General features: G+C 31.5%; 3 protein-coding genes across 6 annotated transcripts; 2 read left to right on the forward strand and 1 right to left on the reverse strand.

Moving 5' to 3' along the window:
• Positions 1–405: 405 nt before the first annotated feature.
• On the forward strand, positions 406–26,226 carry LOC143042974 (TBC1 domain family member 2B-like). 3 transcript variants are annotated; one of them, XR_012968160.1, is made up of 19 exons: positions 406–814; positions 2,315–2,444; positions 3,559–3,811; positions 4,927–5,281; positions 5,722–5,853; positions 7,457–7,688; positions 9,592–9,698; positions 10,831–10,916; positions 11,876–11,981; positions 12,824–12,950; positions 13,302–13,447; positions 14,620–14,728; positions 15,473–15,604; positions 15,868–16,005; positions 17,737–17,913; positions 18,088–18,222; positions 19,933–20,010; positions 21,612–21,778; positions 22,446–26,226. XR_012968160.1 is itself a non-coding variant. In XM_076215478.1 (18 exons), the coding sequence occupies exons 1-18, from the start codon at positions 408–410 to the stop codon at positions 21,705–21,707; spliced, it is 2,946 nt and encodes a 981-aa protein (XP_076071593.1). In that variant the 5' UTR covers positions 406–407; the 3' UTR covers positions 21,708–22,445. The 3 variants fall into 3 exon arrangements, 2 of the variants coding, with proteins under 2 accessions (XP_076071593.1, XP_076071603.1); XM_076215478.1 differs by lacking the exon at positions 22,446–26,226 and having other exon boundaries at positions 21,612–22,445; XM_076215488.1 differs by lacking the exon at positions 22,446–26,226 and having other exon boundaries at positions 3,559–3,712; positions 21,612–22,445.
• A 2,869-nt stretch (positions 26,227–29,095) lies between these two features.
• LOC143042995 (ribonuclease H1-like) lies at positions 29,096–38,980 on the reverse strand. The gene is made up of 8 exons (XM_076215497.1): positions 38,833–38,980; positions 35,316–35,446; positions 34,010–34,288; positions 33,073–33,184; positions 32,174–32,228; positions 30,997–31,081; positions 30,383–30,507; positions 29,096–29,780 (listed from the first exon to the last, which is right to left on the reverse strand). Exons 1-8 carry the CDS (start codon positions 38,958–38,960, stop codon positions 29,694–29,696), a joined length of 1,002 nt encoding a protein of 333 aa, XP_076071612.1. The 5' UTR covers positions 38,961–38,980; the 3' UTR covers positions 29,096–29,693.
• On the forward strand, positions 38,945–48,486 carry LOC143043005 (small ribosomal subunit protein eS7-like). 2 transcript variants are annotated; one of them, XM_076215505.1, is made up of 7 exons: positions 38,945–39,019; positions 41,537–41,611; positions 44,811–44,882; positions 45,424–45,564; positions 46,509–46,573; positions 47,020–47,170; positions 48,381–48,486. In XM_076215505.1, the coding sequence occupies exons 2-7, from the start codon at positions 41,537–41,539 to the stop codon at positions 48,456–48,458; spliced, it is 582 nt and encodes a 193-aa protein (XP_076071620.1). In that variant the 5' UTR covers positions 38,945–39,019; the 3' UTR covers positions 48,459–48,486. The 2 variants fall into 2 exon arrangements, with proteins under 2 accessions (XP_076071620.1, XP_076071628.1); XM_076215513.1 differs by having other exon boundaries at positions 38,990–39,090.
• The last annotated feature ends 3,717 nt before the right edge of the window (positions 48,487–52,203 follow it).

Raw genomic sequence — 52,203 nt, forward strand, 5'->3', positions numbered from 1 at the left:
CGTCCCCTTCTGACGGACGTGACTGCGAACTTGATACATCCCGCACAGCCAAACGGACGCCCCACTTCAGCAAGCGTTTTATTGCCGGTCGGGAGAAGACCAAGTGACCATATTTCTATACCCCAGTCACCCTTAGTCCCAGAATATACCCGGCGAAGTCCAAGGTAAATTCAATAAGGGAGATGTCCATAAAAACATTAAGGTATATATAGGATTTTTTTCTGAGACAAGTGCCTGTGTAATATCAGAGACATATAATACAATATTATATGTCTCTGGTAATATGTATGTTCAAGTAATTACACTTGCTGAGTGCTCCTTAACAGGAGAGAAATAAAAGAAAAGATTAAATAAGAAACTAAAAATAGAACCACGTGGTCTTGTTTCACTTCCCTCTCAAAACAAACATGGAAGTTGAAGTGGGAGGACCGGACACTACAGATAAGAATGATACACTCATAAAACCGTCTGCTGTCAAAGCTACGGGACAGTTTATAAAATTTCAGACTGCAAATGAAAATGCTAAACCAACAGAAAATGAAACTTCTGTCACTGATCGTTCAGAAACAGACGAAAAAAGTGAAAATTCGACACCCAAGTACCCGGAAGGGAAACTTTGTGGTTGGTTAATTATAACTGCTCGCGGTTTAATCAAAACAAATCGACAAAGATGGTGTGTATATGGAGACAAAACATGTAAACTTTATTATTACAGAAGTCAAAATGACATAGTCCCACTTGGAGAGATTGACATTTCAAGAGCAACATTTCACTTTGAACCTACTGTGGATAAACCAGGGGCTTTCCAGATTAGGTGATATACTGAGTTCCTAGATTTTATTAACTTTTTTTTATTAAAAGCTTTATTAAGATCATAATTTAGGCAAACTTTTGCAAGCAATAATGCTTATTCAGTTGATCAAATGGAGGGGTTAATAGATGAGGTCTTTAAGATGTCGTTCTAACCATAAATTACATGTACATGTATGCAACTAAATAATAGGAGATTATTTCAAATATCATTTTGTGCTGCAAAGATGACAAAGCCAACTACAATGTTAATCATCAGCCACACTTAATGTGTGTGGAAATACAGAAATCAAATGCATGATGGCTTGTTTCCATATAGGTGGATGTGCCCTTCATTTATGTAATGAGACCTTTTAAAAATGTTAAGAATGGTTGAAGTAACCATTTAACTTTTGAAATAATAGCCCACAGAATATCTTCTGAGCAAGTTGTCTTTGATTAAACTGTATAAGATTAAATGTGATGTCACAGACATAGATATATTTATATAGTATACATAAATCATGTAAATGTATCATACAAAAAAAAAAAAAAACCAACACAAAAACATTTTCTGTGAAATGCTAATGCCTATCTGAACTAACCCTGTTCTCAGTCATTCTTATATTATTTCTGTGAAGAACTTCTAACTTCTATCTTACAAGGTCAGGTCCTAACTATGAAAACCTTTGCTCTCTGTTGTCGTATGCTGATCTCTAGGTATACATTTGTGTCATTTGCAATTGGGTAACCTTGTGATATTTTAATAAATGTCAGGATGATAACGAAAGTCATAACTGTAAGATAAATCTACCATGACATGTGCTAGACTGAGAATCATTGTTATTTCTCTAAATCATAAGGCTACAGATGGCAAGAGGACAGTCAGCCTTATATTACATTAAACTCTGACTCCGTGAAAAAACAGTCTGCTTGTACTCTTTAATATTGCATAATTGACGGGGAAGCTTATGTGAATTAAGAGAGGTAACTACCAATAGTAATTACACCCCACATAACAAAGTTTTGTAGGGTATTATGTTGTAGATCCATCTGTCCATCCTTTCTGTTCTTGTCATCACACTTCCTCCTAAATCACACAAGATAATTTTAGGAAACTTTGTAGATATTTATGAAAAATTATGTAGATGGGCATAACGACAGTTAATAATGAATATTATATAATAATAAATTTTTTTTCTAGAAGTTATGACTCTTTCAAACTTAGAATTTTGGCCCAATTATACTACTACAAGAGTTTGTCATGACAACTCCTCTGAAACCACACAACAAAATTTCATGAAATTTTATAGAAAGTATGGAAATATTATGTAGCTATGCATTTCCACAAGTATTTTTAATCCGTTGCCTTTTGTATCAGTTATAATATAAGTCTTACGAATATCTTGAGATTTTGTTTGCCCAGTGACAATGTTGAGTCTTGGAAAATATGAGCGTGCTCACAAAGGTTCTTTAATTTTGATCTGAATGACATATACATGTACATTTATAAATATATTTACAGGTCAGATAATAGAGAACATGTGTTAGATGCATCCAATCGCCATACTATGATGTATTGGTTACAAGAATTACAGAAAAGACGTAGGATTTACAATAGTAATCAATCTTCTAAACTAACCAGACCAGTTAAGGTATTTTGATACAAACATTTTATATGAGTATCAGACTGTATCCAGAAGGTTCAATGACTAGATCATTCCTTTGGTCTGGTAAATTATAAAAACAAAGAAAAACTTGAGCTGAATCGAAAACAAACTTATATTTTGTTAGACATTCCATCCTGCTTTCTTGAATCAGTATCAAAATGTTGTATATTTAGGGGCCAGCTGAAGGACGCCTCTGGGTGTGGGAGTTTCTCGCTACATTGAAGACCCATTGCCATTGGTGGCCTTCGGCTGTTGTCTGCTCTATGGTCGGGTTGTTGTCGCTTTGACACATTCCCCATTTCCATTCTCAATTTTATATTTTGTGTACAAGTTGTAATGTTGTACAGATTTTTTATTCAAGTTTATATCAGTGTTTTATGATACAAAAAACATTATATGACCACAAAAAGACTTTTTATGGGTATGAATATGGTATAAGGAGAAAAATAAAATTAGAATTGAAACCATTCAGGTATCCTCATTTCAAGCTTGAGGACAAGGAGATGAGCACTAAATGTTAGGTTGAAGTATATAAATTTGAATTTAAAACATTAAACTAGTACATTTTAGAAGATAAACTTGTATCACCTGGTGAAAGAAGGTATGTGCCAAAAAAACGTATAACTTGCACAAAAAACCTGTACAAATTATAATTTATACAAACTTACATCTTGTACACAGCATATATAAGTTATGTTTTCAACAATTTATGCAAATAAACAAGAAGCATTAAAATCATTTCTTTTATATATTACATCTGACCATTTCTGGTAAAATTGGTTAATGGAATGTTACTGGTAACAATTTTTGATTGGAGAACCTAAATCAATACTGAACTGATCTTACTCGACATTTTATTTTTACATTGGATCATGAAATATATGAAATGGTTGATTGCTATATGTTAGATTAAGAGTGGAGAGTTATACAATGTACAAGTAAAAATTCCTAAGATTTCAATATGGAGAAAATTAAAATTTTGTTCATTTCATTGACTCTAAAGAACCTGTAACTCACAAAGAATGCATCAGTATTTATCAGTTATTGGAAAGATTAGTATGAATATAGACATATGTTAAATTAATTTATTTATTTTCAGAGGCCACAACGCTTGAGTGGACTTGATATGCCTAAAATAGATAATGGGAAAGAAAATGATGGGCAGGCAACTGAAAAAGATGTTTCTCCTAGCAGCACAGTCATTATCCCAGAGATTGTGGTGCCTTCATATTCACCACTTTCTGTTTGTACAGGTGATACCATTAAAAGGTCACATACAGGGTCATTTTCATCATTGAAAACAGATATAAGGGATGCCATAGGTGCCATAATGAATGGACAAAGCATTACAGGTTGTTGACACTTTCTTCACAATCCCAAACCTGCTGCACGGTGAAAGTTACAAGGCACATAAGCAAGCAGATGTCTAACTTTGTTGCAAGTTATCATGCTGAATTAATAATCTCACACTTTGCTTGAAACTTACAAAAATATATTTAATATATATGCACTAAACCTTTTACAAGTAATAGACCTCTTAGATTTTAAGAAGATAAAAGTTTTTCAAACAATGTATAATTGTTGATATATACCAGACGATGGGACACAAACTCCCTACATGTAATTAATTTTAATAAAGTTACAGTCAGGCTTTCATAAATGTACAAAACACCTCACTGCCATTTTCAAGATTGCCCATGTACTGGTTTGAGAAGAATATGTTCTTTTCAGTACAATGTAGTTGTCTTTGTAAGAATCTTTTTTGTAGACCATGTCTAAAAAATGCACTGATTCAGGAATATAAATAAGATTTAGAAAAGATTTCCAGTATTTTATTGGTTATAATTTCCTGAAACATACAATGAATATCCATAGTATTGTTGATTACCATCACCAATCATTAGAACTTTGTTCAATAAGTGGTGTTTACAAATTATGTTAAATTTTTGTTGAGGTTTATTGTTAAACGACTTGCTTGAACATTAATTTTAATAGAACCCAGCACCATCACATTACTATCGACAAGGTAAAACTGTTTGTTATATATAAAAAAAGCTTTACTAAGCTAGAAATGCACAACTACCATTAATTAGTAGATTGTTGAACATTGTATATTTTCTTCTATTTTATCCATTAACAATTTCATAGTTTTAAAACTATGAAAAAGTTGGCATAAAAAGTATATTAAAAATTAATCCTTAGAAGGCCATATTTAATTTATTGAGAAACAACATTTACAAAACAGTTCTTTCATTTAGATACATTTAGCAAAAGGCCAATTATCAACCAAAAAGTTAAAATTTTGATAAATAGGATAAATTATCTAGTATTGTCTTAAAATTCAACATCACCAAGATAATTTTCAGGTACCTTTTTTTTCTTCACTTTATGAAATATAATTTCTGCTTTTATATACATGTATTATTAACAGCTAATAAATTAATGAGAATATACCATTATTTTTTAGGGAAGTTAGGAGGTGGTAAAGTATCAAAACCTTCACCTTCACCTTCATCAACAAGTACAACCAGTGATGATTGGACTCTTCTAGAAAATTCTGAACATGCAAAATCTCTAAAGTCCCAAAACTCACAAAACAAAATCATGAACGCTTTTAGTAAAATTAAAGTAGGAAAAAAGGGGAATAACTCTACATCACCTACAGATAATCAAGTTTGTCATAGATGTAAACAGTTGCAATCCCAGTTATCAATGTCAAAAGAAGAACATAACTCGACAGAAGATGAACTTCAGGCCCATAGAGAAATTGTTCGTATACTGCAGAAAGAACTGGACAAACTCAGTAGAGATGTTTTTTCTAGGTACAAATTAACCTATATTTCTTAATATATAAAAAGAATATATTTACCACTAAAGAACTAGTTACAGTATTAGTGAATACAACTATGGGGCCAAAAGTGTCTTAGCGCAGCAATATTTCAATTTTTAAATCATAAACCACTCTAACTTTCACAGAATTATAAATAAGACATTTCTTACCTAATATTTATAAAATTTTCACCATCAGAACCAAAACTATTTGTGATCAAACTGATTGTAGCCTTTTTAAAAATATCCATTTTAAAATAAAATCATCTTTAGTATACAAAATAGAGATCCTAGAGTCTGGAAATATATATTTTGAAAATGCATATAGATCGATAAGTGACAGGCTCTTTGAAACTTCCAGTTTATACATGTTCAAAAAAGTGAATGTATAAATTTGATTTGTACTATATAATGAAACTTATATATTTGTAAGAAATGAGGCAGATGACAAAGACAGAGAAGGGTTGTTGAAAATGGTGGCTGAAAGAGATAAACATATCACAGAACTACAGTATTCTATTGTCAATCTCAAAGAGGAAAAGGAACATCTGTCTCAGAAACTCAGGTAAAGTGTTCATCAAGACACCCACTGGTAAAAGTAAACTTTCATACATAAATAAAATTTTCTTTTGCCAAAAAGATGGAAAAAAGTTAACCTGCCTCTCAGTCATGGTCTGTTGACTTTGAATCTGGGCTAAATTTACATGTTAAAGTTAACGTTGAAGTCAGTTTATTACAGGAACATATTATGATAAGTCATGGGAGATTAAGTGTGCATTGTTTTTTTTCTTTGTTTGTTTTTGCACATCTCATTTGCTTGGAGATTATTTGGTCATGCAACTTAAGTCATTGTTTCTTGGTTTTTGAATTTTTGCATAGTTTACATGTTAAAGTATTGCCATTTTAATTTAAACTTTTACATTGTACTATCAAATGACATAAAGGCAAGGCATATCTCTATGTCAGCAGTTCATTGTAACCAGTAATAAAAACTAATACATGTACATTGGCAATCATACCACATCTTCTTTTTTATGCCCTCGCTACAAAACGTTAATGGGGTATTAATTTATCCCTGTCTATTCATCTGGATAAGGATACAATGTTTGTCCAGCTATCTCCTCTCACAGTTTTGGAGGTACAACTTTAATATTTTGCAGGATGTTCATACACATTATGAAGGTGTGCATGGCCACAGAATTTTGATATTTTTTTCAAATATTCTGATAATGACAGGTAGTTGGACTTGGTCATTTTTTGGGGTACTAGCTTCATAAAAAGATCATGGTTTGTCAGGCTAATTTTATCCTACAGTTGCATCATCATACATAGTGTTAAATTTTTATTTTCCTATGGTCAGGCGAGTGCATCATTTGTGACTTACAGACAGCATAACAATTTCAGGTTGTATGCCAACATCACTGTATTTCCAATCTAAAATATGTGGATCTATACTAAATATGACAGAGAAGAAAAAGGGAGGAGAGGCATTGTCCATATCTAGTTTTTGTTCTAATGATAAAATATTATTAACAAGGTTATTAACAGGAAATGATGTAATTGGGCCTGTGTAGTTTTAAAAAAAAAAATCCAAGAAAACTATTACAGTATTTGTTCCTAACATATTAAGAGGGTGTCCATGAAAAAACCAGGCAGTGGATGGCACATGACATATTTTGTTTTCAAAGTTTTTTCATCTATTTCATATCACAAATTCATTCTTTCTCAAAGTTAAGTTTTGTTTTTTTATTAACTACAACAAATAAAGAGAAAAAAATACATAGAAACCACTGAAAATTCATTGAAAAGGAGAGATAACTCTTCATTTTGTACATAATTTTGTTGAGTTGTTAGTGAACTTTAAAATCATTTTCTGAGCCATCCACTGTTGATTCAAAAATATCTTTCACATATATATCCTTTGTATGATATAAACATTGCATTGGAACAAAAAATCAGTGGGAAAAAAATTATGTTGTGCCACCATTATCATAGGATTTGCCTGATATTTACTTGGACAGCCTCTTTAAAAAAAAGAGATAGACGTTATTTTTTTAAACTGGTACAGATATATTAATGGTAGTTTTCATAACAAAGTAACAAATACATGTTTGACAGAGGTCTGGATATTTGCAAAATCAATAGAAATATTTAATTTTCTTTTGCAGGTCAATCGATGGAGAAACAGGAGAATTGTCAGAACAAGTGACTATGTATCAAGATATGTTAAAAGCCAAAGATGATACTATCATTCAACTGACCAATGAAATCACAGCATTGGAGAAAGAAAGGAATAATAATCAAACTAACACTCAAAACAGTGATGATGTCAAAAATTCAGAAAATACAAGACAATCTGTTATTGTTGTGTCAGATACTCAGGAGCTAGCTAGATTAAAGGTAAGTTTATAATCTGTTATTGTTGTGTCAGATACTCAGGAGCAAGCTAGATTAAAGGTAAGTTTATAATCTGTTATTGTTGTGTCAGAAACACAGGAGCTAGCTAGATTAAAGGTAGGTTTACAATCTGTTATTGTTGTGTCAGATACTCAGGAGCTAGCTAGATTAAAGGTAAGTTTATAATCTGTTATTGTTGTGTCAGATACTCAGGAGTTAGCTAGATTAAAGGTAAGTTTACAATCTGTTATTGTTGTGTCAGATACTCAGGAGCTAGCTAGATTAAAGGTAAGTTTATAATCTGTTATTGTTGTGTCAGATACTCAGGAGCAAGCTAGATTAAAGGTAAGTTTATAATCTGTTATTGTTGTGTCAGATACTCAGGAGCTAGCTGGATTAAAGGTAAGTTTATAATCTGTTATTGTTGTGTCAGATACTCAGGAGCAAGCTAGATTAAAGGTAAGTTTATAATCTGTTATTGTTGTGTCAGATACTCAGGAGCTAGCTAGATTAAAGGTAAGTTTACAATCTGTTATTGTTGTGTCAGATACTCAGGAGTTAGCTAGATTAAAGGTAAGTTTACAATCTGTTATTGTTGTGTCAGATACTCAGGAGCTAGCTAGATTAAAGGTAGGTTTACAATCTGTTATTGTTGTGTCAGATACTCAGGAGCTAGCTAGATTAAAGGTAGGTTTATAATCTGTTATTGTTGTGTCAGATACTCAGGAGCTAGCTAGATTAAAGGTAAGTTTATAATCTGTTATTGTTGTGTCAGATACTCAGGAGCAAGCTAGATTAAAGGTAAGTTTACAATCTGTTATTGTTGTGTCAGATACTCAGGAGCTAGCTAGATTAAAGGTAGGTTTACAATCTGTTATTGTTGTGTCAGATACTCAGGAGCTAGCTAGATTAAAGGTAAGTTTATAATCTGTTATTGTTGTGTCAGATACTCAGGAGCAAGCTAGATTAAAGGTAAGTTTATAATCTGTTATTGTTGTGTCAGATACTCAGGAGCTAGCTAGATTAAAGGTAGGTTTATAATCTGTTATTGTTGTGTCAGATACTCAGGAGCAAGCTAGATTAAAGGTAAGTTTATAATCTGTTATTGTTGTGTCAGATACTCAGGAGCTAGCTAGATTAAAGGTAAGTTTACAATCTGTTATTGTTGTGTCAGATACTCAGGAGCTAGCTAGATTAAAGGTAAGTTTATAATCTGTTATTGTTGTGTCAGATACTCAGGAGTTAGCTAGATTAAAGGTAAGTTTACAATCTGTTATTGTTGTGTCAGATACTCAGGAGCTAGCTAGATTAAAGGTAGGTTTATAATCTGTTATTGTTGTGTCAGATACTCAGGAGCTAGCTAGATTAAAGGTAAGTTTATAATCTGTTATTGTTGTGTCAGATACTCAGGAGCTAGCTAGATTAAAGGTACGTTTACAATCTGTTATTGTTGTGTCAGATACACAGGAGCTAGCTAGATTAAAGGTACGTTTACAATCTGTTATTGTTGTGTCAGATACTCAGGAGCTAGCTAGATTAAAGGTAGGTTTATATGTATTATATCTGGAGGTAATTAGAAGAAATACAATTTAGAATGGAAATGGGAAATATGTCAAAGAGACAACCTGACCAAAGGGCAGATAACAGCCTTCTTTGAAGACCACCATGGGTCTTCAACACAGCAAGAAAATCACACACCCGAAAGTTTGATTTTGTAGATATGGTACAGTATGAGAAATTTTCTCCTTAGATAACAAGAGAAAACATTTTTTGTTCAAATGCAACCCAGCCTTAGGCTCCTCCCCGTTAATATATGAATTGGGTACTCTGCTATGGATTAATTTTATCATTGCAGGTTGCTTCCCATGCTTTAAATAATAAAAACTTTTTTTTTACTTTTTTGCAGGATATGTGTCAAGCATATGAACTACAAAACAAATTTTTAACCAAAGAAATTTTAGAACTCAACTACCTCAGACAAAATGATCAAGCCAATGAAAAAGCTCTTATGATGTAAGTTAGTTGTAATTGATAATTGATTGGTTTTTGGGGATAATATCATGATTTAAAAATAAGAAGATGAGGTATGATTGCCAATGAGACAACTCTCCATTAGAGACCAAATGACGTAGAAGTTGATAACTATAGTTGCTGTACAACCTACAATAAAATTTAAAACCCATACCACTTAGTAAACTATAAATAGCCCAGAAATGACAAATGTAAAACAATCCAAACAAGAAAAAAATAGCTTGTTCTATGTACAAAACATTAAACAAAAAACAAATATGATATACCTGTACATTAGCAAACAACAACCACTGAATTTAAAGGCTAAAGTTTATTTCTGTTTGGTTAATGCTTTGTTGTTTTTCTCCCTAATAATGAATTTCTTGAGAAACTGACTATTTTAAATCATCTGGCTTTTTCTTCATCACGATCACATCCCAATATATACTAAGTTTTTATCTCAACTATGAAGAAATAAATGCAAGACATAGGTATTACAATCCTGTTATGGCAGCAGAGATGGCGTAAACTATTTTAAACCAATTTCCTTGACCTCATCCGTATGGTTCAGCTACAGCTTGAAAAAAATGTTATTGTATATTTGTCAATGTATTTGGTATATAGGATCCTTGCTATGTCTACATTTCTGTCAGACAGGTTTTACCTGGCAGTGACCTCATTTTTGGACCAGTGATCAAGGTTAAAGTCCTATGTAAACAACACATGGATAAATGAAACAGTGAATAAAACAAGAAACAAAAATATTATACATCTTTATTATTATCAACAGAATAAATGATATACATGTATATACAAATTGAGACAAACAAACATTCATTCAATGCAGGAAGGGACTCATACTGAATATCATTCTTGATTTTACTGATGATCAATAACTGTCTGCTGCCAAAAAAAAAGCTCCAATTTCGACAGACTTTTACGAAGGTCAAGACTGAATCCTCAGATTTTACAACTGTAAAGAACATCAGACTTATAATCAGATCGACTTTTAGTCGAGTATCAATGGTAGTTAAGTCCATGAAGCCATGAAGTTATCTTGTTTCATTTTACTGCTAATAGAAGGAGAAATATATGTATAGTTAATGCAGGTAAAAATTCATTTGCATATTTACAGGAGTAATGCAAAATTAGAAGCTCAGTATTTCCAAACAAGAAGCAAATATTTAGTCTTGTTTCAAGAAATAAAGAAACCCAAACAAGGTTGGTATTGTTTTATTTAACATTGCTTAAATGATTTTAGTAATTTTAATTTAATAGTTGAAGCTTTTCATAGGTCAGTTTTTGAAATCAAGGTCTTTACCCTCAAATTTTCCTATAGGGTCAGTGTAATAAATGAAAAATTTATTATATAGATCATACTTTTCATTTAGTTGTTTGATCATATTTTTTAGATTTCATTTAAGGAATGACTGTAATATTTTTTCTGTCTATGAAGAAATAACATAAAAAATTTGGTGCACATGACTAAATTATGTCTATGGGCTCATAACAAAATAACGTCAGCCAATCAAAAGACGCTTTACATCCAAAATTAAATTATATCTATTTGATTCTACTTCTTAGTATAAATTTTAGTTTTAGATGCTTTTTATATGTTACAAGAGGATATAAAGAAAGACTGCCTTTATCAAAACATAGTGTTGTCTGGTTTCTTTATATACATCTGTTCAGGACACTGGACAGTGTCTGGAAACAGTTACTTGTCTTTCAAAACATATGTTCAAAACCAATAAAATTGGTACTGTGTTCCCACCCACATAAAATTTACCGATCCTGTATATATCAAATTAGGTCACTAGCACACTGTGTAGCTAATTTTATTGCTATTTTATGAAATTTTCCTTTGATTTTACTGACTGATAATTTCATTTCTCAGCACAGTAGAGTGATATGAAAAGTTAATCACTAGAAAGTAGGGAGCAAGTGCAGTTGTCAATGTCTTCATTGATAAAATAGCAATAAACATATTATCATTGGTCATCTCAACCTTATTTTAATTAGATAATGCGCTATATAAATATTGTAAATAAAATAATAATAATAAAACCTGATTGCTTTTCTCACTTTCGCTGTGCTGGCTCAAAAAATCAATCTCATTGAGATGACCAATGATAATCTATGAATACTATATTGACCTGGGTGTATTTTATTATTTAAAGGTGAGGAAGGAAATCAGCAAGATGATGTTGTAAGCCAATTGTTGAAAGAAGCTATGGCTTTTGAAAATGACGAAGCAGAAGGTCTTGAATTCCAGCTGACATCAAGGTACTAGCTATCTAGCTATGATGTTCTTACCATCTTTTAAGACTCATTTGATATTCATAAGTGTGAAGTCCATTTTTGCTGAACAAGTACACAATTTTATTTAGGGACAAGCTGAGGACGATCTATTGGTGCAGGATAATGTCGATGCATTGAAGACACATTGGTGGCCTTCATGCAGCTGTTGTCTTCACTTTGGTTGGGTTGTTGTCACTTTGTCATATTCCCCATTTTCATTCTCAATTTTACATTATTTTGGAGTAAAAACGAGATGTGGCATGAACCTGTCCAGTTACTTTCTATTAATTTTGATATTTATTTTGAAAGTCTTCTAGGATTAGTGCTCAGAGTTGGATAGAATTAATTGTGCACTTAAGGAAACAATATTACTTTTCATGTCCATGCCCATGTTAAATTGAATATATATACATCTACAGATATACATTTCCCCATCTTCAAATGGGGATGAAACAAAAATCATACATGTATTACATGTAAATTAGTATTCAATAAAATTTGTTTGACTTCAGCACAGGCTTGTTAAAAATAAGGAAATGAACATGTAAGCACCAGACAAATAGCCTTCATTACCAATCCATCAGCATAAGATTTAACAAGAATAAAGAAGTCATTTTATTTATTTTGTCTTGCATGATAATTGTAATATATTTGATTTCATGACATTTTGAAGATATAAGTAATTCAGATAATAAAACTTAGTTAAGGTTAGATATGTTTGAAAACAACATATATTTGTAGATATCACTATGACCATGATGAATTATCTTATACCTAAGCTGTATTGTTTTTGGAATAAAGAATATATATAACTTGCTTTTTTTTAGTGGACAGGAATATGATCGGTATGGATTTGTAAAGAGATATGGAGAGGATGAAGAGGAAATAGATCCTTTAGCAGTTAAAGCTGAACAATTAGAAAGACACTCAGAGGAAATAAATAATAAAATAAAGGTAGTATTTGGCAGTCATTGTTTATGTAAATTTTTTTCTTCATTTTCTGTAAATCTGTGCTTTTTATAAATTATTTGAAATATATGCATATTCGTTGGAAGAAAATAATGTAGTAATGAAAACATGAGAAGTTTAAGATCCAGAATGATCAAATAGAAAAAAAGAAAAGATATCCTTTTATTGATTTAAAATACTTATCTCTACAAACACTGGACAAAGCCCTAATCTTGAAAAGGTATATCTTTATTGTATTGCTAGTCATCATAGTTACTGCTTATAAATAACTTTAAGGAAATAAAACAGATATATGTTTTTTGTGTTAAAGAAACCCCTCACATTTGTATTTTACAGGATGCAGAGGAAATCCAATCCTTTAAACTGAGATGGGAGAACTTTATGGTTGGTTTAGGTGTAAAACCACTTACAAGATCTTCAGAGTTGAAGAATTTGATAAGAATGGGTATTCCTAATGAATACAGAGAACAAATATGGAAAGGGTAATACTCTTCATTGATTACAAAATATAAGACATTTTTTTATGGCCCCACAACGAAGTTCGCAACGAAGTTGTCGGTGCCATATAGTTTTACCCTTGTCCGATATTCCGTAATTCCGTAATTCCTTAATTCCAAATTTCCGTCATTCCGCAACAAACCATTATACAGAGTTTTTTCTAAACACCTTCAGATGTTGGGCTGATTTTTGGTATGTGAGTTAACCATGATGAGTTACAGATCAAGTTTAAGTTTCGTTCTGCTCCACTATTTTTTGCCGAAATTACGGGCTTTGGACTTTGATAAATTGTTGAAAACCACAGTTATTCAGACTTTTTTTCTAAACACTTTCAGATATTGGGCTGATTTTTGGTATGTGAGTTACTCATAATGAGTTACAGATCAAGTTTAAGTTTTGTTCCGCTCTGCTAATTTTTGCCGAAATAAAGGGTTTTCAACTTTGAAAATGTTGAAAATCACAGTGATACAGACTTTTTTTCTAAATGCTTTCAGATATTGAGCTGATTTTTGGTATGTGAGTTACTCATGATTAGTTACAGATCAAGTTTTAAGTTTTGTTCCGCTCCGCTAATTTTTGCCAAAATTAAGGGTTTACAACTTTGAAAATTGTTGAAAATCACAGATTACAGACTTTTTTTCTATACGCATCCAGATTTTGAGCTGATTTTTTATATGTATGACTACCATCATGTTTGTGTCCACAAGTGTTATTGAAATTGCAGATTTTTGAACTTTTTGAGACGGGGTCATTCGTGTCGCTTTGACACATCTAGTTTATAAATATATTACCTGATTTAATAACCGTTACAGATTTAATTTATTGTAGAGATCATGTTTTATCAAAAAGTAGCATAGATCATTTATTTAAGGTATTACTTTTTGTTGTATTAGTTTATAACTAACTTATATGGTATGCCTCATGCTCATTCAATTGAACTATGCAATTGTCTCAAGTGTATTTAGTATCTGTTTACCATTTTTGTTTCAAAATCTATAGATTCTAAAATTTTATCCATTATTTCTAAGTTCTCTTCAATTTGATCTGGCTTTGTCTTTTTCATTCCAACATTGTTATTACCTGAAGTTCTATGTGTGGTGAAATTGAATGTGATTTTATATTTTTATAATGGAAGAACTTGACTTCTATGTTTCAGTTGTGTGAATTTTTATGTTGGAGAGACCAGAGACAAACTGGGACCAAATTATTATAAGGAGTTAGCTAATAAAACAAAGAATGCCTCCCTTAGTCCAGAAACAAAACAGGTGTGTATGGTTTTATATTGGGTTCACATGCCAAGAAATGTATCATCCCCTAAAGGTCACGCATGCATTCCATATTTAAAAGAAGACATTGTTTTTGTATTGAATTTATGTCTGGTAGAGACAAAAGCTTGTAATGCAAAATATCCTGCACTAACTTGTGAAAGGAAGAATGCATGATAATAATTCTTATACTGTGTGTAGTAGCAAGACAGTTTACTAGTATATCTTAAAAAAACATTTATATCAAGTTTTTGGATCTTTAAGCCAGAGATGAATTTTGTTATTGAAATGGGACACTTCTGCATGTGCAGTAGATTGTAATTGCAAGTCCTTGGATTAAAATAAAGTTTGATAATCTTTTTACATAACTTTTCTAAGTAACCAATTTTCATAACTTTTTGGATTAAAAAAAAATCTTTTCGATTTTGCTTTTTCACAGACTTGTTTGATAGCTTTTGTGGGTAAATATTCTATGTAACCAGTTATAATCTACCTTTAAAGATCCCTCCACCCTAAGGGTGACAGGTAAGTCTCAATCTATTCAGGTTCATTGTATCTCCTAGTATGCTAAATAGCTGATCTACTACTCATTGGAGATTGATTATAGATTTACCCTTGGCACTTTAGCTTCCTGTACCAGTAAATTTAAGAACCATGAAAATGTAAAGTAAGTTTTTTTAACCATATTTAACAACCGAATTCACATGAAATCTTAAACCATTGTTTTTATCTTTTTTTTTCCAGATAGAACTTGATCTTCTAAGAACATTACCAAACAACAGACATTACGAGAGTATTGAAAATGAAGGCATAGAGAAATTACGGAAAGTTTTGTTAAGTTATAGCTGGCATAATCCAAGCATTGGTTATTGTCAGGTAAGAAAACTAGTGGTATATAATGAAGTTATCAGTTTTGTGCTTTGGTATAAAGACACATTAGGTCACAAACTTTGATTTATGTAAATTTTCATACTCCTGATACAAAAAATTGTAGCAGGTGGGAGAATTTTTTAAAACTATTTTTAGAAACTCCTTACAATGAACATAACTAAAGGTTATTAAGATTCTTTGAAGTTTCTTCTGAAATAGATACTGATTAGAAAGATAATTTGTATCCTTATTCATTCTTTTCTTGCTAGGGTTTAAACAGATTAGCAGCAATCAGTTTATTATTCCTATCAGAAGAGGAGGCATTCTGGAATCTTGTAGCTATTGTTGATTTTCTGATGCCAAGGGATTACTACAGTAAAACTTTATTGGCTGCCCAGGTTGACCAGGTAAGTTTTGCAATGATCTTAGTGTACAGTAACAACTTTTGATATCTCTTTGTCCAATGTTGGTTTTCTGATGCCGAGGGGTTACTACAGTAAAGCCTTATTGGCAGCTCAGGTTGACCAGGTAGGTTTTACAGTATTTTACTTCACCTGATCTGATTGACATGTAACAACTATTGATATCTCTTTGACCAGTAACAACTATTGATATCTCTTTGACCAGTAACAACTGTTGATATCTCTTTGACCAGTAACAACTATTGATATCTCTTTGACCAGTAACAACTATTGATATCTCTTTGACCAGTAACAACTATTGATATCTCTTTGACCAGTAACAACTAGTCTTTTAGTAATCTGTAAACTTAAAACCACTTGGCACGTTGAAATGAAACAAGTAAGATAAATCTTTCGTTATGTCCTTTAAGCACATTATAATTCATCTTGTTATCAAAAAAGGCCACAGTATACATAGCTTATCAGTAGTTTTCTTTCTTTTCTGAAACTGTTAAGCTGGATAAATAATCCTCTCAAAATCATATTTAAAACACAGGTAACCTTTCCAAACAGCTGAATCTATGATTTCATAATCTTGGGAAATTAGTGATATCAGATCAAATTCTGTGAAGTCACTTTCTGCTTTCAAAATCCTGATTTTATTTTCTGGCTCAATAGAATAAATGGCAATGTCACCACATCTACTGATAGAATGACATTTGAGAAATATTCTCAATATGTTATCTTTTAAATAAAGGCAACAGTAGTATACCGATATTCAAAACTCATAAATCGATAGAAAAAAAGAAATCCAGGTCACAAACCAAAACCGAAGGAAACGCATTAAATATAAGAGGAGAATGACGACACAACATTAAAATGTAACACACACAGAATCGAACTAACCATTAGACAAAATCCGTTGAAAATAACAAATATACATGTAACATAAAAACTAAAAACATGAATTTGGGATAGAAAAGTACCGTGACACGTCTTATAATAATGCGAATTCACACTCAAATACAAGAGGAAACAAACGACACAAAAGAAACACAACATTAAAATGTAACGCACACAGAAACGAACTATAATATAACAATGACCATATTCCTGACTTGGTACAGGACATTTTTTAAAGAAAAAAATGGTAGGTTGAACCTGGTTTTGTGGCATGCCAAACCTCCCGCTTTAATGGCAATGTTAATTATAACATTTATGCAGCTTTGTTCAAAGATGGTTCCATCATGCACATGAAATGTTCAAGACCACTTTTAGTTGTGGGATCATCATATCCAAGTTCATTATCACAGCACCTGTTGAAGGATTGAAAATGGAAAACATATTTTGTTTCCTGATGTCATCTTTTGAACCACGATTCAATCTTTTACCAATTTTTTTTTATACTACTAAGACCCCCATTGATTTTGAGGACAATCAACAAGGGTCAATGTCACAGGAGCAATTAATAAATTGAAACTTGGTAAAAAAAATATGGTTTCAGCAAAATATCTGTTGAACCATATGCCATATGTTCTCAAACTAAACTAGAGAATGCTGTTGGGAAAAAACAAGACTCTAATCATATCTTGACCTATCTTTGATGGTTTAAGTGGCTTTTTATCCCTCACAAGAATTTGCCAAATTGTCAACACACTTTATTCATAGTGTTGTGTATTTCAGAAGAATACATTTTTGTGTCTATTAGATTCATATGATTTTGATTCTATATTGCAGAGGGTTCTTAAAGATTTGCTTCATGACAAGCTACCAAGACTATATAATCACTTTGAGCAGTTAGATGTTGATATTTCCTTGTTTACATTCAACTGGTTCCTGACAATATTCATAGATAATATTCCAACTGGTACATTCCTACGAATATGGGACTCATTCTTATATGAAGGGAGCAAAGTAAGTAGTTTAGGTCAAAGATGTAACCAAAAAAAAAAAATAAATAATTTTAGAATTTCACACATTTTTTTCAGCAGTTTTTTTTATGTGTAAATGAATCCAGATACCTCATAATTATTACATTTTCTAATAAATTAAATTATTTATACACTCAAGGTAGTTGTTTTATTTTAGGTTTTATTCAGGTTTGCTGTTGCCTTTTTTAAAAGTGTTGAGGAGGATATTTTGGAAAAAACAACTGCCCTACAACTGAACCATTTCATGAGAGTAATGGGAGACAAAATGAACAATCCAAAACACATATGTCAGGTACCAAGTTTTTATAGTACTAATATTCACACAAATCTATAAAGACATGTCATACATTGAGAGGGGAAAACTTAAGGTAGATACATGGTATACCGCCATCTTGGATTGTACAATCACAGTAAAAAATCGGTCTAGTTATTTGCCTTCATCTGCAAATTTGGAGACAGATTTGCAATTTAAAGGTTAGACTGTTTAACTATATAAAGAAAACTTGGTAATTTATTGTATAACTCAAAATATTTAAACAAATATCGTTTTTTTTTGCTTTTAGAATCTTTTTTTTCAAATGGGCCATTTAAGGGAAGATAACTCTTTTAGTAAACAATTTATACTGGACTGATAGGGAAATTTTTTCTTTTTACTTGTAGCAAGAAAACAAGTTCGGTGACACCATTTTTTCTTTTTATTTTCTTAAAATATATTACAAAAACTATCTTTTCACAATTTATTTCAAAATTCTATCTCATAGATTTTTTTTTATGCACACAAATGTGTTTTTCCATGAACAATCTAACCAAATTTAGGCAATTTTCAACGACTCATAGCAAGAAAAATAGCACGGTGACCCATACTTTTTATTATATTTTTGAAAAGAGCATAGTAAAATCTTCATTTTGGCTAAGTATAAAAAAATTCTGTCTCAAAAAATATTTACTTCTACCTTAAGGGCATACGATACAGTTTTGATCCTGTATTTACAGTTTGATGAAAATTTCCATATAGGCTATTTTTTGCCTGATTAAATCAAATATGTAATAAAAAATATACCTCCATGTGCTACTTTTTGAGTTCAATTAGGTCGAAATTTTGTATATTTGCTCAAAATTCGGATTTGTGTCCGTATTTTCCCTTTCGAATGCAAGCCATAACTTTTTTGTTTTAAAAGATAAACAAAAATTGTTTTTTGTTAAATAATTTGTAATTTCTGCATTTTATAAGTATTCTAAAAAAAAAGTGCATTTTTTGTTCAGAAATAACTCATATTTATCAAATGGTCATGAATTGAGAAAACAACGTATGTTTTTACTGTATATTTATCAAAATTAAAAAAATTGCACTATTTACAGTTTTATAAAATTTGGTCCACATAATCTCCCTGTAAAATGAAACAAAATGTTGTTTTAAAAAATAGGGGTCCATGCACTCGTTTTCAAATTAAATCAGTTTGAATGATAAAAATCAGTCGAAAAATGCATCTTTTTCCAATATGTCATAGTTTGACGTCGCGAAAATAACATTTTACTTTAGCAACGTCATTACCTCCCCTGTAACTGTATCTGTAACTGTAAGGAGAAAATCATGGTAGGGAAGGCTCACTCATCTACCTTGAATTCATCCTCTTTCTTTTCATCAGTTTCATGCACATTTCCCCAAAAAAGTATAATAGAACCAAAATTTACCTCAAATAAATTCCTCAATAATCTAGAAATCCTACTTCCACTTTCCTATTTGATGCACCAATTAATTTCTGTTAAGTTAGAAACCTTAGTTGCAACAAAATAAGACTTGGCTTATAGCATGAAGAATGCTGTAGGAAATCTTTTGTAAACCATAATGAAGATCTTACCAAATCTGGTTTAATTGGCCCATCGATATAGGAAAACCCCTATTGACCTTTAGTTTCTTGAGCTATCCTCCTCCTGTTTATCCAGGCGAGTCAATAGATAAATAATATATGAAATAATAATATTTTAGTATTTTTTATTTCAGCTTGCCTTTAATTGGATCAATCCATTTCCAATGAGGATGATAAGTACCAGAAGACAATTCCATCTGCAGCATGTTAAGGTAACTAACAACGTTATGTTTAGGTCTGTTCCATAAAAGTTATTAGAGGGGTATTAAGTATGTGAAAGTAGTTTTTCTTTGTTTTTTGTTTTGAGTGGTTTTATTTAACTTTTTTTTAACTTTTGGTGTGCAGCATTTGCTACTCCTGTTTGGATTGATAGATATCTATAAATTAAACTAAACCATCTCATTTATAACCTTATAAAGTTATAGTTTCTAACTTTAAAATTCAAGGTAAAATATAAAAAAAAAAAAAAATTAAGATAAATTTTGTGCAAGTATTTCAATAAAAATTTATGTATAGATACTATAGATGATGATATGGTAGTCAAATTGATTCTCAATGACAAGAAATTATTCAGTCATAATTTGAGTTTAAAATATTTAGTTTTTTAACCGGATTTTTGTGACAAAAATGTCGGTTATTGATTTGGGGATGTACGGCGGGCGGCCGGGCGGCCGGGCGGCAATCAAATGTTGTCCGTGCATTAACTCATGAACCATTCAACCAAAACTTTTAAAATTTTAATATGTTATTACTGACAACTATACGAAGGTCAAGTTTAATAATGGCGATTTTGACTTTTACCGTTCAGGAGTTATGGTTCTTGAAAGATTGAAAAATGGAGTTTCCAGTCGTGTCCGTGCATTTACGCATGAACTGTTCTACCAAAGCTTCCCAAATTTTATAATGTTGTTACTAATGACAGAATGGAGGTCAAGTTCAATAATGACGAATTTGACTTTTACCGTTCAGGAGTTATGGTTCTTGAAAGATTGAAAAATGGAGTTTCCAGTCGTGTCCGTGCATTGTTGCATGAACTCTTCTACCAAAGCTTCTAAAATTTTAATATGCTGTTACTGATGACAAAATGGAGGTCAAGTTCAATAATGACGATTTTGACTTTTACCGTTCAGGAGTTATGGTTCTTGAAAGATTGAAAAATGGTGTTTCCAGTCATGTCCGTGCATTTTCTCATGAACCATTCAACCAAAGCTTTTGAAATTTTAATATGTTGTTACTGATGACAAAATAGAGGTCAAGTTCAATAATGACGATTTTGACTTTTACCGTTAAGGAGTTATGGTTCTTGAAAGATCGTAAAATGGCGTTTCCATTCACGTTATTGCATTTACTCATGAACCATTCAATCTAAGCTTTTCAAATTTTAATATGTTGATACTGATGACAAAATGGAGGTCAAATTTGATATTGACGATTTTCACTTTCACCATTCATCAGTTATGGTTCTTGCCAGGACACAAATAGATGTTAATAAATCCGGTTTGCTGTCGTTGTGACAGCCTCTTGTTTTTAAAAAGTAATCATTTGAGAGAAACATTGTTTGCCATAACAAATTGATTTCTGAGCCATTTATGTAATGGCCACCAAAATACATTATGCTTGGATTTTTATCAAAACTTTATATTGATAGAGAACAGAATCTGAATTTATTCCTAATTTAAAATTGATGAAATTCAATTGCTTTACTTACGCAAGTTAATTATTTGTTGCTGTGCCTTCACACAAAAATTTTCAGTTTGGCTATTACTGACGGGTGGTTTTCTAGCTTATTGATTTTCTTTATGATATGTTTCAGAATGAACTAGCTGAACTGGATAGAATGAGAGGTAATTTACGGGACAACCAGAGATGTGGTGGAGATCATGATGATAGTAGCGGTGATGATCAATGATTTATTCATGAGACAACCAGAATTGTGGTTGAGATCAGTGATTTATCCACTAGACAACCAGATTTGTGGTTGAGATCTTGAATAAGTTAATCAAAGATATAAATTTTACAAATTACACATCAGGAACTGATGAAGTAATATAAATTTAACCGTTCACCGCCACATGTTACGAATAATAATGAGGCTATTTAAATCAATTTACCGTTACAAAAAGAAGATTTTAAAAAGAAACAAGTATTTACTCTTGATCTTCTTTATACTACTGATACATTTTGATTTAGACATACCTGTTAAAATGCTACATCACTTCTGTTTGTTTCTATTTTTAAAGTCATATAAACCGGTGTGACAATTTTGTTTCAAACCAGGAAGTTATTTGATAGGAAAACAACGCACACGTTAACGGAAAAAATATGGAAAATTTCCGGAAACTATACTCAAAAGTCATTTATTGCTAGATGATATATATAGTATTCTTTTCTATTAATATATATATAGGTAATCAAATAAGTCTCGCTGATATTTACTTGTTTATTATTTCATGCTGATAATTCTACAACTTAACTGTTAGATTATAAGACTAATGTTGATTTAAGATATTAATGCTTACCTGAAAACAACCCTGGAGTTCTGGTATTAACAAACAGGGACTCTTCACTTGTATGCTGGACTAGTGAGGTATATTGTTAACAGCAGAAAGTGCAATTTGTTGTTGAATAAAAAAAAAAAAAAAAAAAAGAGATCTTGATGATAGTAGCAAAGATGATCAGTGATCTTTAGTCAAACATACAGTATTTATTTTCATTGTAATTCTAGTTTTATGCTTTACTGTTCAGAATTTGTGTTACTGTGAATTTAAACTTTTTTCGTTGGATACCAAATTTCATGGATATAGGTAAACCACAAATTTAAATGTAAAATTTAACATAGTGGAAATTTTCTATTATTATACTTCATGATAAAATGCCATATTTTGATACAAGGGTGTTAATTTACTCTATCACATGGCTGAGAGGGTGACAATTTTTTTTAATGTTACCATCTCGTCTAGACCAATCAAAAATCGATAGTTTAAAGGACAATGAATTGAATTTACATAAAGTAATTAAATACAATGCTAAAGTTCTACGTTTTGGCTCAGATTTTATTATTTGACTGTAAAAAGAAAAAAAGAAAACATCTTGCTTAACTTTTGTTGTTATTTCTAATACCTGTAACGTTGTTATGTACGTGACGTCATAGAAAATACTTTAAAAAAAAAATCTGTAAAAGATTATAATGATAGGACATTCAGTAAAATAGATTAAATAACACATAGCTGAGAGGGTGATAGAGCAGATTGGTTCCCCTCTAAAAAGCATTTTCAACCTTGGCTTCGCTGCGGTTGACAATATTTTCTCGGGGTAATAATCTACTCTATCACCCTCTCAGCTATGTGTTATTTATATATTGACATATATGCAGGCTTTGGAAAAATCATCATATCAAATAGCCACAAAAATACATTTCTCCCTCAATCCACCAAATTTGCTAGTCACAAAAAATAAATGATTTCACAGTATGCGATAACTATTTAGTAAAAATTTGGTGCAATATGTTTTTGTAATGTCAGAACAAATTATATAATTATTTAAAGTTGTTTGTACAAAGCATTTATTTTGTTTTTGCAGAAAAAATAACTAACTTTTTACATGCTATTTAGTTACATGAACGTGATAACCCTGAAAGTCGTGAAATGATAAAGAGAGAATAACTATATCACAAGGAGTAGGTTGTACTAGCAATGACATTATTTCTTCAAGCATCTGTCGGTCTTTCTGGCCATGTTTTTTATGCCCCACCTACGATAGTAGAGGGGCATTATGTTTTCTGGTCTGTGCGTCCGTCCGTCCGTTCGTCCGTCCGTCTGTCCCGCTTCAGGTTAAAGTTTTTGGTCAAGGTAGTTTTTGATGAAGTTTAAGTCCAATCGACTTCAAACTTAGTACACATGTCCCCTATGATATGATCTTTCTAATTTTAATGCCAAATTAGAGTTTTTACCCCAATTTCACGGTCCACTGAACATGGAAAATGATAGTGCGAGTGGGGCATTCGTGTACTGAGGACACATTCTTGTTTTACATATTATGCAACTTCTGTATAAATAATGATCACTCCTCTTAAATACAGCAGATGTATAATATTTGATATCTAATTTGTAATTTAATAATGTTGAGTTTCCTTGTAAGTGATTTTCATATCTACCAAGCAGTCACATACTATTTGACACAAAAGTTGGAACGCCTCATAATTTCTATTTCATTGTTCTAGCTCTAGATAAATTTAAACTGAACATTCAGATAATTTGATAAAAGATTTCTAGTCCAGGTTAAAATCAAAGGCAGTTTAGTGTATAAATAAATGTATTTAAATCATTCCTATACTCTATAATTTATAGTATTGTTGACTATTATTGTTGTTGTACATAAACTTAAATATTGTTGATTTAAATTGTTTTTGTTATGTTTTAAAACTATTGAATAAGCATTTGTGTATATATTAGAATTGTTCTATACTGTGGTTGAACTATTATTAGTAAGATATTAATTTTTGTGGATATCATACTAATTATCTGTAGACCTGTTTGCAGAATTTTTCAAAACTACAAAATCAAGTACCTACAAAACTATGATTTTTATGCAAACCAAAAAAAAATTGTACCAAGAATAAATAATTCATAAGCAGAATAGACTTTTTAGAAATTAGTATTTTGTAAGACTCTAAATAATAGAGAGTTAAATCTACAAATCGAATTTAGATATGGAAAATCTAATTTTGTTATTGTGATAATTACAGAAAGCTTTAAGTTATACAATTGAATTGAGGTATACATGTAAAGGTAGTTAATTTGACTGAATGTGTGTAATGAAGTGTTATTGGTGCAATATATATATTTATATTTTTCTACTATAAAGTTATTTTACAATATTATATTTGTTTTGTGTATATAAATATGATGTTAATTTTTTATTTATTATGATAATTTCAATTAATGTTTTTGTATTTATAATGATTTGTTTAAAATGGTGCTTTCATTTTCTGTTAAAATTCAATATAATATAATACTCAATTAAAAATGCAAAATAACTTTTATATTACAATGTTCTAAATGGTACTATCGTTTTTTCTCAAATTCTATTTACAATACTCCAATGAAAAACCATATCCTTGAATAGTGTTGCTTTAAAATGGCACTCTCAAATCACAAGTAATATTTATATAGTACCATTATGTATGTACATTTGTAAGTAAAAGGAAAGTAACTATGGGAAATAGTTGATTGACATTGATACCTCCTTACTGAAGAGTGTTTTTGAACATCATTAGCTATGTTGTAGGGTTCATAAAAATTAATATGTAGGTTACACAAAACCTTATGAATAAGTTAACAGGGTTTATACTGGATACAAGACAACTTTGAAAACAACTTTCAAACCAACACCGTAACCTGAATTTTTGCTCTGACTAAGATAGAAGGGGGCATTATGTATACTGATCTGTGCATTAGTAAGTCTGTACAATATCAGGTTATAGTTTTTGGTTAAGGTAGTTTGTAATGAAGGTGTTGTGGTAACATCAACTTAAAGCTTAAGTGCACATTTTCATATAATGTGAACTTCATCTGAAATGATATACCAAATCAGTGTTTACCTCAATTACATGGGTCACTGAACATAGAAATGTGAGATTGGGAAATAATTTCATTCTCAGGTTCGAGTTTTAAGTTAGTTAATCATGAAGTTTTGGGCACACCAACTTGTTCATTTAAATTACATGACAAATTTCAATTTTGACCCAGATTTCACAGTTCACTCAACATGGACAGGAATGTGCAAGTGGGCATGGTGTTCCATCTCAGTTGTATCTTGAGTAATACCTAACAATCCATTTGTGGTAGGTTGCAGAATTTCTGCAATCAAGCTGATGTTAAAAGTAATATATCATACCAAAGTTTATTGTGAATACTTTGACCATATTCAAAGAAAGAAAATTTGGATCAGCTTTGACATTAGCAATAACTTGAAGATAATAAATTTCAACCTATTTGCCAAGGAATAATGACTGATTTTTTTAAAAGCAACCTATATTTCACGAAGACAACCCTAGTATGTTAAAGAGACATATAACTGTAAACCAACTAATTTCATAACCTTTTATTTCCTCAGAGGTAGAAAAATAACTTGACGCAATGATTTAGTCTAAACTTTTTTTGATTTAACTGATGAATAATTGTTTTTGTGTTAGTAAATGATTCAGATAAGCGAAGACTCTTTGAATCTTAAGTTGTGATAATTTGTTTATTTTAAAGTATTGTTATTTTATGTTTTGTAATTTTGTAATTGTATTTTTACAAAATAATACATTTCTACAACTGTTCACCAAAGATTTGAATAGAAAGAATTATGAATCCATAATCTCTGCCAGTTACAACTTTGTATCATATTAATTGAACCTTGCCAATAAAGTCATGTGTATTTTTTCTATGTATTATTTATAATGCATGTGTATTGATTAAACATTTTAATGTAAACAAAAGTGAAGCAAGTAAAACATTACAGGATAACTAAGGTTAGGTAATAAAGACAAGACAGAAATCCTGAGAACATTACAATGCAGTGACAAAATTATTTGAGACAAACATACATGATGTCTATCATTGAAGACCACATATATATTTTTTTCTCACTTAGAGCAAAAGTTTCATATGAGCTATTGCTATCATTTGGTTTCCTTTGTTCATCATTGAGGGACCTCCTTGGCCAAGTGGTCTAAGTTGTTCTACTACTGTAATCACTAGCCAGTCAGCACTGAGGGTATGAGTTCAAACCTGGCTCTTGCGGGTGCACTCGGACTCCAATCTTAATTTACTAGGATTGTCAGTTTTCCTATCGAGGACTGTGGTATTTTTCTGGGCACTCCAGCTTCCTTCACAAATTAAAACTGGGCGCCCCAATATAGCGTAAAAGTGGCACTAAAACACCAACAATCAATTGTTTATCATTGTGTCAGTCCATTGTGGATGTAACCTTTAAAAAATTCTTCGCCTTAAAAACCAACAATTTGATTTGAACCATACTGGGTGTGAATATTTTTATTTAATAAATTATGTCCAAGATTTAGCCCTATATTTTGACCTTTGAATAAAATAGAAGTTCCTATAAACTTTCCGTTCTGGGATATTATTTTTCACGAAACTTCATGAAGTGTCACAGTTTTAGCCGCATAGGGAGTTCCTAATAGAAAATGCATTCTTTATATTTAAAGAAGTACAACCTTAAGCAGGTAAACTGACTGGATAAAAATTAGTAGCATATAATGATCTATCTACTTCCCAGAAAAAAACAGAAACCTAGTTATGGCATTATTGCTTTTACAATGCACTTTTAGGAAATTTCACAGTTGATGGCTATTTTCTTGAAAACACTAGCTGATCATTTCTTGTAGGATTTCAAATAATTCAACACAACTAAAATTGTCCATTGACTCCTTGTAGAATGTATTGTCTGTCAATGACCATTTTCACTTATTTGGTTTTGTGACTGTCTAAAATCCTGAAGATTATGATAGATGGAATCTTTTTAAACACCATAATTGATCGGATGATTATCTAAAAATAAATCAACATGGACAAAATAATCAGTTGATACCTTATAGGAGTGATGAATTATGTAATTCATAATTGGCATTATCTGTGAAAGCAATAGTAGAATAAGAGAAACTCCAACCAACAATAATTATCAGCAAGACATGATCTTAAAGAAAATGAAAGATGGAATTAGTCAATGGACTCCTTTTTGGGGTTGACTGACCTTTTCACCTGTTCCAAGTCAGGAATCTGATGTTCAGTGGTTGTCGTCTGTTTATGTGGTTCATAAGTGTTTCTCGTTTTTCTATAGATTTGACTGTTGGTTTTCCGGTTTGAATGGTTTTACACTAGTAATTTTTGGGGCCCTTTATAGCTTGCTGTTAGGTGTGAGCCAAAGCTCTGTGTTGAAGGTTGTACCTTGACCTATAATGGTTTACTTTTATAATTTTTTACTTGGATGGAGAGTTGTCTCATTGGCACTCATAAAACATCTTCCTATATCTATTAAAATAAAATAAAGTTATCATAAAATGTGTAGAATTTTAGACCTACTGCACCATGATGTGAAGATTTATAGCATTAAAATAAATCATTTAGGCAAAATATACCAATTTTATTTGAAACAATTCATCTGAAATAAAAATCAGTTACAACCAACATTTCAAACATACAGAACTTAATTCATAGTAAATTGTATTACATTTTTGTATTACATTGGTTGCAATGAATTACATTGATTTCCCAGTTAAATAAAAACCGATAATTTCACATGTGAAATAAACGTGGTTATTTCACTCTCTGACGTCATACAACAATAGGCGTTGTCAAGACATTGGTAACAGTGGATAAAAACAAATTGTGAATGCCTAGAAAAAAAGATATAGTTCCTTACATGTTTTACATTAATTTCTTTAAAAAAACCATTTGCCAATGTAATAAAAAGAATAACTAATTAAAGAATTCAAATATCGAAAACTATTCAACTCATGACCGAACAACTTTGATAATTAACTATTGCGCTACGCACATTTGTGAATTAATGTGTTGTTCGGTCACTCGTTGAATATTTTTCTCTATTTGGATTCTTCGATTAATTATTCTTTAATTATTACAATATCATGAGAGTTAAGCTAATAGTAATTACCTTATCAACTAAAAAGCAAATTTTCATATTTTAACCCCTGGGAGGGGCATAACTCATTTAAAGTATTTGATGCAACAGCTAAATTAAAACCCAAAATGTTTTGATGATTAGTAGTTATGTTCTGATATTATCAGGACTTATACCAAAGCACTTACATTATCAATAATAAACCATTTTTACCATATTGTGACATTCATGGGGTTTAAACTTGAAAAGGTACATTTAATCAGTGAAAACCATATTTGACCTTCATTAAGTTAGATATAGTACTTAAGCCCCTTCAAAGTGAACTCAAATTATTAAATGGAAAACATTGTTTTTACATGAGACAAATTTTGCAATAGTTTGCTTAATAAGCTTAGAGCAAAAGTGTTGCCCACATTGTTTTTTGGTAGTGAATAGATACAAAATACAATTACTGTTAAATATCTTTTTTGGTGAGAGTTGTGCTCTATATTAGTATTGAATTTTCTGTCATTTTAAAGCGGTATTACACAATAAACTGATTTGATTCTGAAAATCAGAGTAATCTATTTTAGAAATAAGTTATCAAAGGACTGTAATTCCAAAAACATACCAAAAACCGTTTCGAAAAAATTTAAAAACAAAACAATAATATTTATAATCAGAAATTGTAATATAAGTTCAAACAACCATATTCGCATTAACATATACACAATTTACAAACTTGTCACAAAAATGACAAAGTTATTGTTATCAACTTTAGATATACAATGCTACACAACGTTTATATCACCATACTGAAATAAAGGTTAACTTTATATGTGCCCATAATAATGCTTAACCATCTGTTCATAAAAAGGTTTAAATTGGCAGTTTATCTTAGCATTACTGAGTGCATATTGTTTTTCTTATATACATTTGGCACTTTTCACTCCTTTAATGTTCTGTTTTTAACGTGTCATTGAAGTATAACTAGCACCTTGAGGAACCACCACTGTGGATTGAATATTTTTTGTTGGATACAAATTTCCATGGATTTCGTTGGTATAGGTAAACAATAAAATCAAATGCTCAATGAAGAACAAATTTTCTATTTGCATTTATACAGACTTTGGCAAAACCAAAAAAACAAATACTGGTATCCTCGAAAATGCAATTTTCCCTCAGTCCTGGGAAATAAATCCACAGTATTTATCACTCAGTCTTATCATAAGACTTGAGGTTTAAGTGCTCCCTCATTGCCAGTTTATCATCAGACAGCAGGTTTAAGGGCTCCTGCATTTGCCAGTTTATCTGCAGCCTCATTCCCAGGTATTCCTTTGTGTCCTCTAACATGGACCTTGTAAAAAAATAAAATTATGGCACTTTATTCATTAAACAATTTCACATTTCAAGTTTCAGTGGAATATACAGGGTGTGGATAAAGGACCTTATTTGGCCAATTTTTTAATGAAATTTGTATTTTTGAATTTAGATTTTCATTTTATTTATGCATACAGCAATGAGACAGCAATCTAATGATGACATAGCAAAAGACATCAAGAGGGCAACATACAATCTTCAACATTACACAGGTGTCTTTACTTGTCAGATATATTTTTGAAATAGTTATCTGACTAGCAAATATATACTGCATGCAGGATTCACCAAAATAATTAACAACAATGAACCACACCTCTTACATTAATATTTTCTTAATTGTTGCATATTGGCAATATTGCTGACTTGATACATTTAAAATTTGCAATTTGAATCAAGTCTAGAGGCAGAAAAGATTGGACTCTTGTTATCTAATGATCAGCATTTTCTACACATTATTTGATTATTTTTTTTTAAATTTAAGTCATTATACTTTTTATCAGAGTGAGTCTCTCATCACAATACTGTCTGACAGAAAACTGCAGAAAATGCTGTTTTATTTAGAACAAATGTTAGACATACCCATTTCACATTAATTCCTTGTAGTGAAGATTCCAATTCTATAAAATCATCTTTATTAATGACAGGCTGACCTGTACTCAGTTTCCAACCATTCCTTTTCCACTTATGTATCCAACTTGTTATACCTAGAGGTTAGTAGAACAAAACATGTTTCATTGTAAAATCCATATAGATTATACCTACAATCTCAAACAATAACGGAAATGCAAAATTTAACATGAAATTCGTCACAAAATAATTTAAATTTATGACCTTGAAATATAAAAAAACTTACAACATAAATAACACTGTAGCAGTAAAAGTAATGTGTAGGATCTTCAATTTGAAAAAAGATGCACACATTGTTATTCGAAAGCTTGAATTATATGTCATGAAACAACCTTTTGACTGAGTGCTGACCTATATTCAAGGATACACAATCATATATGTGATCCTGAGGTTGGACATAACTCTTAACAAAGGTTTACTTTGATATAAGGTAATTCATACAATGAACCATGAAATATATGGAAACATAGTAGATGACAAACTTATTCAATAGTTAAATAACTGAAGGCTTAGCAATTATACTATTTTAAAATGCATGTTGAACCACTATCCTTATGCATAATTACCATTAATACAGAATTGACTGTCTGTCTTTAGGACTAGGTTTGTAATTCCTTTAGCTTTGGCCTGTTGGATAGCTTTTGCTGCAGCCTACAATGAGTAGAAAATTTAATTAAAATCAAATGTTCGATTTGCTCTGTTTGAATTATTTGTGGCATGTTTAAGATCTGAAGGTAGCATATTAGGGAGGAGGATGGGTTATTCATTTTTGTAAACTAAGAGGACAGGTTATCTATTTTCTGCACTTTTGAAGCAAGTTTTTACCTTTTCATTAATGCAAGAGATTGTTTATTTATTTTTTAAACTATATTTATAATATTTGAAAACAAACAATTCTTAAATTGTTTGTTTATTATAAATAATACATGTATAGTCAAGTAATTATGTACAACTTAATCAGAATTAATCCTCCTCCTCTGTAGAAATGAATCTTCTATATTCCAAACTGCATATATATTCATGTACTGCATACATACACAGTATTAAAGTTGGTTGAATCTAGCCTTTTATAAAAGTATTGGGAAACATGTTTAGGCAACCGGAGCGAGGCCAAATTTTTTTTGAAGGGTATTAATGCCATTGAAGGCCCAAGAAGCTATAGAACAAATGATGCAAAATCATGCTTTCAGGGTGTTCCCCAGACCCTTTCTTAATCTGAAAATGCAAGTTCTGTTTTAATAATTTTTTGACAATATTTTGGTCTCAAAGCAAAATGTATACATTCAGTGTAAGACGAAGTTTCTAGGGACAACATCAAAAGACCAATATGCATGATAAAGCAAAAATGTAATTCACATAGTTAAGTCTGTGGCTTCTGTGTTTTTTCAAACTCATGATCAAGTTAATAACAAAATTACTAAATTTCAAAAGGAATGCAACACTAATAGAATACAGAAGGGCAATCAATGAACAATAGACAAATACATGTAAATAAGAAACATTGATCCCGAAAAATCAGGGGCTACGTAAATGTTGAATGTTTACAATCAGATTGGTGCATGGAAAATGTTTTATACAGCCAAGGATTTTCTTCTTTGGTCAGTCTTTATTTTATAGCTGAGAGTGTAGATTTTACTGTACAAATTATCTGAACAGTCTTGCAGTCTGAAGGAAATCAATAGTAGGAAGCAATTAATGGACAAGACATACATAATATGTATACATTATTTAAAATATACTTGCATGTATTTCCGCTCTGTTATTTGTTTGTCTCCCTCCTAACCTTTCACTCAGATTACTGAAATAATATAACTGAATTTTGACATACTGTACAGGATTGACTCTTGGACTACTGGCAAGTAATTTTCATCATATGTTGTCAAAAATTTTATTTACTGATTGACTCAAAAACGAAAAAAAAATCCAAATCAAATTCATCAGCCCCCCCCCCCCCCCCTCCCCCCAACCATGGAAAGATTTCTATTTGTATCCATCTGATAAGTTAAAACTTTTTCAACTGATTTTCATGGTGTGTTTTTGTGTTGTACTGTTACAACACTGTCCCAGGTTAGGGGAGGGTTGTCAAATGAGTCTAACCCCGCCACATTCTGTATGTGCCTGTAATTAAGTGGTTGTTGTTTGTTGCTGTGTAATATATTTGTTTTTAGTTCATTATTTTGTACATAAACAAGGCCATATGTTTCTAGTTTAACTTGTGTTACATTTGTCCTTTCTGGGCCTTTTAAAGCTGGCTATGTGATATGGACTCTGCTCGTTGATACACAGCCTCAGGTAGAGTAATACATTTGTGTTAAGTATAACGGAAATAGCAGAGTTAGGCTTACAAGGTTCATGGACAGATAGACAGACAAAAATTTAAGTTAGTAAATTCAATTGTTTCACATCTTTTTTTATGGACCAGGATTGTTTCTGTAAGATCATACTCTGGTAGTGTTCCACAACTATGTTCAGCAAATAAGGAGTAGCAATAACAGCACATGGATACAGATGGGTGGACAAGGTGATTACTATATATCAACATATTAACACTTAAAATCTGACTTTGTTTGAAGGGGTATAGTGACTTTTTACTGTAAATTCTCAATAAGCATTACAAAAAGCATAATAATTTAAATACTCACTCGGGATGATTATCTCCCCAGTAGACTCCAATGCCAGCAGTGGCCCCTTTTTGGCCATTCCCAAAACATCCACCATCTGTATATACTGTTACACCTTCTTCAGAATTTGAACCTACAGGCATAAAACATATCAGAGATTAAACTGGACATATTTCCTATTGTTTCTTGTCTCACAATATTTATGTAAGGAAAACGCAATATAATATGTGACTAGATAGTAAATAAATTATAGCATTTAAAATAAAGATAAGAAAATAGCTTTTATCAAAATGTTTTTCAGAAAATAAACATAAGTAAGGCTCCAATGAGCTTGTTACTATGACCCTTTGTCAAATTAATGTAAATGTGGAATTACTGTAGCTTTTTTTGGTAAGTATAAAAATAGATCTGAATTGGATGGAAAGTTGTCTAATTTGCAATTATATCAGACTTCTTTGTTTAATAATTTACAGCTTGTACCAATAAAACAAAATCTTATCTCCCCTTTCTTGCAAATATTTTATATTTATGAATAAACAACAAATATTCTGTTTGTGTACCAAAAAGTTATTACCATAGAGTCAAATCTGATATACATTTTGTACAGTGTAAAAAAATCAATTACACATTTTCTTTAAAAATTTATATATTTCAGTAAAAAATGTGCAGATTTTAATTTCAGAAATATTTGACAGATCTGTTTTCCTTTCACACGTTTCCTTATATGGTCAAATATAATTTTCAAATCAATTTTCCAGTAAAAAGTGTGAAATTTATTACCCTTGCAAAAGCATGTATCTAGGGCAAATGCTCCATAAAAACAAAACTAAAGAACAAAGAGGACACAAAGGCATAGGAGAACAAAAATACATGTATATCATAATATTTTTTTGTGGGAAGAACACTTCTCATTGCTACATGAATTTTTGGTTGAAATGTCCACCCTGTAATTTCATACCTCCATCTGAGTTGCCATGTTTGAATCGTTTAGGATTGCTGCCATACTGTGATGATGAATGAGTTGAGTATGACCTTGATCCTCCAGGCTGTGTTGCACTAGATGGGTGAGATCGTTTGGATGGTACATGAGTTTTCTCGTAAGATTCTATCTCTTCTGATAACTGATGAACAACAGCAGACAGATGAGACACTTGTTCCTTCAGACTTGGTTTGTGAGATGAGGATGGTGCATTATAATAACTTGCAGATTTTTGGTAAGCTGGCTTGGAGGATGATCCTTCAATGAAAGAAATCATCAAAAATTATTTTATTCTATATAAAGATTTATGGGTAAATAAAAACCTTTTTGTGATTAAAATAATAAACTGTTATTACACTAGTAGAGATACATGTTTGTCTCGCCTTTTAGAAATTTTGGAAATGAAAATGTTGAGAAATTAAAATAGCAATTCTTTAACATGTAAGTAATGCAAATATTCAAAGTCGATGAACGATGACTGAAGGAACACCAACAACAACTAATCACTAAGGCGAGTTCATGAGTCCTGGACTCATCAAAATCTGTCTGGACTCACCATTTTCAAAACTGGTGAGTCCATAGATGCATCAAGATTGAAATATATTTCATCATTTTATAGCAAAGGTTTAAAATTATCTGAATTTAATGTCATTTCATTGCTCTGTTAGGTAAAGGAGACTACAATATTACATTATATTGCAATAAAATATTTTCTTCTTGCTGTTGATCTCATCATGGCTAAAATTGACGAGTCCCTGGACTCGCCTTCAAAAATCCTTAGTGAGAACAACAATATTTTAATTTCAAGAAAGTTACACAATTAGCTATAGCCTATATAACTAATCGTGAACTTCCCTGAGGCCCCAGGTGTAAACAATCTCCAATATTGGAAATATGGTATGCCAATGCTAATACAACTTCATACCAAATATCATTGACCTACCACTAGTGGTTCCCCAACTGACCTAATCACAAACTAATACGTTGTTAACCCTGCAGGAATCAGCATACATGTACCTATGTCTTGCTTTTTCACTACGCCAAAGCAAGACAAAAAGTAATGTATAATTTGGCTTTTCTTGATTAATATCTTAATAAGATTTCTTAAAATAGTGCAAAACTTTTTTATATTCCGAAGAATTTATAGTACAGATATCAAACTCCCAAAAGACTTTGGAATATGGATCAAAGACCTTTTGGTAAAAGGAAAGATCTCAGATGACAGGTCATTTTACCTAAAAGAATTACAAGTTTATTAAAACAAAAAAGTCTATATTAAGCATACCATTATTATTTGTATATGAGTTGCGTAATGGTCCACCACTTCCTTTAACAAAGTCCTCTGCTTCTTCTTGAGTATTAAATTTCTTGTAGCGTGCTTGTGGAAACTTGTCTACTTGTGACTTACAGGAGCCCCTATTAATACCAATAATTCAATAACATTAGCAAAAATTTAATAAGTAATTCATGTATATATGTACTTCCTCACTTAATTAACAAAAAAAATAACTAGTGGTTCCAGAGAGCCTGCATTGGTCAGATTAAAAAATATATGGCATTATATATTTATTTTCACCTTTATAGCAATGTCGTGAATGAATTAGGTTTGCTTATTTGTAGATCTTATATACAATGTAGCTGATCATTTCTACAAATGTAATGTTTTCTATCTGACCAGTGTAATTTTCAAGAATATATATGTAGGACTCTTAAGTGCGATGTGGACGCTAAAGTAAGATGGTTACGCTAAAGTGCGATGGTCTATGCTAAAGTGCGATGGTCTACACTAAAGTGCGGTGCCTACACACGCTAAAGTGCGATGGTCCACAAAAGTATAGACGTAATAAATGTTCTATGGATTATGACATGAACAGTCTTTTATACAAACAAAAAATGAACATGCCGAAAGATAAATGTAGAATATTTGATTAACATCTTTAAACCAAATGTCCATGGCTTACACAATTTAAACATAACCGTGCTTTGTCGGCTGAGGAAAATGTTTTTTTTTTGGGTGCTGAAAGAAGGACTTGTGTCCTGCAGTCGATCATCTTTTTATACAAAAGTATATGCATAAGTATCCTTTATCTTGTTTCTATTAGAAGTTAGCGGATACATTGAAATAATTGTTTATGTTGCAGTTTACCTTCCGTTTACTTTTTTGTAAAATAAAGTCGGTAAAATAAAGGTAGATGTTTCCATGCGTAAATCATAAATTGTCTGCTGAAAAATTAGTTTGTACATTGTAGGAAAATACAACCTGTATTTGTACTCGCTGCGAAAAAAGCTCAGAGAACATTGCATTTCTCTCTCATTTAAATTAAGAATGTTTTAAACAAATTAATGTTTCACAATAAAGGATTTGTATTTGTAATCTACAATGACGACTTTACAGGGAGTTATTCACATAAGTGATAGACTGTGTGAACGGCAAGCTACATCAATTATCAAAATATTTGATATCGGCACGAATTAAAAAAAAAAATCATATACAGGATATATAGATTTTTGTCACACCTAAATTACCATTTTAGCAATTGTTACGTTGTCGTTCATTCTTAATTTAGAATTAATCACCTAAGCCTAACAGTATTTATAAAATCTATCACACATATGTTATAAAACCTAAGCATACTAGCTTTTGCAAACAGACTATATATTAGCATCCGTGTTCTTTAACATTTTAAACTCTTTAACAATACCCTTTTGGTCCATCGCACTTTAACCTGATATTCTATCGTACTTTAACATGAACCAACAACCATCATACTTTAGCGTAGACCATCACACTTTAGTGTGACCATCGCACTTTAGAGTACCATCGATCGCACTTTAGAGTCCTACATATATATAAACAAGAATGTGACCCCAGTACATGGATGCCCCACTCGCACTATCATTTTCTATGTTCAGTGGACCGTGAAATTGGGGTAAAAATTCTTATTTGGCATTAAAATTAGAAAGATCATATCATAAGGAACATGTGTACCAAGTTTCAAGTTGATTGGACTCCAACTTCATCAAAAACTACCTTGACCAAAAACTTTAAACTGAAGCAGGACGAACGGATGTACAGACGAACAGACAGATGGACGAGCATACAGACCAGAAAACATAATGCCCCTCTACAATCGTAGGTGGGGCATAAAAAATTGGTAAAAATTGACATTTATATGTTATGACCGCTAGTTAATTAACAATTTGTTCATTATGACTTATTTGTATATTACTGACCATTTTTTTGCCATTTACAGTTTCTCTTTATCTATAGAACTGTTTGAGAAAAGCCATAAATTAAACTAGGGGCAAATACTTTTTTCTATGAGCCTCTTTAAAAGTGGACTCTCTCAAACCATGTGGACTAGAAAAGAAGGCATGACTAAAAACCTTTGTTGACCTTGTATTGCTGATAATGTTTTTGTTTGAAATTTCTTGGTATTTTTTATTCCAAAACACAAAAAAAAATAATTTAAAAACGATTATCATTTAAGGCAATCACTTGGATAGGTAAGTGACCAAAAGTTGGTAAAATTTGTTATTTAAGGGCAATAACTCCTTTAAAAAGTTGTCTGACAGTTTTAAAGAAAATTTACTACAATAATGGATATCAAAATTTTTGAACATTTATACTGCTTTCAGATGTTCTCTATATATACGTGATATAGCAGTTGTCATGATATTAGACCAAACGCGCTTTATACATTTGTTCTATTTTTAGTCATTTTGGTTGGCAGACAAGTGCATTGGATACATTTTTAAAACTACAACTGCAAGGATGATTTTGGTCAAGTTAGGTTAAAATAGGCCCAGTACATGTATATATATATTCAAAGGAGATTTTTTTTATAAAAGTTAACAACAAGGAACAACAACAATCCCCAAGTGATTAGAATACATGCATAAAGCTCACATGGCCTTTCAGGCCAGGCCAGGTGAGCTTAAACGAGCTTATGTCCCCTGACGTAAATATTGAACGTTAATTTTTTAATAAATAAAAAAAAATAAAAGCAAACCAAATAAACATTCCTGCCTACAGTAAAACATAACTCACTGGCTTCTTGGTTGAAACAGCGTTATAATCTAGTAGTTACAGAAATATTGACATGATCAAGGATTTAAAAAAGGGTTGGTGGCATTTCTGGTATTAGAGTGATACTTTGAAAAAGTCTTCATAAGGAAAGCCGTCCCTTGTCCTCTTAAATCCCACTGTGATAATCCCCTTGATGCCAGCAAGGATTTGCCAGTTACTGTTTTTTTATTTAAACAAGAGGCTCTCAAGTGCCTGGATCACTCACCTGTAAATTTTTTGCTTAAATCTTCATCAATGATTACTTTTGCTTTTCAATATATAATTATGAGTGGCTTTAAAAATAAAAAGCCATTTAAACGTTCATGGTCATTTGTGTCTGTTATATCAGTATGCACGGTTAGCCACTAGTCTGATGCCCCAGACTAGTATAATTTCATTCGGACTAGTAAGTTTTTGCTTAACTTTGTTTGGACAAAGAATGAAAATGTCAGAATATTGGTCTTCGGACTAGTAGTTCAAAAAGTTTTTGGTGCAGACTATATTTTCTTCAAAAGCATTTTTAAAGTTACAAAAGGTACAAAAAAATAAAAGCCCATGTGTAAATAATAAAATCTTTTTTTAGATGAAATATTTCTGTATGGCCGAAATCTTTTATTACATGTCCAAAACGTCCAAGGCCGAACTGGCTCTATGGCCGAAACGACTTGTTTCCAAAAGGGGTGTCAAAAAAATTAGCCCAATACGACAACAACATAGCAACAAATGTATATACCAGTCTTTATATATTCCTGGATTTCTGCCAGTTCTAACAGCATAAAACGGCATCGCAAAGCCTTCTATGACTTGTCGAACTATCGCAAGTTGTGGCCGACTTACAAATACAAACTTTTGCGCTAGCATAAGTTTTTTACTTCCTCTTCCGGTGAAATTCTCTTCTTCCGTCGCCGCCATTGAACAAGGTTGTTTGAGATAACATGTCAAATCAAACTCAATTTTAATACCTTTTTATTCAACTTACACATTTGAAAAAGTATATCATGTGTTCAATATTAATTTACGATCGATATGCCATTACATTGCTCTCCGATGAAGAATTAAAAGAAAGATATTCACGGATTGAACCCCTTCTGTCCACGTTCTTTTTATTTTACTTGATGAAATTTTGCTTTAATGTTGGCATGTTGGGTACTATAGTCCTTTTTAAAGACACGTAGGTCCCTCAGTATCCTGACATATTAGACCGCACCGAAGGGTGTCCTCATCACGTCATAACTTCTCTAAACCAATTAATTATTCCATATATACATGTATATCGCATGTTTTAGTTATAGATCATCTTGTCTTGCATATTTAAGTATTTCCTTATGTACTCAATGTATGAAAAATATTAGCCTCCCTTTTCTTTAGGTGCCCAAAACAATTTTAACAATATGAAAGCCTGTTGAAAGATATATTCTGACACATTCTGAAAACATGTTATGATTTTTTTTGTCTGAACTGGGACTACTTAAAAAAGTATTCCTATGAAATCTTTATTAACAATAGAATTTGTTTCATACATAAATCATTTAACACGCTTTTATCACAGTGCATGTTGGTTCAAAATATTTCTTGGAAATTATTAGCTGCGGAACCGTAGCTCTTAGGTCCTTATGTTATTTTTTGACTCTTTGCGGACCATAGAGCTACGGATTTTTCCTATTTCAAAACGTTCGGAATTGCGACCCAGGTTCAGGTCGCACTTATTTCTCAAAAAAATATTGTTTATAATCCATGCAAAACTTGTCAATATATATAGTTCGTTTCGTTAGATATTTTTCTAGGATATGACGTACCTATTTATGTTTGAATATTCATTTCCTTAACACTATTATCTAATTATATCCATTTGTATACATTCTCCGCCTATTTTATTCGGCCATATTGAATCTCGTAGTGACGTCACGAGAATCAAGAAAAGATAACTCAAATATCCTCGATCTCCTATGTTGGAGGTGAGGAACGCCTATGAAAAACAAGAACAGATAACTCTTTTAGAAAAACACGTGTTGGTTTGTTTACTTATTTCTGAGCGAGAATCGAGTGTTTTCATGACTTTACAACATTAATTCATTCGAAATATTTAAATAGCTTGAAAGAATTATTTCCATTAGTATTTAACCTTAATTAAAGGTACTTTCATTCAAAAAGTCATGAAAATAAAATAAAAGACAACGCAAACAAACCAACACATGTTTTCCTATAAGAGTTATCTTTTCTTGTTTCTCGTGACGTCACTACGAGATTCAATATGGCCGAATAAAATAGGCGGAGAATGTATACAAATGGATATAATTAGATAATAGTGTTAAGGAAATGAATATTCAAACATAAATAGGTACGTCATATCCTAGAAAAATATCTAACGAAACGAACTATATATATTGACAAGTTTTGCATGGATTATAAACAATATTTTTTTGAGAAATAAGTGCGACCTGAACCTGGGTCGCAATTCCGAACGTTTTGAAATAGGAAAAATCCGTAGCTCTATGGTCCGCAAATAGTCAAAAAATAACATAAGGACCTAAGAGCTACGGTTCCGCAGCTAGGAAATTATATCCTTGTGAGTGACAACATAAGTTCAATAGACGACTATCAATTTTGTCCTTCATTGCGAGAAACTTGTCAATTATGAGCGCATTTATGACATCATTTACTAGATAGAGGGGATGGCCTGTATCCCTGTACTACTAATGTTTATCATATATCTGAGTTATTGTCATTGTGCAGGATAAATTAGAAATAATGTTTGTTCTGTAAGTACTTAATCACAATTCCTGAATGACAGCAGTGCTGAAGTTCAATTTGCTGAATAATTTGTGCAATACAGTAATTCCAACTACTCACTCAACATGGGAACTGAAAAGACGATGCCCCTTATCGCACAAATTATGTTCACTAAAACCTCAATCTTGAATGCATCGAACTTGTAAGTTGTCTATTTCATCTGAGATATGCGATGACATACTTTGTTTTGAAATAAGTTTCCCAGATTTCACAACTTGTGACAAGATCCTTTACTTAACAAGAATATAGAATACATTTTTGAACCAAACTCTGTAAAATATGATGGACTTAAATTCTAGAACATTAAACTGATGTTAAAGTGAAAACTCCTGTCAGTCAAATTTTATGAAGTTTTGGTAGTAAATTTATTTTCTAGGTGACTAGGTGCATGTTTATATAATATTTGAAGGTGTGGTATAATTGCCAATGAGACAACTCTCCACCAAACCAAATGTTAATAACTAAAGGTCACCATACAGCCTTCAACAATTAGTAAAACTCGGACCACATGCACATTGTCGGCGTCTCAAAGTAAACAATTAGGGAGACGAACTTTTTATTTCAATATTTGAATAAAAATTTGCATGTACAATATTAATGTATGTCCTGTATTCCAGATTAATTATTTCTACATTTGCATTTTTCAGATGTATTCGGCGAGCGCTAAAATTGTGAAACCTCAAGGTGAGAAGCCTGATGAGTTTGAACAGTCAATCTCACAGGTAAGTGTTGTTTAAAATTCCAGACCAGAAAATAACAAATATACTTGACGTTCAATAGAAATCTTAAATGATGATATTTGCAAGTTTGAAGTGGACAAAGTAAATGTGGAGCCAAAGTAACAAGTTGATAAAGATGTGCATACCTGCCAAGTTTTGAAAGTGCCCATGGGGGTTTTAGTGCGCGACAACAATTTCAAAGGTTACAATTCTTTGCAACGACTATTTTGTGGTCTAAAAAATGACATATTTGTAAGATGAGCTTACACACTTTTTCTTAAGTTTATTTGCATGATTCTAGTTATTATATATCAGTAGGTAAGATGAACATGTAGCTGCAAGACCAGGAATTAATTTCATGTGTAAGGATATTAAATAATTGTTGACTTTTCCAATTTAAAATTATGCACAAAGAAAGACCTTTATCAGGTTGGGAACAACACCTAGGGGTATCCCCTCAATGTAAGGACATTAAAAACCACTTTTTAAGTAAAAATGAGCACATATTCATATTATTTGAAGAAACTTTTCCCAAAGAATTATACATCTTATGATCTAGGTATCTGGTATAATATGGTCAACACATGTCCAAGAATTTTGGTATGTTCTTGGCCTAATATATCATGTATATCTTTTTTATTTTTCAAAATAATTGAACCCTACATTTAGAAAAGTAGCAGGGCTCACGCTACCAGGCGACTTGGGCGAAGAAGTCGCCTTCCCGACCGTCACTTCGCTTTCCCCGACCCCCAAAAGGGAAATCAAGTCGCCCTGTTCTTGACGATAGTCGCTTTCAGTCGCTTCCGTCATCGGACATTTTCAATTTTTACCAAGTTGATGAAACATCAATTTTTTACTGATAATTAAAGAAATTCAGACATAAACGATTCATTATCTTTAGAAAAGAGGTTGAATTATTGTCTTCGCAGTGTGTAGCAGGTTATTTGATAAAAATACAACTTTTTATCACTTCCTGCATTCCCGCAAGTTTCGGTGCTTGTTACTCGAAAACGTACATCAACCTAAATTTCGGCGGCAAAATAAGTTTGTTACTTCATTTAAACGTGACAAAAGTTGCCTCCAGTAAATGTTTAATCCATTTATTGCATTAAAACCGTCATGTTCCTTTCCAAATAACTTGTCAAACATCGTTTATTTTTGTAAATTTTCTTGCATTCGTCCGCCATTGACCGATTTCTAAAATACGGATCTGAACCGGACCAGCTATGACCGAAATCCGTAATTTTACAATATTTACTACGGACGCACAGATGGAACAGCTGACAGAAGAATATTGATCCCAAAGGGGAAAATTACGCATTCCACACGCATTAAGAGACTTTTGGTTACATCTAATTGATTGGTGTATATAATTCCCTATATTTTTTACGGATTGTTTCAAACTATTGATTAAAGTTGCTTAACTCTGAGACTATTATACTAATATCAATATATTATGGCCCAGCTTAATAACTTTTATATTTTTTTATGAGAAACACTGAATTTCATACACAAGATAATTTTTAATTAAATTGTAATCATGTAATTGATATATTATAATTTCTTTACATTTTTTAAAATAATTTTTTTTTTTTAGTGCTAGATATCTAGTTGGTAGTTTCTCACAAGAACCTTATGTTTCAAATGTTACTTTAATTGTAATTTTTTACTCATACGAATTGAACAACATAAAAAGAACATTATTTACACATGGCCCTTTATACTATTGTAAAATCCAAACATTGTAGCGCACCGCGCGAATGAGCACTTCTCTTTCAAATCTCACCACTTCTCCCTATCAGTTTCAAAAAGAGAAGTCACTTCTCCCTATAATTCTAAAGTAGTGTGAGCCCTGAAGTAGTTCTAAATATAATGTCAGAATTTCCCATTTTTTCATGCAAGTTAAATAAAAATCTACATTTTTCATTTTTATTTTTCACAGAAGTAAAATGACCCCTTGACTAAGGGAAGTCCCTCATTTAAGGGATTCCTCATGTGGGTTTTTTTGTTTTGTCCATGTGAAAAATAAAGAATAGTACATGAAATGATTTGGTATTTTAATCAAATACATAAATAACATTTGTTACAGCAAGTGTAATATCAATCAATTAGTGAATAAACTACTATTTATTATCTTTATGGTAGTACTGAATCATTGAAGTTTGTTAATCAGTCATGCTTTTATTCTTATTCTGTGTAAGAACCTCCTTGCAGGTGAAAAACCATTTGCCATGTTCACGATTTAAAAAAACAGAGGAATTCAACACAAGTTCAAAATCTAGGATGTTAGAATTATCTTGAGAGAAAACGTTTTTGATTGGCTGATTAATTTGATCATAAGAAACAGAATTTGATTGGCTGGACATGAATGTCTTCCTTGGACACAGTTCAAAATCGGGAACCATCATATTTTTCGTGTATATTTCCACAAAATCATGTTTTAGAGGGTTTTTCACGATCACGATTGTGCAATCGTGACAAAGGGTCAAAATCGTGTAATACACGCCTAAATCGTGAAATTTGGCAGGTATGGATGCGACATTGTTGACCTATAGGCCAATTCCAGCATTGACTTCATAATAATCCTACATTGTACCTGAATGTTTAAGGTTCATCATTCCTTCATATTTAATAAAGACCAGACTGACCAAATGGATTGATTTGATTTTTTCTATGTTCGCAAAGTATTCAGATGTGAATGGTATTGATTTACATGTACATTATACAGACAATATGTAATTTTAAACTTATTTTCCCATCAATCATGTCAATAGACTTGACAAACAATCTCAAAATCCTTTTTTGTGACAAATGAAAGATTTTTTTTTTTTGAACTATTTATGATATTTGATTATAATTTGAAAATAGATATACATTATATATAACATCATATCTAATTTTAGAGAACTGTATGTAAATTAGCATATGTTTGTTTCAGTCTGATAATTTTGTGCAGAGTAATGGTCAAAAAATCAGTTTTCCACACTGCTTTTAGTCATGTATGAAGATAATGAATTGATATTTTCTTTTTGTTTACACCATGACATGTGAAGGAAAAAATTAGCAGTTTATTCCAGTATAATGATTTTTTTACCTGGTAGGGGACTATGTATTGCCATGCAATACTCTATGAATGCTTGTTATAATTTTAATTTCTTTTTACATACGTCACTTATGAAACTAATTGTTATATTTTTTGTAGGCTTTGTTGGAACTGGAAATGAATAGTGACCTGAAACAACAACTTCGTGAACTATATATTACTGGTGCAAAGGTAAGATATAAAACAAAAGGTGGACAAGTGTAGATTTTGGAAACTTTCAGTAGCATCCTGATGTGAAAGGCAGAACACAGTGATTAAATGATTGACAAAAATCAAATTTTTAGGCACTATGCTCAAGGTAGCTGAAATAGGTTTATCTTTTAAGATTCATGTTCTTGCAAAAAAAAAAAAAATAACGAAAATTTTTTTTTTCACTGATATGTTTTCAAAATGTGCATGAAATTTTTTGTTATTTATTAAAATTCTTTTTGTTTGTCATGGATGTACTTAAAATTTACAATTGAATGCTGTATACTTAATGTTTACTTTTAATTATAAAAATATCCTAAGGTCACTTGAACAGACCACTTCATTTCTTATTATTTTTATCAATGGTTGCTGTTGCTCATGCATTGATGTCAGTGGCATATCTCCTTTTATCTATAATTATGAAATTGTTGTTTTGATTTCAAATTGCACTTAATACAATTCATTGGTACAGTTATTTGTGAATAATCCTACTTTATGCCATTAAAGAAAGATTTTCTTGCAGGAGATTGATGTTGCCGGGAAAAAAGCCATAATCATCTTTGTACCAGTACCACAGTTGCGAAGTTATCAGAAAATACAGACCAGACTTGTTCGTGAATTGGAAAAAAAATTCAGTGGCAAACATGTTGTGTTTATTGCACAGGTAATTAGAATTCAATATAATGGAAAAGAAAAAGATTTGGTATCAAGGCGTCAACATTAAGGTTCAGTCTGTGGTCAAAAGTTTTTTAGACTTTAAACAACTTTTATCTAATTTTATGAAATTTGGATAGAAGCCGTTTTATACGATCTTTCATATATAAGTATCGTGTCGTCCCATGTCATTTTGTTCGGGACAATAACTTCAGTACAAGTAGAAAAAAATCTATGAAATTTAAACATAGTCTTTATACCCATAAAAGGAAGGTTGGGATTGATTTTAATTTAGGGGTTATGGTTATAACAGCTGAGAATTAAGGTTCAAAAAGGGGCCCAAATAAGCATTCTGTAGTTTCCAGAAAATAGCATGTGGAAGGGTATTAAGTTTTAGCCTTTTCAGACTATCAATGAGTCCCAAAGTTGGTTTCTAGTCTCTAATATGACTTTGTCTCAACCATATTATGAAACTTATACACAATGCCTATTACCACAAAATACAGATATAGGGTTAATTTTAGTTGCTTCAATTTGTCCGTTCAAGAGTTATGCTCCTTTACAAATGGAAAAATGTCTGAATTATTGTTTCCATTCTCTAAATTTATTTGGCTCGGCCAAATGCTATCAAACTTTTACACAAGGCTTATTACCTAAAAACTCGGATCTAGTACTTATTTAGGTAGTATCACTTTTACTGTTCTTGAGTTATGTCCCTTTATAATGTTACATGCATGTAAGGGAATCATCTGTTTCCCATGGATACATTCCCCTCTTATTTTTCAATAAATTCTAAAAAGAAAATGCTAGCATGGCAATATCTTCAACATGTGAACTTTTTATAAACTAAGTAATCATATGACTACAATACATTATATTAATAATAAAAAAATGAATTATATTACTAAATAAGTTTAGTATGATATTTATTTAAAGCTTTTTTTTTTATTACAGAGAAGAATATTGCCAAAACCAACAAGAAAAACAAGGAGGAAAAATAAGCAGAAAAGACCAATTTCGTATGTCAATTTTTTAATATAAGGATATTGAATTGCTTTAAGTCTAAATTTTGATTTGTTTGTTTGCTTGCTTGAAAATTTGAGTCTTATTTTTTAATAAAACTTTCATTATATTACCAGTAGTATCTGATTATCAGCAGCTATTGGCCATTCAAACAAGACGAGAATATGAGATTTTGAATTACGAAAAGGAAGTTTATAATCTAAAGTAGAAGTACTCAAAAATAAATTATAGCAATCAGTCTATAAGTCTTGTTTCTTCTAGTTACTGTAATTGGTTAGTGATAGTAATGAAATTTGTTAGAATGATATTAAATTGTCCCTAGATTGGTAGTAGGAAAAAAAATCAATAAGGTCTTAAATCCAGTTAGTTCTGGGAGATAAATGATACTTATGTTTAGTCTTAGAGTATAAAATTGATTCTTTTTATTATTATTTAATTCTAGACGTACATTGACATCTGTACATGATGCAATCTTGGATGATTTGACCTTCCCAGCTGAGATTGTTGGTAAAAGAATCCGAATCAAGTTAGATGGCTCCAGACTGATTAAAGTTCATTTGGATAAGACACAGCAAACAAACATTGAACACAAGGTATATATTATTATGGTCTTTAAGAGAACAAAATTCTTTGGTTGTGGGACAAATTGATACTGTGCCTATGCAAACATTGAAGAAGTGTTGGTTGCAGATAAGTAAATGCCTGAGTGTAATTTGTAAAACATTTCAAAGTTTCCTTTCCAATATATGTTACATGTATTTAGTTTCATCATAACTAAATCTTTATCGATGTCTTAAAAAACAGGGGGCAGATTTTATGGGAGTAGTAGCACCTGGAAATGTAAACTAAAAACAAAATTGTCTTGTACTTTTTTAACCCTTTTGCCGATGAGTCCCGGTTTACCGGGATTCACGCTTCAGACAGCTGACGATGAGTCCCGTTTTACCGGGATCGGAATACCTCTTTTTGAAATTTGAAAATTTGAATATTTTATGAAGAAAAAATTATCAAAACATGAACAAAACTGTGAACATGGTGTTAGTTAATGAAATAAATACACAAATAACTACAAACAAGTTTTTATTGACATTTATTATGAAATCTCCCACTTGAGTAATAGTAGCCAGGGAAGCCATCGTCTCAAAGCAGCTTCTGTCTGGGCAGCAATCGGTGAAAGGGTTAAGGCCTTTTACAATGAGAAAAATAAGTAAGGGGAGCCTTTTAATACTTAGATTTATTTCATATTTTTCATAATTTTCTATGTGCTTTCACACATAATTTTATATGAATGATAATGAATTAGAAAAGGGATATGTGGTAACCATCCATAACACAGAATCAGTACACACAGAGCAAAACAGACACAAAAAGCAAAGGAACAGTGCTTGTATTGCTGTTTTCTTCATCTAAAAGTCTCGCCACACTGCAAGCTTGAAGGCCCCTAGCACCAGCTTAAGCAGAATTCTTTAAGATATTTTTATAAATGATATCTCAAATTCAGAAAGGACTGCTGCTTAAATTCTTTTATGGGATTAATGGCCTTTTGAATTTTAAATGTATAGCTGGTAAAGAAGTTAGTAATAGCTCTCATGTTGACATTTGTTTATGGAATATACTTTAAAAACAAACATTTCTTTGAACGAGATGAAATTTTGCAGAAATGTCAATTAAGATGAAAAAAAAATCATCCTTTGAAATTCTGAATAGGCATACAACACTATCATATACACATTGTTATGGAAAAGTCCTGCATATTTATAGTTGTATATAAATCTAATCATTATCTTTTATTTGTCATTTCAGTTGGACACTTTCGGGGCTGTGTACAAGAAGTTAACTGGAAAAGACGTTAATTTTGAGTTTCCAGAATATGTTCTTTAAAGGACTAAAATAAAAAAAAAATGTGATATGAAGTTGTCTTTATATTAAAAGGGGCATTTACAACACAATAAAATGTTTGACAAAAGACCCATCATATAGATAAAATCATTGTCTAAAATATTATTACAACTCTTGCCAAAAGCAAGCAAAATCATTGTTTTTATTCTCTTATGAATGTGGTCTTGTCTATTTCCAGTATAGAGAGACATAAACTTTTACAAAAAAAAAATTCTCTAAAGCTGGTCACCAAAACTTGATCACTAGGGTGTCTAGTTTCATGTTTGTTCTTGCTGATCATACAATCATTAAAATTGAGAATGGAAATTGGGAATGTGCCAAAGAGACAACAGCAAATAATATTGACTATATATAATATATATGTGAATATTTAAGTACTATTCTTGCTGTCGGAAGTACAGACATAGTTTAAAAGGGAGATAATTTTACTGAATTATGTTTTCACAGCTAAGATTTTGTCCATTTTGATGAGGTTGACTTAAACTGCATCAAAAACAGGTTGGCAATTAGGTATTTTGAAAGGACAAAGCCTTTAGAATATATGTGCTATAAAAACACAGTTAAGGTGATCCAGTACAATGAGGTCTAGGTCTTATGAGACTGGCATGAACACCTTTAACCATACATATTTCTTTCATACCATTTAATATCCAAGAAACTGACAATAAAAGAATTTATTACTATGGATTCATTTATTTTCGTGGGTATCAATTTTCATTGAATTTTGATTTCATGGTTTTGTCAAAGTCTTTATACAACACAATAGCAAATTGGTGATTTGTTGAATATTTAAATTCGTGGTTCACCTGTACCAACAAAAATTGGTATCCCAGGTACAATAATGAATGCACAGTGTGCATTATTTATGGAGTAGGGAAAAGTCGAGCCTTCATATGGATGTCTTTAATGAATCAAATATAGTTGATCTATTAGAAATTGACATTTTAAAACAAAATTTTATGGTTACAGGTACTGTATATGTTAAGAAATACAAATGAAGTCGAGGTCTTGTTGGCCTGTATAATGGACATATTGACCTTTCAATGGTTGGATAGAGAAATTACTAGTTTACCTATTATTTTTATAAAATACTTTATTACTAGAACTTTGCATTCATTTCATTCTTCTTTAATTGTGAAAATCTCTGACAACTTTAACCATATTTGTTTTCATGGTTGGGTTAATTACGGAAATACTTACCATAAGTTAACTTCATTGGGTGTAATAAAATATTGTTAGATGTGCATGCACTTGTGGCGGGATTCATTTGACCCTTACCTCATTTTTATGGTTCATTGGTAAATATTAAGTTTGTGTGGTTAATATAAAAAATTAAAATAAGATTGGTATAATTGCCAATGAGACTACTTTCCACCAGAGACCAAATGAAGAAATTATCAATAAGTTTGGATAGGCTCGTACAGTGGTGGAACAGGCTTGACTTTATAGATGGACACAGACTGACAGTCAAAGTCCTAATTTTCCAGTAAAATCCTTTTAAAATTCTAGCTGGAACACAGCACAAAAATACTGCAGATTAAATGGATGAATATGTGATGATTGATTCTTCATTGGCTAGAGGTATTGAGATATCACAAAACATGTTTAACCACACTGCATTTTTAACTCACCTGGTCCAAAGGTCCTAGTGAGCTTATCTCATCACTTGGCCTCCGACGTCGTAGTTTACTTTTACAAAAATCTTCTCCTTTAATACTACTGGGCCAAATTTAACCAAACTTGGCCACAATCTTTATTAGGGTATTTAGTTTTAAAATGTGTGTGGTGACCTAGCCAACTAACCAAGATGGCCGCCATGGCTAAAAATAGAACAGGGGGGGAATATAGATTTTGGCTTATAACTCTGAAACCAGAGCATTTAGAGCAAATCTGTCCAGGGGTTAAATTGTCTATTTATATCTTTCTGCCATGAAATTTTCAGATGAATTTGACAACTGGTTGTTGGGTTGCTGCCCCCAATTGGTAATTTTTAAAGAAATTTTGCTGTTTTTGGTTATTACCTTAAATACTATTATAGATAGAGATAAACTGTAAACAGCAAAGTAAGATCTACAAATAAGTCAACATGACCAAAATGGCCAGTTGACCCCTTAAGGAGTTATTGCCATTTTTGTAAGTGTTTACAAAATATTTTTCTTTGTAACTAATGGGCCAAGTTTATTATAGACAGAGAAAATTGTAAGTAGCAAGAATGATCAGTAAAGTAAGATCTACAAACACATCGACATCACCAAAACACAATTTTGTCATGAATCCATCTGTGTCCTTTGTTTAATATGCACATAGACCAAGGTGAGCAACACGGGCTCTTGAGAGCCTCTAGTTGTGTTTGTCCCTAGTCGGGATTCTCTGTCCTTTGTCAGTCTCATGTTTTATCCTTGTCTGTGTGTATGTAGGTTGGTCCTGATATTGGTTTCCATTCTATAACTTTGCCTCCGCTAAATCTTATGAAACTTGTACTTCAAGCCTATATCCACAAATTACAGGTGAAATTTGAATTTGGGTGGCATCACTTTTAATGTTCTTGAGTTATGCCTCTTTTCAAAAGAGAAAATTGTCGAATTTTTTGTTCTGTTAATAACATCAGTTTGCTTCAACCAAATGTTATGAAACTTGTACACAATGCTTATTACTAACAAGAGTGCACACACTGAAATGTCCTTGATATTTTGTTGATAGTTCTAAATATATAGACAATAATAGTGCATTGACTTGACATATCAACGATATAAGGATTCGGCCCAAAACGGGGAAATGCGAGGCTGTGCCGAGCATTTTCCCCGTTTTGGGCCGAATCCTTATATCGTTGATATGTCAAGTCAATGCACTATTATTGTCTTTATACTGCAATCCAAAAAAAAAACATTTTCAATTGTTGTTTATGGTGTTAATGTTATTTTTTTTATTTAAATATTGGGAAAAATCCCCCTTTAAAAAGACCTCATATCACACAGACGGAGAAATATAAAACACGATGAAAAGTACATCATTACCGCAATCAATGGTGAACGAATTCGTTGCATACTAAAATATCAACAATAAACATAAAACATAATGATTTATAGGTTGCAAACAAAAAAATATTAAAAAGTGAAATATGTTTTCCCGAAAATTGCAAAAGAAACAAGTTTGAGTCGTTAAACGCATCGTTGTTTACATTGAAAACAAGAACAGGTTGAAGAGGTCGTATGAATAATTAAACATAATTTTGACAATTTCTATTTAAATATTCATGAGGAAAAGTGATATCAGGTCAGTGACTGTATATGACATAGAAATATACGGTCAACGCATTTTGACTGCTCAAATAGAACGAGTGCAGTATAAAAAGCTTTATTACAACTGTCACATAAACTTAACATTAACCAAGAAAACTAAACAATGACCAATCAACCATGAAAATGAGGTCATGGTTTGATGAACCATGCCAGGCAGATATGTACAGCTAACAATTCTTCCATACAACAAATATAGTTGACCTATTGCTTATAGCTTAAGAAAAACAGACCAAAACACAAAACTTTACACTTAGCAATGAACTGAAAATGAGGTCAAGGTCAAATAAAACCTGTGCGACTGACATATGGATAAAAAAATATTTCCATACACCAAATATAGTTGACCTATTGTATATAGTATAAGGAAAAAAAGACTAAAGCTAAAAGAACACAAGAGTGCACACGCTGAAATGTCTCGCCTTCTATAC

The sequence above is a fragment of the Mytilus galloprovincialis genome, chromosome 1 (assembly GCF_965363235.1).
Source record: "Mytilus galloprovincialis chromosome 1, xbMytGall1.hap1.1, whole genome shotgun sequence".
NCBI classification, from domain to species: domain Eukaryota; kingdom Metazoa; phylum Mollusca; class Bivalvia; order Mytilida; family Mytilidae; genus Mytilus; species Mytilus galloprovincialis.

What these genes read in the sequence shown, in the direction of transcription:
- LOC143042974 (XM_076215478.1), top strand. Translation starts at nt 408, where the DNA reads ATGGAAGTTGAAGTGGGAGGACCGGACACTACAGATAAGAATGATACA. An exon ending in CATCTGTCTCAGAAACTCAG is followed by an intron (nt 5,854 to 7,456) that starts GTAAAGTGTTCA and finishes TTTCTTTTGCAG; the next exon opens with GTCAATCGATGGAGAAACAG. An exon ending in AATGAAAAAGCTCTTATGAT is followed by an intron (nt 9,699 to 10,830) that starts GTAAGTTAGTTG and finishes GCATATTTACAG; the next exon opens with GAGTAATGCAAAATTAGAAG.
- LOC143042995 (XM_076215497.1), bottom strand. Translation starts at nt 38,960, where the DNA reads ATGCTAGCGCAAAAGTTTGTATTTGTAAGTCGGCCACAACTTGCGATA. An exon ending in ACATGGCAACTCAGATGGAG is followed by an intron (nt 33,185 to 34,009) that starts GTATGAAATTAC and finishes TTATGCCTGTAG; the next exon opens with GTTCAAATTCTGAAGAAGGT. An exon ending in AAGGAATTAATGTGAAATGG is followed by an intron (nt 29,781 to 30,382) that starts GTATGTCTAACA and finishes TTTTTTTACAAG; the next exon opens with GTCCATGTTAGAGGACACAA.
- LOC143043005 (XM_076215505.1), top strand. Translation starts at nt 41,537, where the DNA reads ATGTATTCGGCGAGCGCTAAAATTGTGAAACCTCAAGGTGAGAAGCCT. An exon ending in TTGAACAGTCAATCTCACAG is followed by an intron (nt 41,612 to 44,810) that starts GTAAGTGTTGTT and finishes TATTTTTTGTAG; the next exon opens with GCTTTGTTGGAACTGGAAAT. An exon ending in AAACAAACATTGAACACAAG is followed by an intron (nt 47,171 to 48,380) that starts GTATATATTATT and finishes TTGTCATTTCAG; the next exon opens with TTGGACACTTTCGGGGCTGT.